Consider the following 72089-nt stretch of genomic DNA (forward strand, 5'->3'; position numbering starts at 1 on the left):
TGGAAGCAAATAAGTGAACATTTTACTGATCTTTAAAACTGTGATAACACAAATTGGAAGAGCAATGCATGTACTAAAGTTCTCTGAACTTCATCTTTAGTATCAACTGCACTACAAAATTCCCAGAGTTGTTGATTTATGTTGCTTAACTAAGGAATACAGTTATTATTCATTTATGTTTGAAATTATTAAGGTGACTGCAAGTCTAATTTCCTCACATCATTTTCTCTGAAGCTAGTTTATTGTAAATGTTACCACATGAAGGAAAATCAAACAGTAAGTAGTGTCAAATATCACACTGAAAACAGCTGGCAGCTAATTATAAGCATTGTTCAGGTTCTGTGTTATTACTAATTTAACAAAAGAATGTGCAGGTTTAACTGATGAATAAGCTGTAGAAATAATATAATGTGCCTCTTACTGTAACAAAATCAATACTGAGATTAAAGACTATTATGTATGCATATATGGCTTCACTGACAAACCATCAGAGAGACAGAATAATAAGCAATGATACAAAAGCAGAAATCTGATTGCCTTAGTGCAAAGGAATGATGTTAGAAACTGATGTTGCAAATCTTGTGTACAGCTGGAGAGATAAATGAAATGAAACATGAGCGGTGAGGCTGTGATGCTCTGCTTCTTTGGTCAACAACTGTAAATTATTGTGTGTGCACATGATGTGTGATATTCCTGCATGATGTTCTGTTTTGTCTCATTTGCTCAGTTTGCACGTGGTATTACACAAGTTTTAGTCCACACCCACGTGTCCTATTAAGTGCTGCTAGAAGCATAGCTGGTTCAACCAGCACCACCAGTCCTTGTTTTTTCAAATGAAGACCAAACCAAAAAAAAAAATAAAAACACTTCCACTTTACTTTTATAAGCTGACCATTACAATTATATCTATGAACCTCTCCCCAGCTCCTGTTCAGTTCCCTTTTCTGTGCTCAGCCACAGCCCTATTTCACTAGATTTTATTTTTAAACAAAGAATCTTCTTTTAAAGTGTAGCACATTTTTTGTTATAACTGTAGCAAACAGTAGATATAGTTTATACCCTGCCAGTACAGACAGCTACTCTGTAGAGTACCTCAGTGTTCAGAATGGCTACAGTTATCATTGTTATATCACAGCTACCTGCTGATTGTATCATCCCTATGGCTGAATGTTCCTTTGCATCACCTGAATCTGTGTGCTGCATCTGTCAATGTTTTCTGGGCATCTTTGTATCTTTTATTTGCAATACTTTGTTAGGTCCTTTTGGCCAACACTCGCACTTACTCTTCAACATATTCATCCAGAAATAACATTTCTATTTCCGCTGCACATAGCAGTGGATCTCAAGCAGATTTTCTGCCATCATCTTGTCAATCAGTGTATGTGCCACCTCTGTAGCTCTGATTTTTTTCTGTCACATGTATGAAAAATACCAAACAACATGCATAAAAATCTTAATGCTGGATAACAAAAAATATGCAAAATACCAAATCCCAGCACCCTCTTAATGCTGTAGACCCAGTAACAAGGGTTAACATGGGTAGTGCATGGTTGACAAGTTTGAGAGTTCAGGCTGCTCTGTGTCAATCAAGTACTAGTTTCAGTGTATCCTGTTCAGGATGGTTGAATATTGTGCTTGCTAATCGATTATGTGACTGTAACCTTTTCTTTCACCTCTCTCTGTGTTGCTCTCTCTCTCTCTCTCTCTCTCTATATATATATATATATATATATATGTGTGTGTGTGTGTGTGTGTGTGTGTGTGTGTGTGTGTGTTTGGGTTCCGTTTAGAAGCTCAAAATACTGAAATCTCGAATTTCACTTTTTCGAGCCCAAGAAGCTGAATCCACATAATAGCGAAAGTTTAGAAGTGCGAAATTCAAAACCTCGAATACCGGAGGTTTTCAATTTTGCGCTTCTAAAGTTCTGCTATGGCTATGAATTCAGGTAAGTGTATGTGTTAAGGGGTTTGGGTAGGGACTGTGGTGTGTGTCAGTGTGTTTTGTTGCTGTTATGTGTGTGTACAAAGAGAAAGTAGCTTGTGTGGTGGTGTTTTGTGTGTGTTTGTATGTAGTGAGACCTCAGAGTGAGAATATTTAAGTAGGGGGGTGAAGGGGGCCTTGCCACTTTGCTTTGAAGTAGCAGAGTGATTGCATGTGCTTGTGTGGTGGATGGTTTGTGTGTGTGTGTGTGTGTGTGTGTGTGTGTGTGTGTGTGTGTGTGTAGTAAAACCACGAAATTCAAAACTTCCGGTATTCAAGGTTTTGAGTTTCACGGTTTTCAGTTTTCATTGTTTTGTGGATTCCACTTCTTGGGCTCGAGATACAGAAATTAGAGATTTCAGTATTTCGAGCTTCTGAAGTGAATCCATACATATATATATATATATATATATATATTGTGTGTGTGTGTGTGTGTGTGTATATACATATATATATAGGTAGCTATATATATGCACACAAATATATATATATATATATATATATATATATATATATATATATATATATATATATATACTTGTGGAGCTACATTAAATACTTATCCATGCATTTGTACACATATATATCTATCAGTATCAATACCTATTTCCAAATCTATACTCACACACACGTACATGCATATGAATACATATATGATTATATCCATTTCTTCTTCTTCTTCTTTTGGCTGATCTCGTTAGGGGTCACCACAGTGATTCATCTGTTTCTATTTCTTCCTGTCCTCTACATCTTGCTTTGCCACACCGACCACCTGCATGTCCTCTCTCAGCACATCCATAAACCTTATATTTGGCCCTCCTCTTTTCCTGTTACATGGCAACTTCATCCTTAGCATTTTTTCCCCATTAATTCCCATTATACTCTGCATCCCTCCTCAGCACATGTCCAAACCAATGTAATCTTGCCTCTCTGGCTTTGTCTCCAAACCTTCCAACCTGGGCTGACCCTCTAATATACTTATTCATAATCCTGTCCACCCTTGTCACACCCAGTGCAAATCTTAACATCTTTAACTCTGCCACGTCCAGCTCTGACTCCTGCCTTTTTGTCAATGCCACTGTTTCCAACCCATATAACATATCTGGTCTCACCACCCTCTTGTAGACCTTCCCTTTCACTCTTACTGGCACTCGTCTGTCACAAATCACTCCAGACACTGTTCTCCGCCCACTCCATCCTGCCTGTACTCTCTTCTTCATCTCTCTTCCACACTCACCATTACTTTGAACTGCTGATCTCAAGTATTTAAACTAATCCACCTTTGCCTCCTCTACTCCCTACATCGTCAATATTCCTTTATCCTCCCTCTCATTCACACACATATATTCTGTCTTAGTCCTGCTGACCTTCATTCCTCTTCTCTCTAAAGCATATCTCCACATCTCCAGGGTCATCTCCACCTGTTCCCTACTCTCACTACAGATCACAATGTCATCTGCAAACATCATAGTCCACGGGGATTCCTGTCTAATCTCATCTGTCAACCTATCCATCACCATTGCAAATAAGAAAGGGCTCAGAGCTGATCCTTGATGGAATCCCACCTCCACCTTAAATACATCTATCACTCTGACCGCAGACCTCACTGCTGTCACACTATCCTCGTACATATCCTGTACCACTCTTACATATTTCTCTGACACTCCCAACTTCCTCATACAATACCACAACTACTCTCTAGGCACCCTGTCATATGCTTTCTCTAAGTCCACAAAGACACAGTGAAACTCTTTCTGAACTTCTCTGTACTTCTCAATCAATACTCTCAATGCAGACATCACATTTGTAGTGCTCTTTCCTGGCATGAAACCATACTGCTGATCACTAATCATCACCTCCATTCTTAACCTAGCTTCCACTACTCTTTCCCATAACTTTATGCTGTGATTGATCAATTTAATCCCTCTTTAGTTACTACAGCTCTGCACAGCACCCTTATTTGTAAAAATCGGTACCAAAACACTTTTTCTCCATTTCTCAGGCATCCTCTCACTTTCCAAGATTTCATTAAACAATCTAGTTAAAAACTCCACTGCCATTTCACCTGAACACTTCCATGCTTCCACGGGTATGTCATCTGGACCAACAGCCTTTCCATTCTTCATCCTCTTCATAGCTATCCTTACTTCCTCCTTGCTAATCCATTGCACTTCATGATTCACTATCCGCACATCATCTAACCTTCTCTCCCTTTCATTCTCTTCATTCATCAACCCCTCAAAGTACTCTTTCTATCTGCTCAACACACTCTCCTTGCTTGTGAGTATGTTTCCCTCATTATCCTTTATCACCTTTACCTGCTGCACATCTTTCCTAGCTCAGTCCCTCTATCTAGCCAATCGGTACAGGTCCTTTTCTCCCTCCTTAGTGTCCAACCTTTCATACAACTCTTCATATGCCTTATCCTTAGCCTTCGCCACCTCTCTCTTTGCCATGCATCTTATTTCCTTATACTCATGTTACTTTCTTCATCTCTTTGACAATCCTACTTCTTCTTCTCCCACCACTTTCTCTGTATACTCTCCTGTACTTCCTGATTCTGCCACCATGTCTCCTTGTCATCCTTCCTCTTTCCAGATGTCACACCAAGCACTTTTCTAGCTATCTCCCTTACTAGCTCTGCTGTAGTTACCCAGCTATTCGGTAACTCTTCACTACCACCCAGTGCCTGTCTTAACTCTTCCCTGAACTCCACCTCCCAATTACCCTTTTTCAATTTCCACCATTACAGCCATTTATTTATTTATTTATTTTTTTAACATTAGTTCAAATCATACATGCAGTTCTACCTGTAAGTGCCCAACATATAAGTTAACATTCCTATTTTTATAAGAAGTGTGAGTCGTGTGGCATAATTGAATTGGTTTTGCATGTATAAAGTGCCAGTTTTTAACAAGCGGAACACTATTATTGATTGATTCTCATTGTTTATGACCTTTGTTTATTGAGACGTGACCTTTGGCAGCTTGACAGCAAAGGCCCTCTAACTCTAGCCCATGTTTTATGAAGGACTTCAGAAATACGGAGTGCAAATGGCTGTAGCATTGTATGTATGCTGTTGAAAATGATTTGATATTGGGTCTTCATAGTGTCTACTTCTACTTTGTCAATAGTTGTAAGAGCTGTGTATGTTCATAATAAGGCTTTCTAGATAACTGTGCTGTTGTAATAACCTGTGGGCTAATAAAGAGTTTTAGGCTATAGAGACATATTCTTCCAAACTATAAATGAATGAATGAATAAATAAATGCAGCAGTCCTACACAAGTGCATTCCACTGCATTGACAATGTACATAACACTAAATGTATCAGGCTTCATCTATTCTCTGAAAAGGATTTTTTCTGATGCATGGTATGATAACTTTGAATCCAGGCTAAATTCTATCTACTTGGCTACCACCTCATACACCTAGTTTTTCAACCTTGCTAGATCCAGCTGCACTCATATACTACTTTCCGCCTCCCTAGTTTGTGATCTCCATACTTCAGAGAAAAAGGAATATTCTGAGAAATGGCATCTCAGACTTAATATATAACTCGATCCTTCAGCCATTCAGTCTCTGTGTTTTGGAAGTCTCTTTTAACCTTTCAAATGATTACCTTTGCGATTCACTCATTGATGTCACAAGCCTAGCAGATTCCGTCAGAATCATGACTATGGTTGTTACGTGGTGTTGGCATTGGGTAATGGGTTTTGTATTTTCTCCTGAATGTGACATCTTCAAAAACAGAAACACATATGTCAGAAAAGTATTTTAAACTTGCCTCTGTGAAGGAGTCACCACCTTTTCCTCTTTCTACAAGTCACTACTTCACTCGTCAGTTACATGTGGTGAAAAAGTATGAAAAATAGCACAAACATATTTTGTCACTTTCTTTTAAATTTTGCAGAAAGCCATAGTATTTTTCAAAAACCTTAATATGATACAAAGCAAAACAACTAAAATTCTACAAAACAGGTTCTTTATTTTGATAATAAAGTGAAATGAAATATTCTGAATTGGTCAACACTATGCCATTTGTCCTGCAAAATCAAATCTCTGGTTTTATTAGAAAAGATGGCTATCCTAGTCGGTGGTATTCAGAAACATAACCACATTCTGGACTTAAACCTGTTCTTTGTTGCCTGTTGTTTTGCCCTTGTTCTCCTGTAGTCATGATTTGCATGTTTTAATGTGAAGTGTATCTGCAACCATGTTTTTGATTCTTGCTAACCAAATCAGAATTTATTATTTAAACAACCTTGCCAGAAAGAAGTGGCCATATCTCATTACCTAAAAAAATGTAAATGAAATGCTTTAACTTACAGTAAGAGCATAATATTTTATCTAGCAATGTGAGTTGGTTTTGTAGCTCAGTTAGTAGTAAAAAGATAGGTTCATAGATTAGTGCGCGTTATGCTAGTTATGCATTTAACCCCCTTCTGCCCTCTCTAAACTGCACTGTGTGTTTTTATGTTTAATCATCTGTCACTTTTCCTGATGAGATTTCCTGAATCATTAGCTCTACTTCTTTATATCCCGCAGATTGCTTAGAATTTTATGTTGTTCTGCATTGCAATTTTTGGCAGTGTCAGTCAAGTCTGATGGCGTGTGGTGCTAATGAATTGTGGCTTTTTCTTTGCCCCCCCCCCCCCTCTTTTCTAATCCTATTCGTACTAGCACCTTTCTATTCTGGCAGTGAGCCAAAACTAACTTTATAAATTCTGTCCTTTTACAATGCAGTTATCTGCACCATGACTGCATATTCAGGTTAGGAGCAAGTGAATGTTGCTTTTGTTTTCAGAATTATTTTAAACCACTGAAGTGATTTTCCATCAATTTACTTTGCATAGCATGATACATTTAACTTTAGTTACAGCAGTAATTATATTTCTAAGTAAGTGAATTAAAAAAGTAGTAGTTATATTCTTTTCAATCAGTATACTTACTCCAATTTGTGCATTGACATTTGGTTAGCATAACATAGTACATTTGTTTTCCATTGTTTGAAATGCTCCTCATATCTTTAAAAAAATTAAACTGTACCTTTCCATTAGCTTTCTGTTTTCATATCAGTGGAGGTTTTTGATTTTCTGATGGATCCATAAAGTGATCACCTAATTAGCAATGTTTCATATCTCCAAAACTGTAGTAACACAATCCTGGCAAAATGCTTATGCTGCATATATTGTTGTTTATTTGCTCTTTTTGTGATTATTTGAGTGTTAAATAGCTTCCATTTTCAGAGATTGCCACCTCTTCTTTTGTGCATATGTGCAAGCAATGGGAAGGATGAAATAAGCAAATATGTCCTCCAAATGGTAAAATGAATATAGCACAGTTCAATAGGTAATAGACAGACTACACTAGCTGCACTAACATTCTCTGCTGCCTCCTGCAATAGCAAACATAGTTGACCTCTTGCAGTGCCGGTGCTGAAATGCAAAATTAACACAACATTGTTCAGTGTTTGTAAGAGCTGGACTAGAGTGCAAAGGTACACTCCCACATGAATATGCAAGACAGCAGAAGCCAGAAGAGGTACACAGAGTCCCCCAACTAAAGCACAGTACCTCTTGTATGTGCAAAATAGCAGACAATAGAAATATGCACACAACCTTAAAATGAAGCCACAGATACAGTTAAAATATAGTACCCTAGAGCCGCCTACTCATTGTGTCTGTCAGAGGACAATGCTATTATCAGGAGCACTGCTGCCAATAACAGCAAAATAATGAAAACAGCTTAACATTATAGTCTGATAAAAGTATTGATTCTGTTGTTGTGGTATTTGAGGTGTTTCTTACTAAACCTGTTTGCCTTCATCAGAGATCCTCAGGGTGTCACCATGGCAGTTCATCCTATCACAGTCTGCATTTCTCATTGGTTTGGGGGATGAAAGTAACCTTAGTCAGCAGCACAGCCAGTTAAAATCAAGCATCTTACTTTCTAAATAGATCCACACAGGATTCCAACAGTTGCTCCCTGAATGGCAAGAAAAAAGAGCATACATTTGCTCTCATTAACATACCAGGCAGGAACACTTTGTGAGTTACCAGCATTGTCAAACATTGTTATGAATAGTTAGTGAACATGGTAAAACCATCATGAGGATCAATACAGTAGCCTGTGAATTAATCTTGAAACTTAATTTCTGAAACAGCAGTATAGCCTAGCACCATCTTAAACCCGATGCACATACACACACAAAAGCATGCTCTTTCAGCCTTTGTGTGAAACATTTACATGGCAACATGGCTAGCTCTTCTTCATATTAGCCATGCATTTCACTGAAATATACTGACATAGACATACGTGGAACCTACCTTTGTTTGAATGCATATACCACAAACTACTAAATATTAGAAACTTTACCAGATTGACCACCATTTTAAATGCCAAGCAGCAGAGTAAAAGAGGTGCAGCCATTAGGCAAAAATCAACAATGCACAATGCTGACTTCAACAAAGATACAAAAAAAGTGTTTATGCATGTACGCAAGTCTGTCTGCATCCCCATACCTCATATTAAAAAATGCACTAATTCCAAGATTACTTTCATCTTGAGGTGGTTCTGCAATGACTGTTTTTCATTAAAATAAGCATCAATGAAATCTAATCAGCTAATTACATTTTCTTGATACCCATGTTAGTCACAACCACTCCAAATAATGTGGTGATAGTTTAAAATGTAACCAACATATGCTACAATTATGTCAGTAGCAAACCCCCTTCACCCATCACATCCCCTATATATTATATATAGCAACTTCAAGATCATACTACGATGAGGAAAAGTCAAAATTTTCTGATCCTCACTCTACTGTGATCTCAATTGAAATAATTATTCAGCATTTTGGAAAATCAATTATATGGTTCAGACAGTATAATTTTTGACCTTCCTAAAAGTTGATCTTATGAAGAGTACCCCTACCGAATCTTCCTTCACATAAAAAGGTTTGCCACTGTCCATAATCAAGCACAACTTGGATCTGTGAATGGGAAACAGAACATTTACCCCAAGACTGCCCCCTGTACTACTAATGGACAGATGCACTCATAAATGCTTTACTCTATTCACCAGTCTCCTCAAATTATCTATGGTATAATCTCAGCAATTGTAATTAGGGATATTATAAAATTATGGACCATGAGATGGGAAAAAACAATCTCTAACCAAATTGGATAGGTTATTTCGAGAGAGAAAAAAAAAAAGAAACCGGCTAGACTTAAAATGTCCTACAAGGGCAGCTAGCCTAGTATTTGTTTAAATCCTATGAACCCATACAACATAAATGTTTCTACTTCATTGTTCTGACAAATGCATTCAGTAATTTGAACTTAATGATAATTTAAGTAATATTCAATTAAGACGGTCATCTCTTCTGTGATTCTGCATTTAACAAAAATGTATCTAATGTATATTATATCTTGTCATTCTGAAACTAATTATCCAAGTGATTACAAAGACAAAGAGCAGGAAAATACAACAGCAAATGATCTTGCCGTGTGTATTGTTGAGCACATTTATTTAACTTTTATTAAGACTTCATCAGAACAATAAATCAACTAACCCAACCCAACCCCCTTAACACTTTCAAATTACATGTTTATATAATTTATAGCATATAGTTTTAATTCTGTTGATTTAAATTACAAATGAAAGATGTAAACTTAATCTAAATTGCAAACATGCTCAGTATATTATGGTCAACAAATTATTGGGCTACAAATCAGGTTCTGTAGAAGTATTTGAAAAGAGTAATGTTGAGATTTATAATGACAACTGCATAGAAATTATACCTTCACACATCCAATGTTTTGAAAATGGGGCCATTTTTATACCTAATGATAATATGAATTTAGTACAAAGATTAATTGATGTAACTGCTGACAGCATCTCGGCTGTGCCAGACTGCAGTGCCTTCCACACATTCAGACCTCAAAATGAGTGTGAAGAAATCAAAGGTGGAGTTGTATCCATCTTCGTTAAAACCAAATACACTTAGAGACTGATCAAACATGACTCTCTTAAAAGTGCTCCATGGGCAATTAATTATCAGGAAAGTACCATACCATGTTATTGCTAGCTATAGATCCCCTACCATGAACCAGGATAAGCACACTGCCTACCTTGATTTACTGGAATCCCTCGTCATACAGCCATACACCTCAGTCATGGGAGATTTCAATTATTCTTCCAGAGACTGGAAGCAAAAACTTGCTCACCCAGGGGTGCCTGGACTTTGCTAATACAAATACTCTGGAACAGACAGTCTTTACTCCCACTAGAAGCTTTAATGTTATGGACATAGTACTCACCAATATGGTGGGGGGGGGGTCACTGTACTTTCCCATGTGTGATGCCCTCCCTGGTAAGGTCAGAGTGGTCAGACCATAAATCAATTTTGTTTGAAGTAAGTTGTAGTCCAATGCCATTCTATGTTCCAACTGATTTTAAAAACAGCAATGGATACTAAAAAAAAAAAAAACTTGTGATAAGTTTGTGTCCAATGATAGAGATATAATTGTGGAATAAAATAGTGATAGCAAATCAGTTAAGGAAGTTAGTACCCATAATTAAAGCATATTCTCAAGTTTTTATACTTTTACCTGTATACCTAATATTTTTCACTTACAAATCCAGGCATAACATAAAGGAAAGGTTTGAGAAAAATACATTAGCTAAAAGTAGCATTATATTAATGTGACACACAATATGAAATGTCTAACCCATGTAGGTGTATTAATGACGCTTTTAGGGGGTGAATCTCTAAGCATGTGTACTCCCTATGCACACATGCTGGTTTGAGATGCTGACAGTCATTTTTACCTGCAGCTATTTTACCTTCTTCTTCCTGATGTGCTATAGCCTTGACTAAGTTTGTGAATACCTATACTTTCACACCAGTTAGTCTCCAGGCCATCCACCTCTTCGTTCTCCACTTTAGAGCCTTTTCTAACCATTGCTTGCAGATGATTGTGGAAACCTGTGTTTTTGCTAAGCTGAAATAGCAATCTCTGATTGTACTCCAATGGCCTTCCTTTATTAGGAAGAAGTCTACCTGTTTTGCATGTTGACCATGCTTATATGTGAGCTTGAGATTGTTTTGTTATGACAGCCATGACCTAGCCACCCTTAATCCATTTGCAAGACAGAAGTCTGGCATAGCAACCCATTTATTGTTCTCTCTTGCCTCACCCATGTGGACCCAGGTAGTCATCATATCCTGTTCTCTCATGTTATGAGTAATCAGGTCCTCCTTTTGTCAATGTTAACTCATTTTCAGTTGTTTTATCTAGGGGGTTCCTGCAGCAGATGCCTGAATGTCCTCTTTTTCTTGCCATCACAGCCCTGCTGTGATATCAACATGTAATAGTCCTGAAAACAGCTATATATAACATCACAGAGTAAAAAAAAATATTTTCACAAATTTCCTAAGTGATGTTTCATTATATACTTAAAGGACTTCCTCAGACTAAAGAAAAAATCCTTTCCAATAAATAATTAAAATATTACACGAATGAAAATTTCCAATAAGCACTCATTTAGGAACAAACTTTTTGCCTTATTCATAGACATAATAGAATGATGAATGGTAGAGAAATTTACACAGAAAATGAAGTCATGATTTTCTATATGATTTCCAATATGCCATTTCAAACTAGAATATATGTGTGCGTGTGCGTGTGTGTGTGTGTGTGTGTGTGTGTGTGTGTGTGTGCGTGTGTGTGCGTGTGTGTGTGTGTGTGTGTGTGTGTGTGTGTGTGTGTGTGTGTGTGTGTGTGTGTGTGTGTGTGTGTGTGTGTGTGTGTGTGTGTGTGTGTGTGTGTGTGCGTGTGTGCATGTGTGTGACTTTGTATTACAATTTCAACATACAAAAACACAAACCTCATCTTATGAAACAATTACACAAAAATCAACACTTTTGTTAAGACTTCCTCCATCTCCAAATCCCATAACTTATGTATGCCAACACATAAAGGAGAAGTACATTGCAAAAAGAAAGGAGCTGCTAATGCACAGTCCCTGCAAACCAGAAGCAAAAAGAAATGACATGGTACTCCATCTATACCATGCCCCTTCTAAAACACTACAAATAATCTAACCACTAAATAGAATAGTCATCCAAAAGAGATGAGATATAATGTCAGTGTTTCACACATTCCTCATGTCCTTACAATATAAAAAAAAAAATTGATGTTCTTACAATTCAACATTATTAATTACAAACATTCACACATGCATACATGCACATATACACACGCACGAACACGCACACACTCACACACTACATGCATACATACACACAAATGCATGCGCTCACACACACACACACACACACACACACACACACACACACACACATACACCCACATGCATGCGCACACACACACACATGCACACACACACACACACACAAACGCATGCGCGCATGCGCACACACACACACGCACACACATGAGTGCACTTCAGAATGTATATGAACATGCTTAAAACTAGAAAATACTGAGTAAATGCAAGCATTCTGTTTGTATGATGTACTACTGGCATGGGTAAAATACAAGCATTCTGTTTGTATGATGTACTACTGGCATGGGTAAAATACAAGCATTCTGTTTGTATGATGTACTACTGGCATGGGGGTAAAATGAAGAAGCATTCAAAAGCTTGTTGATTAACTTGAAAGTAGAAAGCAAAATATTGTCTTTTTGCTCAACATCAAAGGAACCTAAATTTTATCATCTAGTCATCAATTCTCTTTGCAAATAAAAAGAGAAAGTAGATACAGGGGCAACTTTTACTTTCCTATTCTCAAAGATCTCTGAAGAAAGAGTTTACAGCCACAATGATAAAGGATGTTTCCTTTTGGATGTAAATCTATGGAAAATCTGGATAAGATTTTTATAGAGAAGAAACATTGTCAGCATAGGTCTACATAGTATAAGGTGTGTTTTTTTTCTTTTTTCTACTAGTTATATACAGCTGTCAAGGATGGACTATAAGTAAAACTGTGGACCACAAAATTGATGCTTTTGAAATGTGGTGTTGGAGTAGACTTTTGAGACGTCTGCAGACTATGACAAGATCAAATCAGTCAATATTTAAAGAAAGAAATCCAAGCAGCTCCTTGGAAAGCCTCATAGTAAGACCAAAACTTGGATTTTTTGGCTACATAATGAAAGGACAGGATTCACTAGAGAAGACAGTGAATCTAGAAGAGATTTAAGGCAAACGTAGAAGAGGGCAGCAAAGCTTAAGCTGGCTAGACACATTACTGAAGTAACAAATATGAATTTATAGGAACATAAAGAAGGAGTTCTTGACATACAGATCTGTCATGCTTAAGTCCTTGATGACACCAAGAGTCAGATTTCACTAAGCAACTAAATAACAACATCTAGAAAAGGTATTTTTAAATATGTTGAACAATGCAAATGTTACTTCTGTGGAGATATCAGGAAGATGTCATATTCTTAGATAAAAAATAGATGTTAAATTCATTAAAATGTTAGCATTAGAAAAATTAATTTTGCATCGCCTTGCCTGAAGCTTAATTAAATTTACATTTTTTGTGTGACTTTTCTTTCAGAACAGGACAAATTACCTAGAACTGCTTCAAAATATGCAACAGGATATTTTTACTTCAAAGAAATATAAATAAACAACTTAGAAAAGACTGTTAAGAGTTAGAAATCCTGAATTTTTTCCAAATTCAAGAAATTCAGAAAGGGGGGGGGGGCAGGTGAATATGAAAAAAAATGCAAGCGATAATTTACAGAGTTTAAAAATAAATAAATAAATAAAAGAAGAAAAAAATAAAGGAAATTCCTAAATCTAAAATGTATGAGCAATAAACTTAGTATAATATGTTTAAATGTTAACTTATTAAATCACAGTATTGGGATAAGTAAGCATTGATTTACAATTCTGTAATTAGCACATCATTTTTAATAAAGGTTAAGGGGTGCATTTTTTTTATTCTGAGACAAATTAAGTGGCTATTACATTTAGATGCATGTCTTATAATGTTATTATATTATGGAAACCACTGATATAAAGTTACTAAATGCCATTATACTATAATGAAACAGAACAGAAGTATGCATTTTTTTTAAATAAGAGACATACACAACTGATGTTTTACAATATTAAGTCTAATTATTTTCAGTCAGCGAGTGAGTGAGTGCAGAGATCTGTTTGAGTGGAAATACATGGTTATGACCAAAGAATGAAGTGACACAGGTACTGCAACACATTAAAAAGTGACAAAAATACTAGATCTAATTTTAGGTAAATTAGAGATGTAATTACCTGTAATGTTATTTTAACTTGTGAGGAGTGTAAAGCCAACCTGACTTAAAAAATGTACGGCAAGTCTTGAAACTACAAATGGTTTAGTGCAGTCATCATAAAATAACAGGAAAGCATAAAAGTTACTATAACACATTGAAGGCATTTGATATCCAAAGCTGCACCTCAACATTATACATAGTAATTCACTTACTATAATCACACTTAAAATCTCAAAATCCTTGAACATACAACTTGAGGCCATATTGACTTAAAGGATAATGCACACTGACTAGAACTGCTCACATTTTATTATAGTGTTCCTTTGTTTGGAGAAGAAAGAGTGAATATGAAACGCTTTTCTGAACCGTTTTGCTATGTCCAACATATTACTAGATACAATGTTCATGAGCGGACAGGTGATCCGCTGTGGCGACCCCTAACTGGGAAAAGCCGAAAGAAGAAGAAGGAGAAAACAATGCTCAAAGAAAGAAGTGATAAAGCAGTGCACAACATAACTGTGGAGACCTTGTTTGTCTTTAAGACCATTGCCTTCTAAATTGGCAGAATGATAGTTTTCCTTGAAACTTAAATTACTATAAGGAGTGTAAATGATTTAAGAAGTATGTTGGTATTAAAGAATGTCATATGACTGGCAAGGATCTATATAGATGTTTGGTATAAAATTAAGAAGCGTTATACACATATGATGAAATATTGTTTACAAGGAATGAAATTAAACTCTGACAGTCAAGTCTGATTTAAAAAGATATTATGAAGTCTCATAGATGGTATGCTGCTCTGTACAATAACAACAGCAATAGTAAAAAAATGTTTCATGGAAGGCTTATTACATGGTAAAGGACAATTACAGCAATAAACAGGCCGCTGTTCTTCATACAGTTAATGGTATCATATTGATGACTTATTAAAAACAGATTCTGATTCAAAACTGTAGGGTGCTAGATTATTATATAAACAATAAACAATGATGGAATATTATTTTATTACAAGTTATTATTTATGCTTCATTGATCAGATTAGTCTTATTAGGTCAGTGATAGGTCAGGATACTCATACTGACTTACATTAAACTAAGTGTGGGTAAATTGCAATCAGGTTTTGCTCACTCTTCAGCATCAGGATGACATACTGCATTTTATTTTCTAAGAAATGCCCAAGGACCATTTAACTGTGCGCTTTTATTCTCTTAAAAATAATATATGATTGGTATAAGCAGTAGATTTTGAACACATATCATTGTAAATGATATTTGTTAGTATTTTCAGTACTCAGAACTGAAATTAATAGTATAAAATAATACAGGATATAAGCTACTATTGCTGTTTCTTCAGTAATTAATTATATATCCAGTTCAAACTAATATGGGAGATAAAGTTAATGCAATATGTAAATGCAAGGACATGTTTGAAGTGAATTAGTACTAAAAGAAATGGTAGTATGATATAGGGAGGATAAGTTGATGGGATATATCAAAAGAAGATGAGTTTCTGGTACTGTATTGCAAAATACATTGTGGGAATGACAGTGGCAAACAGTGTTATTGTTTGAATTTTACATACTGTACAATTATGTTAATACCATTACAGAATTAATGAAAATAAATAAGGTAAGTATATACAGGTAAGTTAAGCAACTGCACCCCTTAAGCATCCTTGTATGTGATTTAGGTACAAATATAAACATGTTTTGAATTAATATAATCTCACAAGATTATAAGTATGACATCTACCCTGTAACTTAGTTACCTATTATTGTGGTTTAAGCTGATAATTTACTTTTTAACTTTAAAACATTAAATACAAAATATTTATATTTTTTATAAATACCAGATAATTAAAAACTGTCATTCGGAAAACTAAGGAAATACATAGAAATATGAATGGAACATAGTGCTGGTCAGCTTCATTTTTGGATACATTTTGGTGATATTTTTATGGTAAAAAAATAAAAAAAAGATGGGTAAAAAGATATGTTATTATATAAGAAAGTATATTTAACAGCTTTGTTATGTTGTAGGAGCAATAAAGGATAGACATATAATGTATGTGAATATTTGGGAATAAATGTTTATTTTCTTTTGATTATTTAAGCGTTCTAATAAAATCTGCTTTTGTTAAAAAATATCCAATAGAACTTGGATTATCTGTTCCTTGCTTTGTGGTTTTATTTTGATTTGTCCAGGTTTGTCCTTTGATTTTTCATTGACAATCTAGATTGCAACCATTTAATAGGGGGGAGTTATCTTTATAGCTAAAGAATAGAGGCACTTATATAATAACTCCATTGTGTTTTGTTTTTTGCATCTTTAAGTTACTTTGTATTTTTGTAAGGGTTCAGGAAGTGAAATTAGCAATTTTGTTTCATGTATTGTTATCTAGAAAATTATAATTGATTTCAAAATTTATAGAGAATAGAACAAAATGTTAAACAAATTGTGTTATATATGAAAAATGTAAAATTATTTTATAACAGGTAAATATTGACCGCAGCAATGTTAAAAGAAAAGAATACTATACAAGCACTATGCACTTACGCGGGTTTCTCAGGCGAAAGATAATTACATTTTTTAGCTATGTTAAAAACAAGAAAAAGTACTCTAAATTGCTCAGAACTTATTAGAGCCTCCTATTCTGACCAAAATGCCATTACAACTTCACCAAAGCACTGAAATACTGAATCTCTTACCCCAGCAATTATTTCTAACGATCATTTATTGAAAGTGCTACCCAAGACCAAAAATATTTTCACAATGGGCCTGAAAATACATCTGGTTGCTTGATTAATATTAAATGTGCCCTTGCAGACTCACCCCGCAAGCTGTTTAGACTACGTTTAGCTACTTGTTTTGTCACTGATGAGTGGCACACAGCAGTAGTGATGCCTCTGCATAAGGGTGAACTTACAACTGACCCAGGTAATTGCAGACCTATCAGGCTGACATGCCTCATTTGTAAAGCCATAATGGAAATTATAAACTATGATATCAAGAACCTTGTTAGATGTGACCACAACACTTTGAAATTTGTGAAAGGCATATTCTGCCTACTTAATCAAGTTAATTTATTTGAAAGGATTATGGAGGCTGTAAACGATAGCCATTCTGTGCATGTAATGTATATAGATTACCAAGCAGAGAGACAAGACCTCTGACTACCAAAGTTTGCAAGCATTTGCAAACTGGGAGTTATTTTTAAGTCACAATATGTTACCAACGCCCTTCAGAATGAATTTAGCCTAGTAAATTCCTAATCTACTAAAATGGGGCTTAAACTGAATGCTAAAAAGTGTTATATCATCAATTTTGGTAGACAAACCCTCCTTCCTGAAATTATCTAGACAAGTCACCTCTAAAAATGAAAATTAAATTAGGTACTTAGGTACTTGGATTGATGGCTCCGTTTCTCTTTACCATCCTGTAACAATGTTTGTCGGGAAATTCTTTTATGTAGCCCAACTAATTGTCAAAGTAATATCATCAAGTTTTAAAGAGATAACCACTCCTTTAAGCTCATCATTCATCTGGGCAGTTATTAACTGTGGTACCTCCTTTCACATTTATCTCATTAAACCTATCAACTGATAAGAAAGTTTCTAAAAGTACCTAACCAAAAAGTAAGAAATTACTTTAAGTATCATTCTGAGAGAATTTCTGCAATGGTGACAAGTGCAGATTCATCAAAAAGAAATAATAATAGCATGCACACTAATGCATAGATTACATTGACTAAAGTTGTAATGGGGGGAAGTTGACCATGGGTCAAACTGGCTGCATAATTCTCTTTCAGAGCCACTGACTGGTTATATTTTACAATTTTAGTACTTCAGTGAGCAAATCTACCAACATTACGGCCATAAAAAGTACAGCATCATGGCTATTGAATCAATTCAGCAGATTAAAACTGCAAATCCTAAGGGAAAGGAAACCAAAAACCATTACTAAAGAAGAATTAGAACCATTTGATGTTTTTGTGATGAAAACGATTTTAAAACTGCCACAAGAACTATCTAAAAAAAACAGATAGAATATAAAGAGAACATCATAGGTAATAAGATGCAAGCAGGCTAAGAGTTGTACACATAACATAGAACATAGCAACTGATGGGCTGATGTTGATAAAAAGCTTGCTATGGTGAAGTAGCAGGGGCAATGTGAAAAAGGGGGCAAGTATACCATCTGTGAGATATACAAAATTACACTGGGCAATATATATTCTCAGAATAAAGACTCTTTAAAATTCTTTCATCAATTCTTTCAGCAATGGTATAGACTGAGCAGTAAAGATTACTTTCAATTGATAAGGACTTCATATGGCCCGGCACTGGATTTTTGGCGAGAGAGAGAGAGAGAGTCATACAAAAATACTAAAGCAACTTATAGGATTGCTTGGGGAGAGAGACTGGATAGATATTTTGAAGAAGTTTCATAAGGAGCAGAGACAATTCACCTTCTCTGAAAATGACTCTCAACAAGACAGCAGACTGCATTATTTTCATGAAGCAAAGCATTCTTTCACAAATAAGAAATGTAGAAACTATGGGCAGAAACAATGCTGATGTAACATTCTAAAACTCACACTTAATCGAAGATAAGGTACTAGGTTAAAAAACATTTGGCAGTAGGACATTGTAAATGGAAATAAAAAAAATAAAACAAACTGTCAGGGAATACAGTACAAACAGTCAAAATCAACTGACTAGGGGAAAAAATCAATGAGTCATTTGTAGGATCCCACTAAAGTTGCCACCAGTTCATAGCTGATGACAGATGATGATGACTAGGAAAATATAAGAAAGTGAAAAAGCTAGCAAAATTACAAAAATACCATACTGCAGCATAACTGAACAGATATGATCCTTCTTGAAATTAGTATGGTCAAGTGTGAATTAGAGAAGTTTACAGCCTCTCAAGTGGAAGATGAGATTTTGGTAAAAGTTAGTTGTCTGTGGCTATTTGGGGAATAAAAGGTTAAAGTTATTCCCTGGGCCTGCAAACAGCAGAAGCAAGCTTTCTTTATTCCCAAGATAATGGATGATTTAGCAGGATAAGTGATGGAGTGGAATCCATTCAGAATGCGTTCATACTGTATTATAACTTAGCCATCCAAATAAATAACTGGAGTCAAAATCATGGACTGAAACTAAATGCCAGCAAATGCATTATTGTATTCTTTGGGAAGTCATTTACTTCATGGAACTACCACATTGGCAATATGCCCCTAAGAGTTGACCCAGTTGTTCAGGATTTGGGAAGTTATATGGACAGTGATCTCACTTTTGTCCAGCGTGTCCCCATTGTTGTAAGAAAGTCCTTACACATTGCAGAGCTTATAAACAAACAGATTGTGTCTAGATCTAGGGATGTCATTGCCCCCCTTTACTCAGCTCCCATTAGTCCAGTCATTCAGTATAATGCCCACTTTGGTACGTATCTGTCCAGACACATGCAACAATTGAAACTCCCACAGAGATACAGTTCTAAAACAATACAAGGCCTGAATAACATGTCCTGCATAGACTGACTCAAAGCCCTGCCACTATACTTGGTAACCTACAGACTGCTAAGAGGTCACCTATGTCTGGCAAAGAAGGCATCCTCTGATCCAATAAAGATGGGTTTACTGCACATCAGCAAGTCAAATTGCATCAGAAATACTTGGCCTTGGGAGCTAAACCTCTTCTGCAACATCAAAAGAATGGTTTAGAGGGACAGGTATATTTCTCAGAAAATACCACTTCTGATCATATTCTTTTTGAAAGAATGAATGTACCCCAGGCTTGCCCCCTGTACAGAGGCAGCTCCTAAATGCTTTATGTCATGCATGGGTTTCCTTAAATTATCTATGGTATGATCCTAGTTATTCTCATTAGGGGTAGTATGTAATTATCAAACATGGGATGGGTAAGGCCAATCTCTAACAAAATGTGATCGGTTAATTCAAACACAAAAAGGGAAACTGCCCAGTCTTAGAATGATCCAGAAAGACAGCTAATCTAGTACTTATCTATGAACTTATGAAACTGTGAAATGCTTTATACAAAAGAAGGGAATGAGAGACCACCCCATTTTTTACAGAGACCGGAATTAGAAAAGAGAGTGGCCAGCCTATTCAGATAAGGGTATTACTGACCTTTAGTTGTGTTCTGCAATAAAAAATTCTAAAAAAAAATTGTGCAAGACTACTTAATGAGTTTTGCAAGCAGGGGTATAATATAAGGTATGGAAAAAATACTAAACTTATATAAAGTATTAAGGTTGTAGGGAATTATGGTAATTCTTAAGGAATGGTGCAGTGGTTAGCATTGCCACCTCACAGCAAGAGGTTGTCTGGTTCGATTCTCAGCTGGGGTGCCTTCTGTGTGGAGTCTGCATGTCCTCACTGCATTTGTGTGGGTCTCCTCTGGGTGCTCCAGTTTCCTCCCACATTCCAGATACATTCATCTGGAGTGTTTCTGCCTGGGCATCTGCTGAAAATGGAATCTGTCCCAGTCAGAATTTCCTGGTAAACAACTGTTAAATTAATAAATAAAAGTGCAAACTACACATATGACCAGTTATAGATTGATATGCTCATTGTGTACAGATGTTAAAATTATGGCTTAGATTATTGCCTACAAACTAGATGAAATACTGCAAAGTTTCATTGATTAGGGATAGGGAGGCTATATACAAGGGGGACAGTAAACTGATAATGGATGGACTATGTCTTTATTTGCTGAAAGCATTTCCAGATAAAATGCAGTTGGGTACATTATCTTTTGATATATCCAAAGCCTTTCACTCAGTCAGCTGGCCTTTTCTATTTCAGGTATTAGAACCATGAGGATTAGGCCTTGAAAATATATCCTGGATAAAAGTTTCATATAACCATCCTAATCTGAAGCACTGGTCTGTGGGAGTGTGGGGGGGGGGGTCACAAGAAAAGGAGAACCATCTGCTTGCTATCCACTAGACTCCTCTCATTAGCAGTAAAGGAACGGACACTGAAAGTGAGGTATGAGTTACGAGAGGAGTTTATATTGGAAGGTCGTAGGGCTTAGTTTTATCTGTGTACAGATGACTGAGTTTTACTAGCAGAGAAAATTGATGTGATTATTGCTAATAAATTAGATACCTCTGCAGAATTTTCCAAAGTGATGGGATTAAAATGCAATCTAAGGAGTGCAATCTTTGCTAAAGTAATGAAGGGTTACAGCAAAGGAACTGCGGGGCAACTGAAGAAGTACAAGTAACTAAATAATTAGTTTTAGAAGTGACCAGTTCATAAGAAGGGACCATTGTAGAGATCATGGACAATTTTATGGGGAGCACAACCACAAGAAGATATAGCTGGCTCATCTAGTCTCCAGCGCTAGTCTATGACTTGGCACCCTGCCCCCCTCAACTGTTAAGTTGAAGAGCTGAAAAAAGAAAAAGGCAGCTTTCCTGGTTTGATGCTCTATTCCCCATCTACATTCCACCACCTCTTTTCTTTCATAGTCTGCTTTCTTAATCTTGTGCTTTAAACCAGGAACATTCCCTCCTCTGCTGCCTCATCTCATACATTAAAGAACAACAACAACAACAAAAAAACTTCAACATTTAAAGAACTGTAGAAATAGGCTTGCTATATCTTAGTACACATGAAGTGCTGACGTAGAAACAAATGCAGATACTACCCTACCCTACAGATTGGCATCTCCCAATCATGCCCACTAACACCTAATGCCTGTGGAAGCTCACCCTCACCTTTGGTATGCTTCTGTGAGCACAGCCCTTGAAAAAAATCTACAACAGGATCAAAGCACTGATGGGAAAAATGAACACAATATCACAGCCTCCTCCACTTTTTCATCTATTTCACCATATAAGTATGTCATGTAAGCACACAAGACGTTGGAAAGTCCTGTTAGTTATAGAATCTTACATAAACAAATACAAAGATAATAGAATTCATATGAAAGATTATATGCTTAGAAAGAACTAAGCGGCTGGAACTTAAAGTGTGTACAGACTGTAGTGCATTCTCACAATGCAGCACAGTATGTAATAACCAATTAAATGCAGAAGGTACACAGGACTGGATTTCGCCTGAAGAAGAATTTCACATCCTTTTCTGGACAGATTGGCTGGGTGATTTAGAATCAGGACTAGGAGAGCTAGGTGCATTTACACTGGGTGATGGAAATATCTGGTACTGGCCACAAATTGTTAAGACCATCCAATTATAAAACAGAATGATTTAGGAAGAAGCATTCATTGATAGAATGAAATTGTTGTGACCAAAGTTGTAAACCATTTGTACACTAGACTAATGTCTAACGAGAACTAAGAGAAACTTATCAACCAAACCAAAGGCAAACACATAGGGATCTTTGCAACACTGATCTTGACTTCTATAGACAGAAAAAAGATTTGCACTGCTGGAGAAATGAGGCACTATCAGGATGGGAAGTCTGATATATAAGAACTTTTATGGAGTGAAGAGGAAGTCTGCAATACTTCGAATGCAGCATATTTCAGAAAGACATGTAGCCTTTTACTTAACAGATGCCCAATGCAACAGATACAGTATTGAACACAAACACACACTAAGACAAAGGACTTTTATTTGAGATCAGTATTTTTTGGGGATGTGTGCCCTATGCTAGTGGTACCTCACTATAGCTAAGTTACATAAAATGCGTAAAACATTAACAACTTTTTTGAGGTGTAAACAAGAGGGAGCCTCCCTGATCAGTATGTTCTGGAAAAATGGTAAAGAACAGGTTCGACTGAGTCAATGACAGAAGCTCTGGGAAGATATATTTGGTAAAACATCTCCATCATTGATGGGGTAATCTTAAGGATTGGTAATTGGAGAAGAGGCTGAAGGTTAGACTGAGCAGGTTAATCAGCTGGGGCTACCTTACATATTTCCCATAATCCATTCTAACAAGGGAATGGAAAACCAGTTGGAATGTCAGAATCAGACTGATTGAGGGGAAATTATAAAACTACTGAAAAGAAGTTCATGTATGTTAAAATGTATTCCCAGGATAAAAATAAAAAAAAAAATGTGGAAATTGCTTTTTTTCTTCCAGATAGGACTATATTATGTAAAATTGTGGAATGATTACAATTTATTAAGGCTTGCTCCTCTGTCTCGAAAAAAAAGGAAATCATAGACCAGGAGACATGCAATTAGCTTTCTTTAGGAAGCTTGGTCCTCTACAATCTTATATTGCAGACTTAAGACATACCTGAGGTTATAAGTGACTGCAATAATACTATTTTATAGCATTTAATGCTAACAGGGTGAAACCGACCCAGTCCCAGTGGGGTATGGAAAAATAATGTGGTAAAGTTTTCAGAATGGTTCTATTTTACACAAGAAGATATTAAGATTTTTTTTGAAATACTTCTGCTAGATTGTACTCTGTCATCCAAAGTGCATGTAACAAAGATGAAACCTGATTTACTTGTAAGGCTATTGAGGGGATGGGAAACATGGACATTTCTGTGTGCATCTTTTTACTGGTTTTATATCATTTATTGATATTTATTATAAATCTGTTAATGAAATATAAAAACACCATGCAAAGAAAAAAGCCATTTAATGAACAGATGAAACATAAAAAAGAAGTCGTAAAGGGATCAAAATGAAAACTAGGAGGAATTAATGACTGCGATATGCAATGCCAGTTAATAAAAGTCTGCCTCAAGAATAAACCAGAATCTGGATGTCGATTCTAAGTTTGCATTAATTTAGCTAAAGCTGTTACCTTATGATGGCATTTGTTATATCTAATGCATTTGAATAAACATTGCACTGTGTATAACCAGTCTAAAGGGGTACTGTAAGAACAAACATGACAACTTCAGAAAGCATTTTAGAAGTGACCCAGTAATGGGAAAGCACCAAACATACAAACTTAGTTTTGGCGAATGTCAAATGTTTGAATGGTGTTCACCAAAAGTAGTTTTACTGACAGTAGATCTTGATCATTTCTTTACATTTGTCCAGCATTGGAGTTTGTATTTCCCCACATGGGGGGAGGGGGGTTGCAGCAGTGCCTGCTCCCTGTGAAAAAAAAAAAAAAAAAAAAAAAAACATTTCATCCCGTTCACTGAAAGTAGCTTCAGCAAAATGTTTTTGAGTTATTTACCTTTGCAGAAACTACCTTCAGTGAGTCAGCATGAATCCCTCAAAAAATATGGGGCTTATTCTGCTGAGGATGGATTACAAAGATACCAACAAGAACTACAAGGGTGTTTGCAGGGCTATATAACTGTATCTTGGGATTCTAACAGTTGGATGGATCCCTTTAGTGAAAGCAAATATAAAGTTCATACATTCACTTCATTTCATGATTTGAATCTAATTTTGTGAGGATGCAAATATTGCAAAAGATAAATATATTCATAAATCCAGAAAGTAATGCCAATAGGACTGTCATTGGTCAGCTCAGAATGAATAAAATCTATATATATATTTTTTTATCTTTTGCCAAGACCATCTAAATTCAATAGAGGAGAACCCAAATGAATTTCTCCTTTACAGCAGTTTTGCCTAAAGATTTTTGGCTGTAGTTTTTTAACAGGAAAATGTATTTTCTGCTGGAAATGCACACACACACACACACACACGCACACGCACACGCACGCACGTGCACGCACACGCACACACACACACACACACATACGTGTGTGTATATGTATATATATATATATATATATATATATATATATATATATAAATATATATATGCTTTACATTTAGTTGACAGTTGAGTTTCGTCTAAGCTGTACTCGGGATTCTAACAGTTGGCCGATTCCATTTTGTTTAACCTGCATAAATGCGATGGATCCCTTTAGTGAATGCAAAGTACATTCACACAGCTGTAACCGGTTGCATGATCACTGTAAAGTAAGTTTGCTGTAAAGTGGGGATTGGGAAATTACCCTTTTCCCCACTGTAGTGCTTTCTCGGAGTTGGAATATATAAATGACAGGGGGTGTGTGGTGGGGTGCAGCTCCCCTGCAAAACATATAACTGTCAGTAGTATGGATCTGGTCTGTACTGACTGCTGTTGTGGCTTTCATAATGCAGAAGTCGAATTCGACTTTGTTGCAGTATTTTCAATATTTTGGCAGGTTTACTGTTGTGAACATCGAAGATGTGAATCACAGTTTTGATAGGTTTACATTCACATCTTCAATGTTTTAATATTAATCCTATATACATACATATATATATATATATATATATATATATATATATATATATATATATATATATATGTATATGTAGTTTACTATCAAAATGTCAAAGTTCATAAAAATGAATGTTCAGTACTTTGAAAATGACCTCATACTTCCTGCATACTAATTAGGATAAAATGTTGAATCTGTTGATCGAATTCAGCAGATTCATCATTTATGTCGAATATCGACAGCGATGGCAGAGTAAGTGCAAACATAAGTTAAACAATTACACTATCATTCATGTTTTAGCAGGGGGACAAGCCCCCCCGCACCTCCCACACCCACTGCAAATTAAATTTTCAAACTTTAAGATTTCACTATAGTGACAAAACGGATATATTTCACAATCTGCACTATACCACGACTCTATGTATAACATCTAGTTCATATCAGTGAATGCACACTTGCATTCGCTGATATGTACTCTAGACCTCCTAATGTTCAGCAACATGGAAGTCGACTAACTGCCGTTTTACTTTCCATGTTCACTGAACCAACGTTCATCTTTTTGATAGTAAACATATTGTTGTTCTTTCTGCTTTTTCCTGGTTAGGGGTCGCCACAACGGAACTCCGGTCCACTAATGATTGGCAGTAGATTTTTTACAGCTGCCGAGGTGCCAGCTCGATGCCCAACCTTCAGCAAAGGCATGCCCATTCTACACATGTCTTTCGAATGCCACTCAACCATGGGGAGGACATGCAGTCTCCACGCAGAAGGTGCTCCAGCTGAGAATCAAATGGGAGAACCTCTTGCTGTGAGGCAGCAATGCTACCACTGCACCACCATGGCTGCATAGTTTTCTTAACAGGAAATTGGAAAATGCTTTCTGGACTTATGGCTGTGAGCAATGAGCATTTTTTTTCTCTTGTTATTTCTGTGTTGCAAGAATTATGTCTGGAGAGACAACACAAAACAGATTAACTTTAGTTGATTTTGTTTATTATAGTACCATCGCTTCAATATTTATTTTTTATTAATTCTATTTCATATTATTAATAAGGTTAATCCATTTTAGATAAAGGCTCATTTACATGAGAGGTTTAAGAAGAACTCTTCAGAATACAGACCAGTAAGTATTTTTTTTCAGTATAGCCAGTCAACTGAAACAGGCTATCTTTGGGAGATAGGATGAAACTAGTATAAATTGTGGAAACTTAAGCACACAGTTGAAGTACAAGCAAATCACCACTCAGACATCATCAGGAGGCCAAACATGATCTCAGATGATGGATCAAGGTCAATAAAAATGTGGCTCTGCTTTGTTAACCAAATGCTGGTCTGCATTACCTAACAATGATTAATTCATGTAGTGTAATGCCTAAACTATTGCAATTGCTTAATAATCTGCTGACCCCAAAACATTGTTTTGCATAGTTAAGAGAATGAAGTAGAAGCTGTTTTTCAAGCTTAGGAGCTGTGTGTAGTAGACAATGACAAATGTATGCTTATTTATTTCTGACATGTAGTATAGCAAGAAGTGGTCTGTTATTTAGATGACCAAGCTATACAAGTAATAATTGTGTGTATATGTGTGTGCTTGGGCAAAATTGTATGTGTGTGTGTGTGTGTGTATGTTATTTTCTGTTTATGACATGGAGCAGATGAAGTGATCTAAGCTGATTTGCTGTAAAGTGCATGACGTGGTTTAGGGACTACTGGATATTTTAAGTCATTATTATTCTTTAACTCTGCATTTTGTAAAGATAACTCTCATAAACAGTAAACACAAACACACACAACACACATATATAGATATAACTCTACCATTCCTGTCTCGCATTCTCCTGGAAAATATAAATAAATAATGCAAGTGCACACATCGTCCAATAAAGCAGAGCAGCTTAATCATTGTATTGTTTTAACCAGCACAGAGGAAAATGTACAGGCTTTGTAGAAACCATCTTTCTTTCAGTGATCATTTTTACAAAGAACATCTTCCAGAAACAGCAATATGAAATAAATCTGTAATGTTTAATGGAAATTACATTGTCATCCAATGCTTTGTCTCATATTATTTTATCATAAATCACAGAGGAAATTATATTCTATTAGATTTTTCTTCTCAGATGTAATTATCATGCCATATAATATCCCATTTTACTACTCTCAAAATGTAAATTTTATAAGTCATCAGACAGCATTATCTCCTTATGTATCATATTTTCTGTCTTTGTTGTTAAGTATAAAAACATTTAGCAGTAAAAATACTGGATGCTTACATTACAAAAATGGCGACAGAAATATAATGATGTTAATTTTAGATGAAAACAATTCATTTTCTTATTTGTTCTTCTTGGCTGCTCATTGTGAACATGGTATTGTGTTTCAATGGCAATATGTATTTGAATGTCTGCAGCTTTTTATAGCCTGTACTCTCTTCAACTTTATTCACCACTTTGAAACTGATTCTGTGTACTGCACAGGCTGTTGTCGGTCATGCTTTAAACGCATTTATTCTGAACTTACTTAGTGTGGTTATCATGCACTATGTCCGTAATGAGTAACATTCTGGTGCTGTCCAAATACAATAGTCAATGACACCTAATAATATGCAAGAAGAATCAGCCTATGGTGTCTGCATAGCAATACATGCAACAAACCTCATGTTAACCTATAACATCCTGACTCCAATCAGACTTTTAGAATGACTATTGGCAATAATGTCCACAGTAACTAGCCTTGAACCTGTGCAAGCCAGCTGTACCCTTCTAGGTTCATAGGTAGGTACTAGGCTATCGGCCCTAGGGCCTATACAAGCCTAGCCATAACAATTCCCTGGCTATTTCTTCTCAAACTATTTACTTCCCTGGACCCCTGTCTAGCAGGGCGACTGACGTGATCCCCGGGATGAATTTCCTTTCTCCCATCCAAACATCAAGGTTCCTTTTCTAGAGGGCCAAAGAGGTGCTCTGCTTGACATGTATGGGCAGTCTATTCCAGAGTCTGGGGAGTGTCTGGGTCAGGAACCTATCCCTCCAACATGTTTTGTTTATTGTGATGACAAGGTTTAGATCCCTGGAGTGTGTGGCTCTGAGGGATTGGGATTTCTTTAAGTGTAGCATGTTAAACAGCTCTGGTTTTGACATGGCCTTGTATGTTAAGCAGAGATTGCCTCTGAATAGAAGATATGTGACAGAGTATAACTGGAGTTTTTAAGGCAGTTAGCGTAGGGTATCTGCTTTAGGCCTGTGATTCTTTTAGTGAGGTATTTCTGCGGCTTTTCCAGTTGTTGCAGATGCCTTGAGAGGTACATACCAAATGGGGCGTTTTATTCTATAATGGGTCTAATGAGGGATGAGTACAGTGGGACAATGACCTCCTTTTTTCCTGGATGAAAAACCCTTAGTGATGAGGTGTGCCATGTAGAAGGATTTTCTGACTGTTGTGGTGATGTGGTTATCAAAGGTGAGACCACTGTCCATCTGTGTCCCTAAGTCTCTTATCACACTTTCAGTGTTTAGTGTACTGCCACCTATGTGGTAATTTATGGGTACATGTTTTTTCCCAAAGGGTATAATTATACATTTCTTGGCATTGAGCATGAGCCCATATCTCTGGCACCAAGCATCTGTTTTTGTAAGGCCCTTTTGTACAGTTTTTCTAGTTATATATTTGTCATCTGCTGAAGTTCCACTTAATAAGATGCAGCGAAAAACTGAAGAATTGAACTCACATGAAGTTCTGAGTCATTGCCCTCACTTCTTCTGCCATCCGTTTTTCAGTTGTTTCTGTCAGCACTAACAGAGTATATGCAATCCTTAGTCTTACTCTGTTAATCCCCCCCTCTTTTTTTGTCACAGTCATTAACGTTTGTTTTTTTTTTTTGCATTCATTTATTTCTTCTACATGTTCTTCCTGTATTGTTCATAGGTTTATAGGTAAATACTAGGCTGTCTGCCCTTGAGGGGCAGTTTTATAATAACCAAGTTCCCTTCCAAAGGTGAGAATCAAATCCTGTGCTTGTGTCTGAGAGAAACACCTTAACCATTACACCAATCCCCAACACTATACCAACCTCCAGCCTTTGGACATTGTATCATTTGATATTTTTCTGCTTGTTTTGGTTACAGTATCTCCTCTTGCAGCTTGTCAAGACAGATTTATAGCCACCATTTCTTCTTTTAATGTTTCATATTCATGGAGAAGAAGATAAAGGCAAGGGAAGAGTCCAGCTGAGTTTTGCTAGCCTTGCAGAAAGCATATGACAAGATCCCAGGATAGGTGATTTTGGCAGTCCTGCAAAGTCTGAAGTTCTAGTAACACTGATAGAATTAATGCAGGCTGTATATAAGGACCCATTTTCACATTTACAAAAGGAATTCAGCCTCAAAGACAGATTCCTAGTGAAGTGTGCGTGCATCAGGATTTGGTTCTGTGCCTAGTGCTGCTCATACTGGTGATAAACCATATTAGCAAACAGGGTGAAGGGGACCGATCAATGAAACTGATATGTACAGATAATGTGGCATGGCAAGCAGCCTCAGAGCATGTGCTTCAGTAAATGACAGGGAACTGGAATGGACAAAGAAGGCACATGGGATGAAACTGACTACAGGCAAGACAGCAGCAATGGCAACAAATGTGGGAAATCAGGAGAAGCAGAAAACTGACATTGAAGGGAAACTATTGCTACCAGTACTTCTGTACGATACAGAAACCTGAGCAGGAAAGGCAGAGCAGTCGAGGCAACCAAAGGTGAAGGAGATGAAATGCCTGAGATGGGTCATGTCGCACGTCTCATGTATCAAGTGAGTCTGAGTATTCGTTCAAGTCATTTATTGTACATAAACACATCAGGAGCTGTAACTGGAACGTATACTTTAAACTCCATAAGCTAACTGACTGACTTGTTACTTAAAGCACACTCGCATGTGCATCTCCATTCACTCTGACTGACTGTACAAAATGGCACTGATCTTGCACGTGCTCAGTAACGTATAGGCACATACTATCTAGCTACAGTGGCTGACTAGGTACAATACACACAATGTTTTATATCCTCCATCTTTGATTTGTTCAACATGCAAGAGGAGAACAACATATTTTACAAGCTAGACACAACATCAACATTTAACAGCAAATGAATTTAAGTCTAAGTTGCTGTGTGTTTCAGACTGGGTCTGGAAACTCTATCCAATCTGGTCACATAAAATCTTTGATTGTCTTTAGCAACAGGGACATTCTCTGGGGATTCTTTTACAACTTGAACTTTGAAGATTACATCAGGATAACTTGTAGAAAGTACACTGTCCTCTGGAATTCAAACAAGTGTAGAGTCACTCTGAGAAATAGAGTCATTGGCACAGGTGATCTGATGTGTCACTCATTCAGAGACTGGTAGTATGTGTCATTGATTCCTTCTGAAATCCATTCCTTCAGATTATACCATGTAAGATCTTGGTTCTTCACAAATGTTTTGGATGATTCCACTAGGCCATATCCTTTAGATGTTTGCATTCTCACAACTTCTCTTTGTCTTAATGGTCTGACAGGTTTGCTGGATGTATCTTAGTGCAACTTTTGTGACTGGTATTTTCTCCAAAGTTGAGCCTTGACCATTCTGTTGTTCTTTGCATTTGGTATCAATAATTTCTTACCGATCAGAAGAGTTTTTCTAGTCTGTGTGGCCATCAATCTCTGAGCAGGTGAATCAAGCAAATTATCTCAAGGAATGTTTCTGAGATTAAGTAGGTTAAGAAAAATATCGGTACCGTCTCTCTTGGATTTCTGCAACAGGTACTTTGCACTTTGAACTCCACGCACAGCTAACCCATTGGACTGTCGATACTCAGCACTATTAGCAACACGGACAAAGTCCCAAGACTCAGAAAATTTTTGAACTGCTGACTTATAAACTGTGCACCATTGTCATATATGACTTTCTGCAGACTACCTTGAACAGAAAAATGTCTCTTCAATTTTGTCATGACAATACTAGGCATTAAGTTAGGAAGAAGGTCAATTTTATTTGAAAAAAAATCTACTAACACTAAGTAATGATATCAGTAGCAACCGCTGATCATGGTAATTCAGAAATCTGGTTTAGCTGAAGTGGTTGTTTTTGTTGGTGTGATTTAGTGCTGTTTCAAATTGTACATGCTAGAGTTTCCTTCTATATCTTTTGACATAGAATGCCAAAATGCTATGGCTTTTGCCCCTCTTTTAGTTGAATCAGCAACTGGGTGACCACAGTGCAAATTTTTTATATATTCCTTTTGTAATGCTATAGAAATTACCACTTTAGGACCTTTAATGATGATTCCATCTTTCATCAGAAGCTCGTCTCTGTAAGGAAAATACTTTTGTATGTCAAGTGGTAAACTGGTTTGTCATGCTGACCGTCCTTGACTGATAACATGTTTCAGATTCTGTAGAGCTGGGTATGAAGCTGTATGATTTCTGAGTTCATCAAGATGTGATGAGTTAAAAGTTCTGACATCCATGACTCCCATGACCTTGAAGTCTGCTTTCTCATTGTCATGCTGTTCTGTTCTTTGTCTGGGTACTCTTGACAAAGCATCAGCAAGGTATAGAAATTTGCCTTTTGTATAGACAATAGCTGTATGTATTGGCTTTTCCCGAACTGTTACTAGAGGCTGGTGATCAGTCTCTATTTGAACAGGTCTGCCATAAATATAATCACTGAACTTCGAACATGCGAGCACTACTGCCTAAAGCTCTTTTTCTATTTGTGCATACTGCGTTTCAAATTTGGGTCAAAGATCTGGATGCCTAGGCTGCTGGTATGTTTTCTTGAAGACATGCTGCACCAAGACTGTATTTTGAAATGTCACACAAAGAGATACCAGTTTGTGAATGTCATAATATCTCAATGTGGGTGGACTGTCAATTTTCTGTTTCAAAACGTCAAATGCTGTTTGGTGTTGTTCCAACCAGGTCCAGTGTACATTTTTGTGTGTCAACTCACATAACAGTGCTGAAAGCTCACTCAGGTCTGGAATTAACTTTCTGGAACTGGCATCTCAAAAATTGCTGCATGCTTAGACAGATCTGGTTGTAACCCAGAGCTGTTAAACAAATGACCCACATAAGTAATTTCTTTCAGTTTGAATTTGCGTTTCTGAGGATTCAGTTTAAGATATCCTTCACGTGCATGGTGTAGAACTTTCGTGAGGTTTCTATCATGTTCGTCTTCACCATTGCCCCCTACAATAATGTTGTCTACTATAATAGCACATGGATAACCAGAAAAAAATTGCTCCATTGCATGTTGAAATGCTTCATGGCAAAATTTTTCCCAAATGCCATTCTCAATAATCTGTATCTACCAAATGGTGCACTGAAAGTGTTTAACACAAAGATTTGTGATCCAGTGAAATTTGCCAAAAGGAACTTTTTGCATCTAAGACTGAAAAAACAGTGGCATTTGGCATGAGAGCAGCTACTTCTTCTGTGCACATCAGATGATGAGGATGTTTAAGTGCTTTGTTTTAGTCTCTCGGATAAATACATATGCAAATCTTCTAAACATAGATAAGCCTCATCGACCCCCTGGCCACTTACTATTATCCTGCTCCCTAGCTAAACTCTGGAATTCTTTCCCTACCACCCTATGAAACACTCAGAGCCACTCAAACTACAAAACTCTTCTCCAATCTCACCTCCTTTGAAAGTGGGAATGTTCCTGTACCCCTACCACATAAAGTCTTTAACACCGTCTCCCATGCACTATATACCTCGACCTTCCATCACTGTGTTCTCTTACCCTTTGCCTCTACTTCCTCTCCTACCCTGCCACAATGATCTAGAGGTCACAGGATACAAATTGTGTGAAAGATGCATTAATGATTGTAGCAGAGCAAAAGTCAAAGTAGCCCCAAGTGCAGAGAAGAAAGAAGAAATAAATATGGTGGTTCACTCACATGTTCTAGAAAGCAGAACATAATTTGTTAAGCAGGATTTGGAGTTAAAAGGATAAAGGCAAGATGGAATTAGTGCATCCAGCCAGAATATGGATGGATTGTGTGAGAGGAGACCTGTGGCAGCCAAGCATGGCTGTTGAGGAATAAGGTAGGAGAATGGCTGTGAATCTAGAAAGGTGTGAACAGCTGACAAGACTCCCTAATTCCACATAGAATGGGGTTCATGACAACACTGATGGTCAATGGTCCACTGATTTGTGACACATTTTACTTACTAGGACTTTCTTACATTAAAAAAGAAGAAAGAATGTTAAGTTTAGTGTTGATATCTTTGCATTTCCTAATGTTGCAAATGTTTGTCTATATTCAGTGTACAATAAGTACAATTATCTTTCTTTAAATCTACAAAAAACGTGTAGTTTTCACTGAAATGATACTGAGCAAACAACAATTTGAGCTGTTGCTTACTCACTGTTGACTCGTACCTGGTTTCACACTAGATATTTCAGTATGTGCATCTATATATATATATATATATATATATATATATATATATATATATATATATATATATATATATATATATATATATATATATACTGATTCTGTGTCAGAAAAAAATGACATTTATATTGTATACCACCTGCCTACTAGAGAATTAGCTTTACCATCACAGTTCTGAGGGCCATGATTCTGTCCTGATCTCCATTCATTGCCTCTTTGGACTTTGTATAGTCTCCTTGTACATAAGTGGGTTTTCTTTGGGTATGTTGTGAAACACACACACACAAACACACACACACACACACACACACACACACACACACACACACACACACACACACACACACACACATGTACTGTATAGTGAAGGAAAGAAATAAGGACAGAAAGAAGCTTGTAGCATACCTGATCCCTGCTCCTGTGTATAACATTTATTATTTTATTTATTTATTTTATTTTACATTTGCTTACTGGGAAAGTCCCACTGGACACAGGTCCTTTTTCAGTGGAGATCCAGGCAGAAAAACTCCAGTTATAAGAATAACACACATTTAGAGAAGAAATACAAAGATATGATAAAGTATGGCAATATTCATAAGCAGTGGTTACATAATGATGAACAATACAATTCCATGGAAGTAACAGTACATCATGCAGCCAACATAATGATGAAAATATACTTCTATAGAGATAACAATCATGCATCCTTCAAGAATATTTACAATTTGACTGAAATGAAACATAGTATTCAAACATTTACATTGTGCATCGTACTTGAGTGTATATACTTTCACTAATAGGCAAATTCTAATTTCTGTACAGCTGAGGTACAATCTTGGTTTAAAATAAGCCATAGTGAGCATTTTGTGGTGAAAGAGAATGAAGTTAGGCCTATCCAGGACAGTTGCAAAAACAGACCCAGTTGCCTATTAAGTGTGATTTAAAGAGATTTTAAACTGTATTAAGGAGAAGTTAGAGTTTATGGGGGTTGGCAGTTTATTCCATATGTTAGGAATGGTGTTTGAGAAGAGTGATTCCCCTGCTGAGTTGTTAGCTTTGGTAATGTTTAGAAGGAGTTTGTTATTGGAATGTAGGGATCTAGAACAGGTGTATGGTTGTATAAGTTTATGGAGAGCAGGGATTTTATCAGATTGGCGCAGTATTTTGTGGAAAAAAGGTTAATTGGTTAAAGTGTGGTAACTGAGGAAGTTCAAGCCAGTTTAGTTGTCTAAGTGTGATGTTCAATGATGTGTCCTGTATGAGGATCAGTGGCAAACTTGGCAATTTTACTGTAACAAATTTGTTTTACGGAGGTTGGTTAGAATAGGGGAGTCATATGGGAGGGTTGACAATAGGTGTATGTGAGCAATGGTGGGTTTTGTATTTGTTGTTAGGAACTGTTTGTTTCTATATAGAAAACCTAGATTATTGTGGACTTTCGTAATGGTTTGAGCTATGTGGATACTGAATTTTAAGTTATTGTTGATTTCTACTCCTAGCAGTTTATTGTGAGTTGTTGAGGTAATAACAGTTTTATTTCTGTATAGGATATTAAAAGATAGGGCATTTGAGGGGCACGTATTGGGTAGAAGATGAAGAGATTTGTCTTGTTAGGATTTAGAATGAGTTGGCAGTTGGTAAGCCATCTTTCCACGGATAGGAAGGAATCTTGTGTTATGGTTTGGAGATCTTGTAGGGAGGAGGCTGTACATATTAAGGTAGAGTCATCTGCATATTGTACCACTGAGGCTTGAGCTATGGAGGTGTGGAGGTGGTTGGTAAAGAGAGACAATAGTAGGGGCGCAAGGATGGAGCCTTGTGGAACCCCCTAAGGTAAAACATGTAGAGACGAAAGGTGGTGGAACCAGGTGATAATAGAGCTGTTAAGGTTTAGAGTGGAGAGGACATTGATGAGGTTTTTGTGATTGCCATGTCAAATGCTTTGGACAAATCTACAAATATGGCAAATACAAATGTTCCATTGTTTCTATAATGGTTTACTGTGTTACTGTGGGATATTAAGGGTGTGGTGGTGGTGCTGTAAAAGGGGCAAAAGCTGTGTTGGGTATCTGAAAGTAGTTTACATGTGTGAAGATAGTCCATGAGTTGGGTATGTATGACTCACTCTAGGATTTTAGATAGGGGTGACAGAATGGCAGCTGGATAATAATTAGTAAGTTCCATGGAATTGCCTCATTTGTGTAGAGGTAGAACATGGGAGATTTTCCCAATATTTGGAACAAAGCACTCTGATATAAATCTGCTTATGAGTATGGCAACTGGGCATACTACTGCTTCAGCTGCAATTTATTGAAAGTCAGTAGGGAGGTTGTCTGCTGTGAGCGTGGCTGGTTTTAGCTTTTTCAGTAGATTTTTATGGTATTAATAGACACTGGGTGTAATGAAAAGTGGTTTGTACTATCTTGGGAGCTGGTGTTTTGCTGGGGTGCGCATGAGAATTTGCAAGGGCTTCTATAGTTTCTGTAAAGTATTTATTGAACTGAGTTGCTATATTGTCAGAGTTGTTAGTTGTTGATAGAGCAGTAGTAGCAGATTTAGGCATTAGTATATTATTAACTGCGGTCCAGAACTTTTGAGGGTTGTTGTGGTGTTTTTTTCTGGATGATGTGGTAGTAATTGATTTTGTCTGTTTATACTAGTTGTTTGCTTTGTTTTGCAGTTTTTAAAATATTTGTTTTGCAATTTGGGTTCATGATAGTTTATCCATACTTTGTCTCTGGCCCTGAGTAAGGATCTGCATTCTTTTGTTAGCCATGGTGCATAGTTAGCCTTTACTCTGATGGTTCTAGGGGCTGCATGGTAATTTAGTATATCTAAGAAGGTGGGGTTGAAGGTGTCAACAGCTTGATTCTAAGGAGGAAGGTTGGCTGAAGGTTGCTCAGGTTGTCAGGGAGACAGCCTGATTGGCAAGCTAGGGTGAGGTTGTTTTCCAGAATCCAGTTGATGATAGACTGCCTTTTGGTTTTGTAATTCCTTGTGGGCGATGTGATGAGTTGGGGGAACCCATGGGTGCTAATATGGGATGCTGGATTCTGAGAGGAGCGATTGACCCAGTCAATGTTAAAGTCACCCATCAGGATTGCTTCTTGTGGAAGGGAGTTAGGGATTCAGTCTAATAGAATTGATATGGTGGATTGTTCTGGAAAACAATCAGTAAAACAGTAAGTACAAGGCAAGTAAAGCCTGTTATGTTTATAAGGGATGTCACAGGGTTCAGTATATTAGCTTATGAAGGTACCAGTCTGAGCTTAGGCAGTATGTCTACAGCACAGATAAAGGGGGTTTAGTCAGTAAAAAGTTAAAAGTAAAGAGCCTAAGCAAATATGCTGTGAATTTCCTGGGGAAGGACTTAACCACTGTGAGTGGGGTCTTGAGGTTGAGTGCTGACTGGCATTCTCGTCATTCTTACACTGCAGACAAGCTTTAACAAGCTTTTTAGCATAGATGACTGTCACATTTTGGATGCACAACTTAAGATGAAGCCTGAATACTAGCAGAAAAAAAAAAAAATCATCAAAAATAGGATGGTATCCACTATGTCCTGCAGACAGAAACAAACTCCTTTCAAAAAGTGCAACATTTAAATAGCAGAAAACTCCTGGAAATTTCACAATGTATTATAATGTACAATCAGAAGTGAAAAGTTGAATGGTGTTAAAGAGTTAATGGACACAAAAGTATATACAGGTGATGGTTTATGGATATAATGTGACACACATGAAATTTAATAGATTGCAGTATGAAATTTTTCTTTGACATCTAATAAACAGAGTGTTGGTTGAAAGCTTATGGCCTCCTTACACATGTCACAGTCTCATTTTTCTGTGAAATAAGCTGGAGAACCTGCTTAAGAAATATCATATTTTTCCACACTTCATAGAAATCTTCATATTTTTCCCATGCGTTCTTGAATTCTAGCACTGCTTCTGACCTTAAACATGTTTAGAAAGGCTATTCAAATCATAATGTTCTATTCCTTTTTCCTATGAGAAGTGTACCTTACATTTTCATACCCTGCCCACTCATTATACTATCCAAAAACACAAGTACAAGTCCCAAACACAAAACCAAAAAAACAAAAGGTGAACGAAAATAGCAGCCAGACTGCAGAGATGAATTCTTCTTTAATAGATTTTGGCAGAAATCTCAGAAGAGTTCGTCTCTGCAGTCTGGCTGCTATTTTCGTTCACCTTTTGGTTTTTTTGGTTCCACTCATTATACTGTTTCCTTTTTTAATATTATACTATCTTGTCATTTAAGGATTCGGTTAAGGCATTTCATTGTGTCTCTACTATTCTACACAACCTTTTTTCCTTCAGTCATCTCCCTATTAAAGTTATGAAGTCTATTTTTATTAATGGCTATGCACCTTCTGTGTTCAAATCCTTTGAAGTGTCTCCTTCCTGCCTATGATCTTGGAAAAATGAGTTGTCCAGAAGCGTACACAATACAAGGAAGAATGATGACTTTTTTGGTTATTGCTGGTACCTGTCCTTAGGCAATCTGGTGTCTAGCTGGCCTTATGTGCTTTGTTATACTGTTTACTTATGACCATACTTAGGCTGTTTTTAACCATTTCCATCCAGTTATGTAGCACTTCTTCAAAGCAATTAATTAGGAGATGTGGGCTTTTTTTTTCTTTCTGCAATTTTGCATTGCATTTAAGGTGCAATTGCACTGCCTGACTTAAGCTGTGGTGTATGCGATAAGTACTCTGTTCTATAGTGTGTAAGACTAAATAGTTAAGGGCTCAAATCTCACTACAGACCACTTATTGTATGCATGTGTATGTGTGTCTCCCTGCCAAACAACTGAAAAATCCTCATTGTCTATCAAACTGCAATGGTTATGCACTTTTTACCAGCCTCTGTGGCTCAAAGTAATATGGCAGGTAAATTTAGCTTATTTCTTTTTCTTCCAAAATCGTTTTTCTTATTCATATACCTTCTTGTACATCAGTAAAGTTTTGTGTGTGTGCGTGCATGTGTGTGTTTGTGTCTGTGTGTGTGTGTGTGTGTGTGTGTGTGTGTGTGTGTGTGTGTGTGTGTGTGTGCGCACGCAAGCTCACTTGTGTGTGAGCAAGCTCATTTTCAGCAAAAAATGTCTACTTTTCCGATCCAAACTTTGGCTGTTTCAGTTATGTAGCCACTTTAAATGCTATTATAAATACTGACACCCCATGGAATTTCACTGATAATTATCATTTAACTCATTAACATTTAGTGGCAGTCAGATAATAAGTTGCTGCCTTCTTATCTGCTGGACAGCTATGCAAGAGCTACTTAAAAATTACAGTAAACTGAAAAAAACTATTATTACTACTCTAACAAAAGCTGCTTTCTGCCTTTTCTGTTAAAGTAATTTCTCAAATTTAATGTGCTCAGTCAATGCAATGAACAACTTGTGTTACAACAGAACAAAACTGTTGTTTATGATCAGCTCTTCAAGGGACTACAAGAGGAGGTGTCTTCCAAAAACTAAGACTAAACAAAACTAGACCACTGTTAAATAAAAGTGGTTTATATCTATTACCCCTTGCAGTTGTTACTTCCTAAGCTATTGTTGTTAGATAATCTTGAGGATACCTCTCTCTTTAAACATTTATGTAATGGTATACATTTCTACCAAAAAACTATCCATATCTGAGCACATATGAGCTGCTTGTACCAACTGTCCTTTAAAGATGTTTTTCTTTATATATCCTGAGTGATTACTCTGGTAGTCTAGATAGTTGTTGGAAAGGGTTTTCTTTCTAAAAATTTTTGAACCAAACTTACTGTTAATCTTCTCCTTAAACAAAGTTATATCTAGGTAGTCTATACTATTTTCAGATTCAGTTCCTGTGAATTGAAATATGTCACTAACATTATTATTTAACAGTAGTCTAATTTCACATGAGAAGGTGATAGAAAGTACCCCACATTTTCAAAACTGTCTAGTATTACCTTATGGCACAGGTAGTCAGGAAGTGCAAAATATACCTATTAATAACTGAACAATTTTTAAGAGTAATCCTGAAATTCTTGAAAGTATAGGGCAAGCATTATAAAACAGGGAAGAACTTAAAATGGCTTTTTGAACATGAAGTATTATATCATCAGATATCATAAAAAGTAACAACAAAGTGCGGAACATGTCAACAATGCTCTCATAGTATGGAAGACCAGATTATAAGCCTGGAACATGTACCATTTAAAATTCTGTTAAAAAGGACAATTGGGGTACTAAGGGCATTGCATATATTGCTTTATGTATCACTTGTGGTAACTTCTATACAGGAAAAACAGAGAGTAATTTTAGGAAGCGTATTTATGGACACCTTTACGCTATAAATAAAGCAAATGTAAACAATGCCCTTTACAAGCATAGCTTAGTGTCTAAAGGTACAAGTAGGTTTAAATTTAGAATTCTGGATATCATACTCAACAATATAACAGGTGGATGGTGGAAACTAGACCTGGAAATTAGAGAACTATGATGGCAGTTAAGGCTAAATGAAATGATGACCCCATGATTGAATGATAGTTCCCCTCCTTAAAAACATGCCCTTACATTGTAGGATTTTTTTTTCCTTTTTCAATTCTATTTTAAAGAATTCTCTAAACAAGATTTTTTTTATTTTTTATTATTTGTTATGGACTTTATGGTATAATGAACTAATAATCAGAGGTATAATGAACTAATAATCAGAGGTATTTATTATTATGTTGTTTAACAATTTTTATTGATTTGTAAATTGATTTATTTTTTATATGTTTCTGAACCTTTAAGTAGTTTGTACATTCAATTACCATAATCAGTAATAGATGGCAATATATAAAGACATTAATTGCTCATGGCATTGTTCTGATGAAGTCTCTCTCTGTCGAGATGAAAACGCTTAACTCATGTAAAGTTGTGACATTAAAAATGTTTTATTATTTTATCAAAAGCTTTCAACATGGTTAATCACCAAATCCTTCTTCACATCCTAAAGTCCTACTCACTAAATCCACTAGCCATGAACTGGTTCACATCTAGAAAACAGACAGCAGGCTGTACTCTGGCAAAATACACTATCGAATCATTTGCCTATCACAAGGCTCCATATTAGGCCCTCTCTTGTTTTCCATTTACATCAATGACCTCCACTTAGCCATTCCACTCTCCACATGTATTCAATATGCAGACGACTCTACTATTGTCTGCGCAGCCACCTCTCAGGCTGAACTTCAGTCTCATACACAAAAAGCTTTCAATACAGTAGAACATTGGTTCTCTAACTGCTGCCTCCTACTAACCCCCAAAAAACTAAACTTTTACTCTTTACACCAACCCAAAAGACTACCCTTGTGCACTTCACTCTCACATCTAATAATGCCACCCTTATTTCTCCTGATCTAACCACTAAACTCTTAGGAATCACAATTGACAATAATCTCAACGTTGATACCCACATAAATGCCACAGTAAAATCAGTTAACAGAAAATTAGAATCCCTCTATAGAATTAAACCTTATCTTACACCACTAGCTAGGTCCGCTATAGCTAGAACTCATTTACTCTCAACCCTTCTTTATGCCTCTCCCATTTACACAAACCTCTCTAAAAAGAACCTTCACAAACTAGCTATATCCTATAATAACATTGCCAGGTTCGCTACAATCTCCCCTTTTAGAACTCATCACTGTCTAAATCTGAAACAACTGGGCTGGTTAGAATTTCTGAATCAGATACAATTTCAGCAACTTACAATAACATACAAGGCCCTTTATCAACCCCATAATACTCCCATGCTCTCTAGCTTCATAATACCATATAGCAATCTCAAAAATTTACGCTCCTCAAACAAAATGCTTATGAATATTACTAAATCTAAAAAATTAGCAGGTGATTCCTTGTTCTCTAACTCTGTCGGAAAAGTATGGAATCAATTACCACCTGACCTTACATCTCAGACCTCTCTCCCACTTTTTAAAAGAAATCTAAAGCTCTACTTCAATAACCACTGGTTATGCTCCTGTTCTAACCCTGACTAACATTTTCTTGACTCTGATCTTTTACCTTTCTACTATTACAAACCTTCTTAAAATACTTCTATGGCCTTTTCTCTCACATAGAAATAAATTGTTACTAGTATACTTTAACCTACTTAGTATACTACCCTTCTAAGACTTGTTTCTAGTAAGAGTAGCTTATAAAAAAAAAAAAAACTTATGCTAAAATTATTGCTGTATAAAACTGCTTTTATGGTATAATTATCGTTGTATAAAACTGTTTTAATGTTATTCTCTATTAAATTGTGTGTTTTTCCCTGGAGCTTTTCTCCCCAGGCCTCTGAAAATGGGCATATATCCAGTTAGACTAGCCTGGTCAACAAATATAAAATAAATAAAATAAAAATAAATGTTTTATTATATTGTTTCCCTGGATTTTGGATGGTTTGTTGACTGGATTGTGGTGTTAGCTACTTGCCCAGGATGGCTTCATTTCTATAGTAGTTTTAATTTAGACATTCTATCTGTTGTACTGCTTTGTTTCTTCATTACTATGTCAACCCTGAAATTAAGTCTGCCAAAGCTAATTTTGAGGTACAAATAGCTTCCCAGGCCAGGACATCCATACAGAATTCTTTAGCTATCCCTGTAACCACAAAGGCTGTACACAACAATGTTCATTGCTAACTATGAATGGAGTTACCTACACAGACCTGGAAGGTATAGCATATCTAATGGCTGGCAAATTCAGCTCCAGTCCCCCCCTTTCTACTCACAGTCACCCCACAAGAAATATCATTGAACATAACCACCCCAACCATTACTAAGGAACAGGTCCTAAATGCAATCTTCAAGGTCAAGAAAAGTTACTCAGACCATTACTCCATTGTTGTAAATACTGTACCTATACAATTGTACTTATGATGCTTATGCATCTATTTGAATATTCTTCTTGTATATTTTTCTGGAAACTTACTTTATGTAAATCTTGTAAACTGTCCTTAAAGAAATTGATTATGATTTGTTTATGTACAACTTGGAGCTTTTCTCCCCTCGAGCCTCCACCGAACATGGGCTTTTTCTGGCCCAGTACACTTTCCCGGTAATCAAATGCCAATAAATAAATAAATAAAATAAAAAAGAACACCATATCGATGTGCCCCAATAACATCCCAAGTTGCCTACTAAATAGCATGAAACATGACCTATTAAGACAACTGCAGTTATGAATAAACCATAGATTCCAGTCAGGCTTTGCACCAAATGAATGAAGAACTGCAACATTAATCACATTGCATAAGGGCAGGCCTTCTATGGACCTTAGAGGCTATTGCTCAATTAGTCTGACTAGTCTCATATGCAAAGTCATGTAAAGAATTATTATGGAAATGATTTATAAGAACATTGGAAACCCCCAGACACTGGATCCAACCCAGTTCATTGTGTCAAGGGAAGATCATGCCTACTCAGTCTGGAAGACATTTTCAGAAAGTCACCAGAGCACTGGATGAGGGCAAAACAGTGCACACTACCTACTTTGACTTGTCCAAGGCATTTGATAGAATACCTTATGCATTGTAAACACATTGAGTCTATATTATGTTTCCAAAAGCTGTTTACAGCGAATATGCCAACATCAACCCTCAAACAATGAAAACCCACTAACACGAACGGCCAGGTCAGTGGTTTGTTTTCCCAGGGAAAAAAAACATCACTTGGCTGTTGCCATGAAATTGTCCAATACCCCACTGTAGTGTGATCTCAGAGTTGGTATATTTAGTTAAGGGGTGGGGGCTGAACCCCCCCCCCACTTTGTAGTGATTTAGGTGGTGTGTCATATTCGGCTGGTTTACCGATTTTTTTCCCCTGAGAAAAACATTAGTGACCTGGCCATTCATGTTAGAGGATTTTCGGTGTTTGAGGGTTGATGTTGCCATATTTGCTGTAAACAGCTTTTGGCAACATAATATAGACCCAACAAATTCACAGAATCAGGCATAAACCCATGTGTTACACATTGGATTGATGGCTAGCTCACAGAAAGGACTTAGGGAGTTAGAATATGGGAGGTCCAATGCTACAATAAAGCCAATCACTAGTGCAGTCCATCAGGGCTCAGTACAGGGTCCTGTCCTTTTTGTCATCATCTTCTTCATAGAAGTCAAAGCCAATGTCAAGGGGCTCTGGCTAACCAAATCTGCAGATGACTATAAACTGGGAGCAGTCAAAGACTCCCACTAAGATACTAATATCCTCCAATATGGGTTAAACAGACACATAATTGTTACCATTGACACAGTTTAAATTACTATACTAAGAAATTAATAATGGTAAGCATTGGGAATTAACTACCCCAGGAAATTAACTCATTTATAACATGGCCATAAGGGTAGACCCAATAGTCAGGGATTTTGGGGGATACGTAGAAAGTAACTTCTACTTCTGGAGCGTTTCTCCCCAGGCCTCCGCTGAAAACAGGATCTGTGGAACCTAGTCGGACTTTCCTGGTCAACAAATGTTAAATAAAAAAAAATAAAAAAAACTTGGTTATTGACTACCATTTATCTTAGGTAGTAAGGAAATAATTCTATGTTGCTCATCTTAAAAGCTAGACGATGGCATCTATTTCCAAGAACGTTATTGTTCAAATGCACTCAGCCCTCATCAGACTTATCAGTGAGTACAATATTCCCTTTTATGTACCTGACCAGACACATGCAACAACTAGGGAGTCCTATGCAGATTGTTTGAAAGCCCTATCCCTATCCTCTGTCTCCTATAGACTGATGAGGGGAAATCTGTGTCAGGTGTATAAGGCATCCAAGGTTCCCACTCTGATGGACCACTTTCATATATGCAAAACAAAGAATATCAGAACTTTCTGATGCAGGAACTTAAACCTTGCTTGTGACATAAAGAAAACATGTAAAAGGAACAGGTATGTGTCTTAGAGAACACCCCTTGTTTAAAACAGGCTTCCCATCCATGTGAACCAGTATTATTCACAGACCCTAATCAAGCATATTCTGGACCAGTAGATAGGAAATCAGATATTCATTCCTGGTCTCCCACCTATGTCTTTAATGAATAGTGGCAAAATGTTAATGTCTGGCCATGCATGCTCTAGCTTACACATATCCATAAAAATGACCTCTAGGAAACCAAACTTGTAAGATATATTTTGGATGAGTTCCATGATGATACATTCCATGGCCGTACAGAACAGGCTCGTCAGGCTAATAGGGCGATAGTTCCCATGATCAGTGGTGGCTCCCCCTTTGTGGAGTGGGATAACTGTTGCTGTACACCATTCAGTGGGCACAGAGCCTGATGTGAGGCTATGATTAAACATGGTGCTTAGGTAGGGAGCCAGTTCGTTCTGAAGTTCATGTAAAATGCAACCTGGGATGTTGTCCGGTCCCATGGATGCTGTGTTTTTGGCTTTAGAGAGTGCAGCTTTTACCTGCGTAGTTGTGATTACAGGGACTCTACCCCCCCACCCCCTAAATAGCCCATATCTATACAGGAAGGATGCAAAGTTAGCACTGAACTTGCCTTATATACATCTGTATTCACATTGTGCCTTTCAGAAATGCATTATTAATTTCTGACTGAAAGTTGCATAATGTACACTGATCCATCAACACTTGAATAAACACATAATACAAAGCAACAGGGGAAAATGTAATATTGCATGCAAAATAGAATGCAAATTCAAAGAAAAAAATATTGGAGAAAAGCTAAAATGAACATATCAAAGGGGAAAAAACAACATAAATGCATCAAGGAATGCAGTGAAAAATGTATATGTACTAGAAACTACATACACATGGACTGACATCTATGTGAATGGTTATTTAAGATGGAATAAAATATCTTACTGACAAAACTCTTGGCTTGCAGTGTAGCTATGTATTCTCTTCTGATTTTTATAACAATGCAAGCACATGTCAGAGTCTTACCCTTTTTGCTGCATACATGTAGAAGTTAAGATGGTGCAATATCTTAAACAGTAACTATTACAAATATATGTATGCTATGCTTGAAGAACACAGGTGTGACACCTGTGCACTGGCCAAGCAATCATGGAGCCTCAATCCTCACCACTAACATCAGTGAGGGGTGTCCATATAGGGAAGATATAATAAATAAGCACACAGTAAAGTACAATTTCCCTTAATAGTGCACAGAGATCACAGTCAGTCTGAGCTGGTTTCTCCCTATCTCTCCAGACCCCCAATAAGTCTCCCCACTGGCACAGCTATAGGGTCCTGATCTCAGCCTAGTGGGCAAGCTAAAACCTCCAGGACCCTCTCTGTCCAACCAGTGCTTCATGTCCCTGCCCAAGTAGCTGACACACACACACTTTGAGATAAGAGTTATATACAACCACACAGACAGTCCTGGGGAAGGCTGGTACAGGTTCTTCAGCTGTGCCCCTTTTACCCACACTATACTGTAGTACCACTTGCCTCCACCCACTAATATTTATCAGCTACGAAAAAGGTCCTTAACAAAGGGTGTCCAATTATTACTATGCAATATTATTATCCAAATGGTAAATGCAACTGAACAGTCAAGGCCTATTGGAGTGGCTTGGCCTGTATCACTAAATACATGCAATGTACTCTTAGAGCTTAAATTATATCTACACGAAACAACCACAGTTGAAAGGTTTAAAATATTTAATAATAAATAATAAAAACACAAGAAAATACTTCTTACTACACAGTGCTAGTCAAGAGTTCAGACACAGGAAAGTGCATAAAATAATACAGTAGAATAGTTCTGGCATCAATACATCACAGCAAGAGGTTCTCTGGTTCGATTCTCGGCTGGGGTGCCTTCTGTGCGGAGTTTGCATATCCTCCCTGTGGTTGTGTGGGTTTCCTCTGGGTGCTCCGGTTTCCTCCCACATCCCAAAGACATGCAGTAGGTGGATTGGACACTCTAAATTGGCCCTAGGTGTGAGTGTGTGTGTGTGTGCCTTCTGTGGAAGGTTGGGCATCGAGCTGGCAACTCAACACTGTAAAACTCCACTGCCAATCATGAGTGGACAGGTGATCTGCTGTGGTGACCCCTAACCGGGAAAAGCCGAAAGAAGAAGAAGAAGAAGAAGTAGTTCTGGCATCAATACAGAAAAACAATTAGTCTAATCTTCCTATTTTCTAGCTATATCTAAGAGAGCCACTGAAGTCTAAGATTCTACTTGCATACAGAAAAAAGGCAGATACTGGTGAGTTGGATGCTCTCAAGACAAATTGTCAAAATGCCCTCATTCTTTCTCTCCTTAAATTGATAACACAGTACCACTGATTAATTTCAGATTACATCATTTCTTTCTGGTTCCCAGGCTAACAGAAACTCAGAGGTTAATAGCCCTTTTGATCTTGCAGCTGGTCAGGAAACCAGAGCAATAAAAGAAATTATACATGTAAATTCTAGCCATTAACTCTGGCCTCAAAACAATAGGCAGAATGCCTCCCTCTAGACAGCTTGGCTCCGAGTTTTAGATCAAATAATTTCACAGTGCTTGACTTAGCTTTCTTACAGCATAGTGCACTATTGTCACATTTTTTTTCAGTTCAACATCCAATACAGTCTTTTCACATTTAAGAGAACAAAGCTGTGGCTTACATTGATATTTACAAATGACAGAATTATCTACAAAATTATATCTAGCTAGGCTGGCAGCCTTCACCTATCTTCACAACAGCAATAACAGATATTCTGTGATTGGATCAAATATTGAGCAAACCAGCCCATCCAAAAGCAAGGAAAAGCAACTTCATGGCAACAGGTTGTCACAAATCCAAATATTAAGTACAAATATTAAAAAAATCGTAATATAAATGCTTTCTTCTGCCTCTGCAGACTTCATCAGATATAAACCAAACATGCTTGTACAAATACAAACACAATAAAATAGGCACCAAAATGGGACATAAATAAAATGTATCCTTTGTGACTGTCAACAGATGTAGCAGCTCTGTCTCTGCAAAATATTTGGTTGGAAAGACAAATTGTGTTCCTTTTTGTGCAATTGTTGTTTTTTACATAGTTTTAACAGTTGGAAGCATAGCTATGTGAGCAAATTGAATGATGTTTTGCTCAAATACATCCTACTGACCTAAATAATTTATGTAGTTTTCACTTGTATACTGATTGATAGAACAAGTCACATTGGGCTAAAGTCTGAAGTGGACACCGAGCATATACACTTATGTGTAGCTGGTGTTCACAGGTTCAAAGAATAGAAGGTAATTATTGTCTAGCTGCCCTTGAGGGTTATTTTATGTCTAGCCAATTTTCCTTTTTGTGCTTGAATTAACCTATTCCATTTGGTTAGAAACTGTCCTTACTCATTCCATGGTCGATGTTATCCTATACTTGTTTTAGGTTCAACTAATAATGTTTTAGCCACCTGGTTTGGTTATTTAATTATATATTACTCCTAAAGAGAATAACTGGAATCATACCATAGATACTTGTTAATGGACCCATGCATGAGATAAAACGTTTAGGAGCTGCCTTTGTCCATTAGTAGTACAGGGGGGCAGTCCTGGGGTACTGAGAGTGATGAATTTTGTTTTATGTGGATGGAAGCCTGTTCCATAGTATTGCTATCCTCTTGGAGTATACCTGTCCCTCTAAACTGTTCTGTTGATGTGCAGAAGAAGCCTAGATCACTAGACCAAGTATCTCAGATGTCATTTGAGTTGCCGATGTGCAGTAAATAGATCAATATAGGCTCTGAGGTTGCCTTATATGCCAGGCACAGGTCAACTCTAAGCAGTCTGTAGGATACCAAGTATATAGTGACAGGGTTCTGCGTTGCTCCATGTAGGACATATTGTTTAGGACTTGTATCCTTTTAGTAAGGTATCTCTGTGGACATTCCAGTTGTTGCATGTGTCTGGACATTTACTTGGAAAAGAGGGCATTAATGACGGACCAAATGGGGGCTGAGTAAAAGAAGAGAATGACACTCATGGATCTGGAGACAGTCCCTTTGCTTATAAGCTGTGCAACAGAGAAGGGCATTTTTACAGAAATAGACATGTTGGTCAAAAGTTAATTTACTGCCCACATAAGTTCTCAAATCCTGAACAACTTGGGAGTATTGTTAATGTGGTAGTTCCCAGGAACAGATGCCCTCTCAAATGATACAAAAATACATTTTTGGCAACTAGTTATTTGGCCAGATCGATATATGCAATATGTGCCATGTTATCTTCATTCATTGCGTTGGTGACCTTTTCAAAAAAAAAAAACACCAGGTTGAGTAAGCATGACCTGCACTTGACAAATCCAGACTGAGACAGGTCCAGTGTTTGGAGGTTCCCTCTGTCTTGGTTGATCAGTTCTACGATAAGCTTTTTCATGGGCTGTCAGTCTTATGGGTTTGTAATTGCCTGGGTCTGTGTAGAATCCTTCATTATTCTGGGGAATGACTGTAGCTGTTCTCTATTTGCTTGGTACAAAATCTGTATGGAGGCTGAGACTGAGGAGTGCTGTTAGGGATGTAGCTAAATTTTATTTATTTATTTAACATTTGTTAACTGGAAAGGACCAACTTGGAATAAGCCAATTTTTAGTGGAGGCCCAGGAAGAAATGCACCAGATGCATGTCTTTGTAACGTTGGTGGAAACCGGAGCACCTGGAGGAAACCCATACAAATGCAGCGAGGACATGCAAACTCCACACAGAAGGCTCTTCAGCCAAGAATTGAACCATAGAACCTTTTGCTGTGTGGTGACAATGCTAACTGCTGCACTACTGCGCTGTCATAAATCATGGTTTGTAAGATTTACCACGCATCCAGGGATTTTCTCAGGACCCACTGATATAGCTTTTGATAGCAGTTTTAGTACTTGCTCATGTGTGAGGAAGCTAAAATTAGAGCTATGTTTATCAGCCAGTAGGTTTACTTTACTGTCAGCCTCAGTGCACCTAACGTCATTCAGAATCAGCTCAGTGCATTATTGTATTGAGCTTTTGAGATTAAGAACATAATTAAAAAATGCCTTATGATCTTCTTGGCTTAAGTACCTGTTTAAGTCTCAGACTTGGCTTTGGTAGATGTTATTAAGCTCATGAACTTTTTGTTTATTTCAGTGACAAGGGCTGTAGCATTCTGGGAATTACTCTTCTTATTTTTGGTCAAAATTATGTTCCTTTTATTCCAAAGATAGTTGGTATTATGGTTCCACATTGCAGTTTTGTTTCTGAGGTTTACCCTCCAGTTGTTCCTGTGGAGAACAGTACAGCAATGTATAACATGATGGTGTATATTTCTGTATATTTAATCACGTTAATTAGGTTTGGTGGGGATTTGTAGTTTGCCAGTGTATCATTTAAAAGTAAGCAGTTTGTGTTAAAGAAATTTCAAAAGGTACCTTAGGTGGAAGGGATCTCTGGTTTCAGTTTTATTTCAAAGGAGACTGTTTTATAGTCAGACCTAACAAGTAATGAAGATACAGAAGGGGGGTGATGCGGAATGCTTCCATACTAGTAAGGGCAAGATTTAAAATGTTATTCCCTCTAGTGGGTATTCTGACTAATTGTTCTAGGGCAAAGTCCTGGAATCCCTGTGCTTGTGCACCAGAGGTGGTGTAGGTTCTCCAGTTTATAGTTGGATAGTTTAGGTCACCTATGAAAATGGCATTGTGTTTACTACTGAGTGATTCTTGTTATAGATAGGTGTTGTGGCTGTCTTGCATCATAGAGGGAATTGTATAGCTCAACAGCTAATATATGGCATGGGACCCTTCTGATGGTTATTTGGATATGAGGAAGCTCCAGTGACACATGCTGCTTCACCAGACTTGATTCTCTTTGGAATGGAGATTAAGATACCTTCACATTTTTTAACCAAATAATGATACTAAGTAATGATGCGTTAACCAATTAATGATGTAAAGGTAACTGTACTGGCAACGGATATACCAGCTAACTTATGCCAGTGCAGGTCACAGCAATTTAATACATGCAGCCCATGTCTAGATGTAGCAAACCATTCAAATACTAAAATATAATGACCACAGATATGCCAGCAAAGCTAACAGAAAACGCAGGCATGATGTCACATATCAAACACATAGCGACACCACTGGTGATCACATGTCAAAACGCCACATTAAAAGAGATGTATCTAGAATGCTGTCAAAAATATGAGAAATGAATTCTGTACATTCAGCAAGAGTATATACAAGTGATGGTGACTGTCAACATGTCAATATAGATTGATCTGAGATGATACAATATGATGAACAATGGTTGTCAGGACATTGTGTTTAGTAGAAATGAACAGCACCTCAAACATTTTTAACCTACTTCGTCTAACTCATTGAACATCGATACAGTCCTTCACACTTGTGAATAAAGCAAAAAGCAAAATAAAACAAAGGAAAATTGTCATCATTCAGGAAATTGTGCACAGCTCATATATAATGCAAAAATCAAACCAAAGGAAAAAAACAAAACAGAAAAACATTCCATTAGTATTAAATATACAGAAACAGGCAGGGTTAAAGTAAATTATTGTTTTGTTTATTATTGCACTATACATAACAAATAGTTGCTAATGCTAAACATGTGTACTCAGGTAACAACTAAAAACTATAGAGCTTCATTCTTATTATTGATTTAGGATTTTGACGAAAATGTTTCTGAGTCATAGGAAGGTTTGTTGGCAATATCTTCATGGATACATACACACACGCACACGCGCACACACGCACACACACACACACACACACACACACACAGACACATGCACACACACACACACACATGCACACACACACACACACACACACACACACACACACACACACACACACACACACACACACACACACACACACACACACACACACACACACACACACACACACACACACACACACACACACACACACACACACACACACACACACACACACACACACACACACACACACACACACACACAAACACGCACACGCACATATATTTGATTTACTTTCACTTGGCCGACTAACAAGAATGTTAACATCCTGAAGGACATACTCTACACAGATAATGAAAATGGTGACTTCATAGTATGCATGTAAATATTACTTAAAAAACAAAAAACAAAAACGTAAACAACATCTCCCCAATGTGGGGGATTGCACCCACCCACCCACACCCCACACGCACGCACACACACCCACACACACACACACACACACACACACACACACACACACACACACACACACGCACACACACACACACACACACACACACACACACACACACACACACACACACACATACACGCACACACACACGCACACACACACACACACACACACACACACACACACACACACACACACACACACACACACACACACACACACACACACACACACACACACACTGCAAATTATATATACTACCTCCAAAAGAACACAATTCCCAGGAAAAAGGAATATTCCTCAATCACCTATCTGGGGATTGTCAATCTTGAACACCTGTTGACTATCTGTATAGTCGACCTAATGTGGTCGTTTAAATAGATGTCAACCAATTTTCCTACCAACCAAACCAATGGAACTCATATCTTTATATATATATATGGTTTACCTATTAGTAGTTGATTTCAGCAAACATTAACTTCTGCATTGTCAACACACTTTGATCGACAATGCAGGTGGTTGCAAGTTCTGAAAAAACAGACTATCCTCAGGGTTGGACAATATGCCCTTTCCCCAGGGATTGTGCAGTATCCGAGTAGAAATAAATAAACAGCAGTGGTGTGAGACCCCTGCAAAAACATTATTTTTTAATTGCATGTTTAAGGATTCGCATCTGAGCATATAGCATATGCAGAAGTATGTGGTTGATGTCGGTTGATTTAATCATTTTACCTTAAAGGAGCTCAGCTGTTGATGATATACCCATATAAATGTGTGTGTGTGTGTGTGTGTGTGTGTGTGTGTATATATATATATCTATATATCTATATATATATATATATATATATATATATATATATTATGTCAATATTATATGTGACATCATGTGCTGAGTGCTCTTTTTTTTTTTTGCTTGACGTTTATCACATTAAATCATTTACATTCATGACTTCTGCTAGGCTAGGCTATATCCAAATCTGTATAGACAAAAAAACACATACAAACTGAAATATACATCTATATGCATATATATATATATATATATAGAGAGAGAGAGAGAGAGAGAGAGAGAGACACTCATATGTGTAAATATGGGCGTTTGTCTTTTATCTTGAAAGCTGAAAAAAGTGAACTTCAGAGGATCTAGCCAGCAAATCAGAAAACCTGTAAGCTAGGACAAAATGGGACAAATACAACATATGCCATTTTGCTGACACCCCATGCTAATTATGTAGATGAACACCAAGACTGCATGACAGTGAGTAAGGGAGCAAAGCAAAACAAAAGGTGTATGCTGTTTGAGCTTCTAGGTTTTTGGCTTTCTAGGTTCTCATATCCACATGCCATTTAGTTGTATACCAACTCTGAGATCATACAACAGCAGGGAAAAGACGAATCCCTACCCCTACTGTGCTTTGATCTCCACATAGAATTTGGTTGTTCTTCTTTTGCCGGCATTTGTTCAACATTCTGATCCTTCATAAAAGTGAAATTCTTGCTAATAAAAACTCATATGAGCAATTATTTTCTGGTGTAAGAAAAAAAGAAATGAATGCTTGTATGAGCAGTCAGTGTTTTGTATGGGATCTCACTGCAGCAGCCTAAAGGAATTTGCTCTTACCCTGATGTGAGATCCAAGATTTAGCATATATAATTAACAATGATGGTGTAATGGTACCTCCCCACCCACAAAAACTTAATTTTGTTATCTTCATAGTTTGATCATTTTAGATTTGCTCTTAAAGTGCTCACTTTTTGAACATTTGCAGTTGTTAACATTCAATATTTAATGAGACACTTATCTATAGGTGTTGATGTGTGTGTGTGTGTGTGTGTGTGTGTGTGTGTGTGTGTGTGTGTGTGTGTGTGTCTTTTTTACATATACTGTATGTACATGTGTGAAACAGAAAACTTGCTGTCATGATAAACCTTCTGATGCTGGACAACCTGAAACAACAAATACAAAAACAAAAAAGTAAAACAGGAGAAAATAAACAGTTCATGAATAATCTTAACCGGGAACAGCTCACAGGCACATCTAGCTGGTTTTGGTTAAAGCTGATAAATTGTTAAGCAAAATCCTCTCTGTCTCTCTGTAAATATATATATATATATATATATATATATATATATATATATATATATATATATATATATATATATATACATGTATGTGCCTGTATATGTATATATATATATATATATATATATATATATATATATATATATATATATATATATATATATATATATATATATTTATATATATATATATATATATATATGTCTATATATATATATATATATATATCTATATCTATATCTATATCTATATCTATATCTATATGGGTCTACTTTACATGGTCGACTTTTCACAAAGTCAGCTTTCATATGGCCGAGACCATATGTTCGACTTTTGGAAAGCCGACCATGTAAAGTAAACACAAAAAACACAATGAACACTTACCTAAAAACTGTTAGAAAGGGGGCTACACCCCCTGCACCTCCCATGGGTGGCTCTGCCACTCATACCCCCGTAACTTAAATATACCAACTCTAAGATCGCACTACAGTGCAGAAAAGGGACATTTTTCCATTCCACACTGTATGGTTCCGTATGGTCGGCTTTTGAAAAGTCGATCATATGGTCTCGGCCATATGAATTTCGACTTTGTGAAAAGTCGATCATGTGAAAGGGACCCATATATATATATATATATATATATATATATATATATATATATATATATATATATATATATATATACATATACAGATATAGATAGCTATAGATATATACATATACAGATATAGATAGCTATAGATATATATATATATATATAGATATAGACACACACAAACACAGTGTGTACATGTATGTAAGTGTGCATGCATGTATTTGTGTGTAGGAATCATATTATATCCACAATTTCATCATGAACTGTTTTCTCTCTCTCTCTCTATAGATATATATATATATATAAAATATACACATATACAGACACACACAGCACACACAAAAAGACACATACACACACAGACATATAAATAAATATGTGTGTATATGTGTGTAGGAATCATATCTTACTCACCATTTCATCATGAACTTGTCTCAGCATGGTGGGAAATGAAAAATATGGTCACCTGTATCCATACATGTCCACTCACCAGTACTCTGCCTTTTCTCTATATGTAAGTTTATTTAGAACTGTGATTGCATTTAGAGATAGGAATTTGATCAGATTTAGTCTAGCTGTTTTCTATATCTATGCCAGACTATTCTAAAGTATTATTTTAAGCATATTTCTGTGATTTTTGAACTCTTGACTAACACTGTGCTGAACTGAGAAGATTTGTCTTGTGTTTTTATTATTTATTATTAAATATTTTTAAACCTTTCAACTGTGGCTGTTTTGTGTAGAGATAATTTAAGTTCTAGAGTACTTGCATGCATTTGATGATACTGTACAAAGCCACTCCAATAAGCCTTGCTGTCCGTCCACTTACTATTTGGATAATAATATTGCACAGTATAAATTGGACACCCTTTGGTAAGAGCCTTTTTAGTAGCTGATAAGAGTAGTTGGTGGCAATAATTACTACCTTATAGCCTGGAAGGAGGGGACATAGCTAGAGAACCTGTGCCAATCTTCTCCAGGAGTGTCTGTGTGTTTGTATATAAACCAAATCTCAAAATGTGTGTGTGTGTGTGTGTGTGTGTGTGTGTGTGTGTGTGTGTGTGTGTGTGTGTGTGTGTGTGTGTGTGTGTGTGTGTGAGTGTGTGTGTCAGCTACTTGGGCAGGGACATGAAGCACTGGTTGGACAGAGAGGGTACTGGAGGTTTTAGCTTGACCACTAGATGGAGATCTGGACCCTATAGCTGTGCCAGTGGAGAGTCTTATTGGGGATCTGTAGAGAGAGCGAGAAATGAGGCCCAGACTGACTGTGATCTATGTGTGCCCTTAAGGAAATTGTACTTTACTGTGTGTGTCTTTGTTATATAATGCGGTGGTGGTGCTGCGGTAGCATTGTCGCCTCATAGCAAGACGTTGTCCCGTTCGATTCTCAGCTAGAGCGTCTTCTGTGTGGAGGCATACGTGAATGGGGCATGCCTTCGTTGAAGGTTGTGTGTCAGGGCTGGTAACCCGGTATGTAAAAAATCCACTACCAATCATTAGCGGACCGGAGTTCTGCTGTGGCGAGCCCTAACCGGGAAAAGCCGAAAAACACAAACAAACTGTGTGTGTCTTTGTTATCCTTCCCGATGTAGATGCCCCTCACTGGAGTTAGTGGTAAGGATTGAGACTCCTTGATTACTGGGCCAGTGCACGGACGTCACACTGTTAACATCAAGCCTGCATTAAATCACACAGTGTTGACTAAAAAACAGCAGTAGCATTTCATGAAATGCTTTTTGTTTCAACTCCTGTTTTGGCCTACTGTCTCCTAAAATCCACCCAGTAGTTTGGTTGCAAATGCTTGCCTTACTCAGGGAATATGTAAGAAATCAGTCACCACCCCACTGCTTTACCAGCTTTCAAAGATGGTAAAGCTCAGTACATTTTTTAATCTACTTTTTCCGTAACTAGTAGCACATGGAGACGATAAAGCACCATGTGAAACAAAGAATTATGATCGGATTTCCAATTGTAATGAAAAATTATGTATTGTCAACATCGATGCCAAGAATCATCTCTTGAGCTTTGCTCTCAAGGTGAATTTCTTGGTATTTGTGTCTTAAAAACATAATATGCTCATCAAAATTGGTGATTTGATCAAAATAAAATAGTGCCCTTATCTTAAATAGCATCATCTGTTTGTTGTATAGTTCTGTGTTCATCCTCTATCCTTCATTAACCAGCATGTTGCAGTATCAATAAGGTAGATATTAGCAAGCAGCTGAGAGGACTCTGATGCCATTTGAGCAAAACAGTTGCTTTGAAAAATATTAGGAACTTTTCTCCACCAGCCCTGTTTATGTTGTACTTTAGCATAATTATGTTATCTGCCACAATTAAATCTGTGTGCATTTCAAAGTATAGATGGAAAAGAAACAGAAATAATCTGTACTTTAATTTGCATACTAAAAATATTTCTACACAGCAAATTTCTCTAGGACGATTTTACACTTAAATATTCAGAATAGTTTCTGTATCCCCAGAAACCATAAAAATCAAAGTGCTGTGCAGAAAGATTATACACATTTTCTTCAAAACACTATAGTTAGTCATATGCATGATATAAAGGTACTTTCCAGATGAGCAGCACAGATTGTGCTACTCTGTAATTATGTTGCATATACGAAATAGGGCTATATTTTATATATGTGAACAAACTGCACTTGACATTTTGCTTGCATCTGCATAGAAATACTTCTGCTGCTCTTCTGTGTTTTGCAAATACATCAATACTATATGATGAAAGAGGCATTCTGAAAGAATTCTTACTAACTACCTTGCAGTTCCAACTTTATCCATAATTTGAATGTAATTATGTTAATCAATGACCATTTAAGAACCAATCAACCTTGACATGAAGTACTGAAACAAGAAAAAATGTACAGGGTACTTTTGCTTTAAGCTCTTAATATGCTTTGAACTTTTTTCTCAAGTATCTGATACATTTTTCGGAGGACTTTAGCTGGCCATATCCTCAGAATCCCAGCAAACTTACAGCTGGTAAGGATCACCATCAATTCTAAAGTAGTTATTAGTGAGAGTATCCATAGTATGTTCTGAGGATCTGAAATGAGGAACCTTGCTTTCCTGCCTACAAAACCATGACAGTTTAGTAATTCATCCGTACCCTCCTGTCAACTTTGTGTCACTTAATGGAGATTAGCAAATGTTGAGACATAGAACCACATTGGGTTCATTTTGTGCCACTCCATGCATCTGGAACATACCTCTTAACCTCTTATCACAAGAAATTTGTACAAAGCCAAAAATAATGGTGGAACAAAGTCTAAAAAAGGGATAGAGTATAAATATTACTCTTACAAACTTAGAAAGATGATAAAATAACAGATGCTGTGTTAGTATGTATTTTCTGAAGAACGTGAAGTGTGAAACCCGTATGTCTGATGTCTGTTACAATTTTGTGACTTCAAGTCTTAATGGTTTGCCAGAAAACAAACAAAAAAAAACTATAAAGAAAAAACAATAAATATGAGACAAAATCTGGACATTCTGCAAAAGTCTGGACAGTTGAGAGATAAGATATGGAAGGCTGACATGAGATACACTACTTATATCTAAAGCTTACTTAATCCATAAATATAATTCTAAATCCAGAAGAGTGTGGCATCCCTGTTCTACAGGGCCAGTTTTCATACAGACATTATCCTCAATTTCTGGAGTCATGAAATAAATTCCAAAAGTAATTTTACCATTTCCTAAGCAGTTGAAGACGGATCCTATGAACTGTAATCATAATCGCAATAGTTTTTATATAATTGTCTTTCTAAACCCTAAACTCATCTTCTTTCTAAAAAACTAATGATATTTTGTTTTTGCTTCATGTACTAAACCGGGGTCATAAATGTTTAGGCTTGCTATAGCCTACACAGACATCATTATTTTAACTGTTGACTACCTATTAACAGAAGCTCATTGTTTTAATGTAACTCTGAATCATAAGATTAAAAGCCAAGATGTCTGTTTTGCTTGGCTTTTTTCCGTATAACCACAGCAGTTCACAAAGTACTTTAGAAAGGATTGACGAAGAAAGAAAATAAAGATGTTCGCAAGTGACATTATTTTTAATTGGTACCAATAGTGACAAAGATGAGCTTGAGAAGTGTATATGTGCACCCCTCGATATAAGGTGTACACCCCCCCATATATAAGATCAAATCAATGTAACAAAGCTCTCTGCCCAGTCCAACTATGACAACATTCTAAAAATGTAACCCACCTTTCAAAGTCAAAGTCTTTCTCAGCATCCCCAAACAATACCAAGTTCTTAGGTTCATAGGTAGGTACTAGGCTATTGGCCCAAGGGCCTAAGTAAGCCTAGCCAACAAGGTTCATTGGCTGACACCACCCAAGAAAGTTAATTTCCTGTGGCCCTGTCAAACAGAGCCAAAGAAGTGATCCCCGAGGTGTATTTCCTATTTCCCATCCACTCATCAAGATTTTTCTTGAAGAGTGCTGATGAGGAACTTTGCTTGACATAGATGGGTAACTTGTTCCAGAGCATAGGAAGTCTCTGGGACAGGAATATATCCCTCCAGTATGTCCTGTTTATTGTGGTAAGTGTAGCTCGGAGGGATTGGGATTTCTTTAGGAGTAGCATGTTCAACAGCTCAGGGTTTAACATAGCTTTATATGTTAGGCAGAGATCTCCTCGGAGTAGGTGATATGTTATAGAGTAAAGCTGGAGTTTTTGAGACGGTCAGTGTAGGGCATCTATTTGAGGTCAGTAATCCTCTTTGTGAGGTACTTCTGTGGCCTTTCCAGCTGCTGCAGATATCTTGTGAGTTACATTCCAAAAGGGGCGGTATACTCTATAATGGATCTAATGAGTGCTGAGTAGATGGGAACAATGACCTATTTTTTCCTGGATGAGAACCCTTTTGTGATGAGGTGTACCACATAGAAGGATTTCCTGACTACTGTGGTGATGTGATTATCAAAGGAGAGACTACTGTCCACCTGGGTCCCAAGGTTTCTTATCACACATTCGTTGTTAAGTAGACTGCCACTTATTTGGTAGTTCATGGGTACAGAGTTTTTTTCCAAAGAGGATGACAATGCACTTTTTGACAATGAGCTTGAGGCCATGCCTCTGACACCAGGCATCTGTCTCAGTGAGTCCCTTTTGTAGGATGTCCACATCATTTGGGGACTTGACTATGGCTCCTAGTTTGCAGTCATCTGCGAACTTCAGTAGCCAGAGGCCTTCTGTGTTAGCCTGTACTTCAGAGAATTAGATACCAAACAGGAGAGGTCCCAAGACTGAACCCTGTGGTACTCCAATTGTCACTGGTTTGAAGTCAGATTTGGAGTCTGCAACTTTTACAGTGTGGGTTTTCTCAGTGAGCCAGTTGGCAACCCATCTTGTGATGTAGGGATTTATACCTAGTTTAGTGAGTTTAGCTATAATTCCAGAATGGGGGATGGTGTTGAAAGCCTTGGCGAGGTCAAGATAGGCTGTGTGAACCACTTCACGCTTGTCTACGGCTTTGATGACTGCCTCAAAGAAGTCAATCAGGTTTAGAAGGCATGACCTGCCTTTCACAAACCCGAACTGGGTGTGGTCCAGAGTTTGGAGATTACCAATGTCTTTGTTTATGAGTTCCATTATGATATGTTCCATGGCCTTGCAGACCAGGCTCATCAGGCTAATAGGGTGATAGTTCCCATGATCAGTGATGGCTCCCCCTTTGTGTAGTGGGATAACTGTTGCTGTGCGCCATTCAGTGGGCACAAAGCCTGATGTGAGACTATGATTGAACATGGTGCTTAGGTGGGGAGCCAGTTTGTTCTGAAGTTCATGTAAAAAGCAGCCTGGGAAGTTGTCTGATACCATGGATGCTGTGTTTTTGGTTTTAGATAGTGCAGCTTTTACCTGCGTAGATGTGATTACAGGGACTCTGCATTCTTCCAGTATAGATATGGGCCCTTTAAGGGGTGAGAGGGGGGATAAAGTTAGAACTGAACCAGTCTGCCAGGATGTTGGCAATATCAGTTGGTTCTGTACTTTTCATGCCATTGTGCTGTAACTCAGAGCAGATCTGGGTGTTGCCATTGAGATTCTTGATATAGCTATAGAATTCTTTGTGGTTGCTCCTAGAATTACTGGTGATTTTGTTTTCATAGCTAGTTAGCAGTGGGTATTCAGGGGATAGGCATATTATGCAACATTATTCTGTCACTTTTCCCAACAAATATTGTTATACTTTTATTGAATCTATAGTCAAGAGGAAATTAGCACACATTCCAGAATCTTCATATCAATCAATCACAAAAATATTCATTACCATGTGGGTACATTAAAGATGGATATTAAACACACATTTAGAGTGTTTGGTAGTCGTTGTAGCTGTGTCCTTTCTACGGACTTTGAGATTCACTCAGTTATATAGAGTATTTATAGTCCCATTTCATATTTTTAGTTTATGTGTGTGTAAATTATATGAATTATATAGTAAAATACATGTACAGGATGTAGCACAACACTATGAACTTAAGTCTTCAGCTGTGCTTTCCAAGTTTTTATATGAAATGATTTTATATATGCATTATAGCATGCATGGATGCATATTTGCTAACTGAAATCCCTTTCAGAAATATGAAAAATAAAATCAGGGACTGTTGCAAACAGGCAGATTATTACTGGATAGGCTTAGTGATGTAATAATCCCTTTATGTAGCCACTCAGCAAATTATTGTGACACATGTGATCATGATTACAGTTATTATTTTGCAAGGGTTGTGCATCCCTTCTTTCAGAATGGGTTGCATGAAATACAGCCCTGCTGGGTTTACAGACAGTATTGCTATATGGGATGTCTCCACTGACCAATAAAAATAATGTCTGTATACAATATTGCATGCATATTTACTAATTAAAGTTTTTATTTTTATATTCATCTGTTGTGAGGCAGTCCTCATTTAGTTTTCTCATTCATTAGGGGCTATGTAAAACTATTTCACAAACAGCAGTAGCTTAGTTTTTTAATATTGTTATTATTGAGGAAGTTTGTATGAACTGAAACCATGTAACAGCATGAAACAAGTTAGAGAATTTTAATATCCCACTTATAATTTTGACAAAAAGAAAACATTGATTGATACACTGTAGGTGTTCTCAACAATTCACTTGAAGCATTTCAAACATGCAAATTAGTCAGTTTTAAATTTATCAAGGTAGAGTATAATTTATGAAATAAAGTTTATGCAATTGCTAGGTAAACTAATTTAATTACAGTATGTAATATACTGCTTAATTCTTGCCTAAAAAGTGATTTAGCTGGAAAAAGCAATTTGCATGTCCCTTTTCCTGATTAAACTCATATGCTTGCACTGAGCTCAACAAAAATATCAACTTTAATAAATTCATTGATATTAAAAAGCTACAATTAAAAATTACCACTGAGCTTTGTTTTAAACATATTTCTGCTTGAAAAGTCAATTTTATTTTACTCCTGAGAAAAATATGTTTTATTAAATTATAAATTTTATTTTACATAAAATATCCATAGAAGTAAAAGAGCTCAAGTGATGTTTGAAGCCAAGTGCCAAGGGTACAACGCTGAAGAATGCCTTATTGATATCATCACTGCTTATAATGAGCTTTTTTTAATTGTATTTCTAAATGTTTAAACTTGATGTGGGCTAATATGAACATATATGGATATGGAAAGAACTAGAAAACTAAATGTTTAAAGTGAAAATGCACTGGCATTTACTCTGCTGCAGCCTTAAATATCAGTAATTTGTGATGATGCAGCTAACAATAAGAGTGACATAGGAAGGTAGTTGATTAAAATTTTTATGTTTGTCAAGATTACTGCAGTTTCTATGCAACCACCTCAAGAAAATGATTTAATAATTTATCTTTCTGTCATCCTTTGCAATAGTCTGTGGTCATACCTGTCTGTGGATTATGCAAATTTATAAAAAAGGTATAGCATAGGGTTGTTGGAATAGTCTTGCAAAATGTTGTAATAAAAGTGATGTGGCAGGATGAACCATATGACACATTTATTGCTTAAAGTAGTTAAATGATTATATTGAAACAAAGCTTCTACTTAAATTTAATAGGAGGTTATAGTTACATTTGTTAAATGTCATGCTCAGTTTGAACTGAGCTATGGAGTTCAGACCACAGTATAAACAAAGAAAACAATCTAAATGTGAAATATGTGATTTTTGGCATTGATCTTGTTTCAGTGATTGGCCATATTAGAAGATCAATGAATTATTTTCTAGGATGAGCCTGGAGCCACCAATACATATAAAGAAAGCACAGGGAAATGCTAAATATATTTCTTCTTGGACTGACTGAGAAGTTTTGCTCAGTTAAAATGACACAGAGAACTTTGACCTGCTGCATTGAAGATCCTGAGGCAGAAACATGTATTTATCACTGCCTGGAGCTATTAACAGTCTACATTCAGTTTATATGTCTTAGATTTCTCTTGTTATTGTATCTTTCGACTTTTCCCGATTAGGGGTCGCCACAGTGGAACTCCGGTCCGCTAAAGATTGGCAGTAGATTTTTATGTGCTGGCTTGCCGGGCCTAATGCACAACCTTCAATGAAGGAATGCCCATTCACGCATGTCGCCACATAGAAGACGCTCTATCTGAGAATCGAACGGGCAACGTCTAACTGTGAGGCGACAACGCTACCGCAGCACTCTTAGCATGATATGTTCTTATGTCCTCTGTAAAGATATTGCTTGCAGTTCTAATGAGATTAAAAGCAGAGGGACCAAGAAGCTGAAATTATAGTCCTCCAGAGATATATAGCTAAACATGAAAAATATGGAGAAAATCAGGCATGATGCATCAGGACTGTTATAAATTATACTTTTGAATCGACAATGTAAAAGATCATTAGCTCTCACTTACTTAATGCACTGAGAGAGCAGTTTTATGTTCTCATTACTGTAATATTTCCCATCATACCTAGGGTAAGAGCCAACCTACAATGCACCGTCATGCAGATGGGTGTAGAATTTGTGCTCCACCCCCTCTCCTTAGCAATGGTGGGTGTTTTCTGCTGAACCTGTTGTCTGCAGTGCTGAAAGGTGCAGTCACTTGTGAATGAGTGTTTCTATAAAATTAAATTCTACTGCAGAGCAAAGCATTTTGGGTAGGCCAGTAACATCTTTTTCTTCCCTGCCTTGGTCCTCTGCAATCTGACAGAACCACAGCAAACTTCATTTCTTGTATCTCGGCAGGATGCAAAGTCTCCATCTAAAACAAAACAGCACTCCAGTTACTTTGCACGTTATTCTTGACATGAGGGGCTGGCATAACATTTCCTCTGTGTTATCCTGCAGATCCTATGAAGGGGGTGACCACCATTAAATTATATAGCAATTGAAGGGGCAAATTTGACTAGGCTCTTAATAGTCCAAATGACTAAGTAGTATCAACCTATGAACATTACCTAGTATCAACCTATGAACATAACAACAACTTGTCTTTCCAGCACTTTTTGCTGTTACAGGAAGCTACATATGTTTGCCTGGGAAGTTAAATGACCAAAGAGCCCTCACTCTGTTATGCCAGAAAGTCCGAACTACTTTATTAAAACTGCACCAGTCAGCAGTATCTTCAGGCATATGTACAACTGTCTCACTGTGGATGAATTTGTAAGTTAATAAGGAGTGCTATTGCTTTACAAAGAGCATATGAAATGCCAGAGTTTTAGTGATAATTATGGGCCAAATTCAGGAAGCCTCTGTGTAAGAGTTATAACTCTTACACGGAGGCTGCAGTTAAACGGTGTGATGTCAGCATGTCATGCATATGCATGAGGTGCATGAGGCATGCTGAATCACACTGTAACTCTTACACGGTCCGTGTAAGACAGTAGGGGGCGTGTCCGTAGGCTAACCCCTGCAAGCGGACACGCCCCCGGAAGTCTAGAATGGCAGAAAGTAAACAGCCATGAGAAAGGCCATGGAAATGTGAATAAACACACTACACAACACATGCCCCCACAGACCAGCAATGTAAAAAGTGAACAGATGTTATAAAATGAAAATGAAAACTGTTTTATTTTTTAAAACCCGTAAATGTTTGCTACTGCATGCGCTGCTGGTGTGCTACTAGCGCAACTGCAGTTAGCAATCAGTGGGGAAAAGGATATAAGAACTAAATATGAAAAGTAAGCCAAGAAGTAATAGCATAGCAGTAGAGTTGTCAGCTTAAGAGCAGGCAGGCAAGGTTCGAGCCCACACAACAACCTTTTTTTTTTTTTTTTGTAAATAAGCACTAAAAAGGCCCCTGACAGTATTGTACAAATGTAAAAGTATTTCCTTTTGTAAAATGGAATGAAATGGAGCATATATTTCCAAGTAATACAATAAGAAAAATATTTAGAAATGTACTGATAGCTAAGCTGCTGTGAGACAGAGTGCCCGTAGCTGAGTAGTGTTTCAAAGGCTGCAAATTGCTTGCCCGTAGCTAAGCACTGGTTTAACAGGCTCAAACGGTGTGCAACTAGCTGTGCTTAGCTTAACATGCGTGTTACTAGCCAATTAAGGTTTAACCCAGTGCACACCATTTGCGCGGAGGTGCGCGCCGCGCCCACAAGCTAACCGCCGGTGCGCATGCGTTAAAACCAGGTCTGCGCTCGTTTGCACGGAGCTAAGTGCTTAAAAGTACCTTTGGCACTTTTGATTGACAGGTCCTGTACTCATTTCTAGACAGTCATAAAAATTAAAAAACAGTGGTCAGATTCAAACCCAGGATACCATGCACTAGAGTCAAGGTACTAAACCACTAAGCCATGACAGCAGTACTTAGAAAAGCAGAAATAGCATATATATAGGATGTAATCCAAAATGGAGCATGATAAAGCAGTTTCTCTGAAGTAGATACAATTCCAAAACGGCCAATCATAGAAATGTGCGGGAAAATCGGCATATATAAGCCCCATAGGTGGGAATACATAACAGAAACGATTGTAGAATAGACCTGCAGGCAGAATGAGTGGAGTAGGGGAGGGACGTTGGTTTCAAGCACAGCGATGGGGTATTAAGGAGTCCAGATACATGGTCTGGCTCCTAGTTCACCATCATGAGGCCCAACTCATGCAGGGCCAGGTCTCATGGGGAGCATACAGGGTGGAGGCATGGGACCAGTTGGCTCATGATCTCACTAGTGCTACTGGGATTCCACGTACTGGTGAGCAGGTCTGTTACCACCATGCGGACCTGAAGTGACGTAAAGAAGACCAGTTGTCCCAATGGATCCAGGAGGCCTGGGATATGCCCAATGCCCCACTACTGAGTAAGTTACATTTTACTTATGTATGTAAGGAATTCAACTAGCTGATGCCATGGAGATGTGTATTCCAATATTACTTGTTTTGTATTACAGCTGCAGGTGTCCGCTCTGCGAATCGCAGGACACATGACCGCAGGCTGGTGCGGCTGCGCCACCATGCAGGTTAGTAACCTCACCTAGTACTTATAAATAAATATTATAGTGTAGCACGTAGCAGAACACTGCAGTGTATTGATTAAAAGTAATAGAATGTGCAAGCAACAAGTGAAAGTCTGCAGGTATGGCTGCAACAAGTTCATCAGTATGCAAGTGAAACTGGAAATATAATTGATAGAAATAAATAGTTCTGTAATATAGATGTCCCACCATTAATTAAATGTAGTATAACCTGCAGTAGTCCCAAGAGTACAGCTTCAGAACCTGAGTTAATCACATGTGAGATATATCCCCTGTTGAAATGCTGAATCATGACAGAAGTGAGGCTGCTGGAAAGTGTTTGAATCACCACAGGTCTAATATGTGAACAAAGCCTAGAAGTACCAACCTGAACTGTGAAATAGCAGGATGTGTGAGAGTGACAGAAAGCGTCATGTATCAATAAATAAAGTAGTAATAACTCCTGAATATATAAGCCTCAGTGTGGTTCTACAGAACTAAATGCATGTGGGAATTAAAAATTAACATCCCAAACTGATTTCAGTGTGTCTGAATCTTGAATGTTTAAGCCAAAATCTGTATATGGTGATGACAGTCAACAATTTTCAGATAGAATGAATGATTGTCTGACATACTAAACATCCATAGTTGTCCCCTGCCCTGTCATCAAAGTGTAGCAGGATGATGTATCTGATCAAATTCAAAATAACTAGGATAGTGATGTATCTGTAACAGGTCTAGCATGACAGTCAATTAAAAATCATTTGGAAACTATCACCGACAAGTTAATTGTTTTTCTATTACAAATGTATATTAATGTATAATTTATGAATGTGTCATCATTTTCTTTCTCCACCCCACCCTATAATTGCAAATTAAAAAACCTACTAAATATTGGTATGTGAACATTTCATTAACCATGGACATTTGTCCTGTCGTTTCAAAAATATATGCATGTCCGTTGTTGCATGTGCCCTGTTTATACCTGCAAACCTGATGGCCTGTTGCCATTAATCAACCCTGCATGTTGTTTGATTGTGTATTTCTGTTCAAATAATGCATGTGATATTGATATGCCTGTTGTTCAATGGTGTTAATATCTGGGTGTTTGTTTAATGGGAATACCAATTCATGCTGTTACAACTAATTTGAATGGAATAATATGCTACTAACCCAAACTAACATAACATACTCACAAACCTAGAACGCTTGGGAAGGCGGGTCCCAGCGGACCCACCTCTCACACCTCATCTGGCGACTGCACCTGGCACTAGTGCCCAGGCCGGACCCTCCTCCGGTGGCCCTGTTCCACCTTCGGGTGGAAGCGCTGCAGGGGATGGGGCCCGTCCCCCCTCTGCAAGCGTGGCCGGAGGAGCATGTCCACTCACCCTCCAAGGTGTCCGGTCTGTGGTGCGAAGGGAGATTCAAGACTCTGTTCTTGGGCCCCTACGCCAGCTTGAGGCCCGGTTGGCACAGCTTACGGGCATGCCCGTTGTCCCGCCTGCACAGCCCCCAGCACAGCCCCATCCTGGGCTGTGAAGGAACAGTGGCAACTGCCTATGGGTGGGGATATCAGTTCCACTGTTGCCATCTGTGGGCTCATGTGCCCTGGATATCCCAACCTCTGTACCCATCAATTGTGTAACCCCCCCACATGTGTCATACACTGCCCCTGTATGCGTCTTGTCTGTCTTGTCTGTTAACCTACCCAACCTACCTCCCCAGCTATACCGACTACCTTCACCTGACATACCACTCTCACCTGAAAAAAAAAAAAAGGGGGGACTCTGTACCCACAAAAAAATTACGCCCCATACATAGCTGTCCATGTTGCACACATGTCCGCTGGACATTGTAACTGTTAATTACAATTGGCTGTACAACAGGTATTAATGTTGTCCTGACACCTCTCTCAGGGGTGGAAGGTTTCAAATGTCACACCAAATTACATACAAATGCACAGCTGTTGCTGAGAAAGACATGGGCAGCTATGGGCCTCACCTACATCCTTCCAGCAAACCCCAAGCTTGTTTCCCTACTGTCTTACCCTCTTTGTGACCCCTTTTTCACCACTTTCCTGTCACCCCTTTTTCTTTTCTTTCAAAGAAAATAGCACTGGTGTGCGCTTGTGTGCGCGGAGCTCACCACCAGTGCGCATGCGTGAGCTCCACACAAACGAGCGCAGACCTGGTTTTAAGTGCTTAAAAGTGCCTTTGGCACTTTTGATTGACAGGTCCTGTACTCATTTCGAAAGAAAAATGAATTCCCACTGTCATTCTCGAACCCAGGACCTTGGTAACACTAGCCTGTATGGCCTACCACTAAGCCATGACTCTCATACAAAAACATAGTGCTAAAATAAATATAACATGTAATAGTAGGAATCAATATAAAGGCAATATAGGATGTGTACTACCCAAAGCATGTCAGGTAGATTTTTAATGCCAGAATTACTGGATTCCCATACTAGTTTAGTGTTAACAGAAACAGCCCTGCTAATTGTTAGCTTGTACATAATAATGTAAGGTACTGTACATATATGAAAGTATTATATGTACACACACACACACATATATATATATATATATATATATATATATATATATATATATATATATATATATTAATACATATGAAAGATAGTGGTAGGTGTCAGTATTCATACACACTCACTACAGGAAACAGTGAAGATAAATGCAGCAATCAGAATCTGCAACACAGCCTGACTCCTGTGAGACTTACTAACCCTTTAACTGCTTAAAGGTGCCTTCAGCACTTTGATTGACAGGCCCTGTACTCAATTTGAAAGCAAAATAAAAGCATACTATTAGGCCCTAACACAAGACCATTGTAACACTAGTCTGTATGACCTACCACTGAGCCATGACTCTCATACAGGAATATAGTGCTAAAATAAGTAGAACATGTAATAGTAGGAATGAAGATAAAGGCAATATAGGATGTGTACTACCCAAAGCATGTCAGATAGACTTTTACTGTCCTAATTACTGTATTCCCATACTAGTTTAGTGTTAACAGAAACAGCCTTGCTAATTGTTAGCTTGTACTTAATAATGTAAGCTAATGTACATATATGAAAGTATGTATATGTACACAGACATATATATATATATATATATATATATATATATATATATATATATATATATAAATACATATGGAAATATAGTTGTAGGTGTCAGTATGCATACACACTCACTACAGGGAACAGGTGAGAGAAATGCAGCAACCAGAATTTACAACAGAGCATGAATCATGAGAGACTTACTAACCTTCACACTCACAGAACACTGTCGACAACATACCAGCATGGTCCACGCCCTTACAATCTGAAAGGGCAACGCCTATCTCACATACCCTTTTATAGCATTGTCCTGAAATCACAGTGAGACATGCAATCAGTACACAAATGGCTGCATGCAATTAGCAAATGCTGCCTTACAATTGGTGCAGAGGCCATCACATGGACCTATGCAGATACCTACAAAAGCATCCAGTACTAACACTCCACACATGCAATACATTCATTGCACCAAACTGACGGAGAAAGAGAGAGAGAGAGAGAGAGAGAGAGAGAGAAATAAATAAATAAATAAATAAAGCAATAAAGGCAGTGATAAAAAAAAAACGGCATCATCACAGCAACAAAACCAGCAGCAGCAGCAGCAAACAGCAATTAGCACCAGTGACACAGCAACAGCTGACACAAACGCAGGTAATGCAAAGTAGCAGGTTAATACTGTGTTTACTGTGAAACCTCCAAATGTATCATAGTTCACTATCCATAGGTATGTCCATGAGATAGGTTGTGTGTACATAGTCCTGATATATATACATATGTAATATTGCTGTACATGTCTTCCATACTTAAAACTTACATAGCTTAGAACACAAGGCCACTTATGCATATGATGCAGTAGTTCCCAGGGTCAGTAGAGGTTCCTCCTCATTGGTGTGGGACCACTGTGTATGTATGGCACTGTTCAGGTACATATCCTGTAGTATGGCCAGGGTTTAATATCAGTCTGTAATGTGGTGCTATGTCCTCTAGGGGTGAACGTATCACACATCCAGGGATACCATTTTGTAACAGTGATGCTGTGTGTACTGCAATGTTGAGGGTGGCCCTCACCTGGACATGTGAGATGATAGGGAGGTTACATTCATCTGTGATAACTAATTCCACTTATGTAGGAGAATGGGGGGGGGGATACCTGCACCTAAACTGTCTGCAACAATGTTGCCAATATCTGTGCATTTGGTGAATGTGAAGCATCTTACCACTGCTGACCACAGATGCCTTGCCTTCATGTGAATCTGCTCTGTGCTGCAGTAGCCTCCTGCTATTGTTATACAATGTGCCTGTATCTGTAGTCCACTGGACAGGATAAATAAGTGGTGTGCATACGGTCTGGGTTAGATATGTGTGTGCACATTACATGTACTATGTGGGATGTCTGTGGTAAGCTTTTGCAAAGGGGCCAGCACATAGTGTGTGTTGTGGCTTCCACTGGCCCAGTGGGCTGCATGGATAGTATCACAGTCCTAACTAGTGAATAACTGTGTAATTACATACATACATAGCAAGGTAGTGTACTGTGCTTGTGGTGTTGTTGGGATATGTATATCCAGGCTGAGTAATGTGTGTCCACATCACAGTGTTGGATGGCAACACACATACAGTATGTTGGGATGAACACCCAGAGTGTTCCAGAAGTGTTGCCTGTGCAGAAATATCTGGCCATTACCTGTGCATCCCCCACAACACACACACATGCAACATATGGCAGAAGCAGTATAGCAGTACACATAGGTTCATAGGTTCATACTAGGCTATTTGCCCTAGGGCATTGATAAGCCTAGCCAGAATGTGTTTGTCTTTTGCCACCCAATTAAAATGTATTTTTCTATGCCCTTTTCCGAGGTTAGTATACTGTGCCTCTGTCTAACAGTGACATAGAAGTGATACCCGGGGTACAACTATGATCTCCCATCCACTCATCCAGATTCCTATGGAAGAGAGTCAATGAGGGACTCTGCCTAACCTGTACTGTGAGTTCATTACAGAGTGAAGGGAGCCTCTGGGTTATGAATCTGTCCCTCCAGCATGTCCTATTTATTTCAGTGCTAAGGTTCAGGTCTCTTGAGCATGTGGCCGTATGGGATTCTGATTTCCTGAGGTGCAGCATGTCCATTACTTCTGGGTTGGACATGGCTGTATACGTCAGGCACAGATTGCCTCTGAACAGGCAGTATGCCACTGAGTCCAGCTGGATTTTCTTTAACCGGGCAGCATATGGCATCTGTTTGAGCCCTTTGATCTTCTTGATGAGGTACTGTTGGGGTTTTTCCAGTTGCTGTAGGTGTCTGGTTACGCAGACATTCGCCCATGGGTTCTCGTGGGGGAATCCATGGCCGTACTGCCTCTGGCCGACGTGCCCAAGGAGGTATGTCAACCTCCACTATGTTTCGGACTGTTATGCAGGCACAGGTGCGTATGGAAAGGTACACCAGACAGGGTCTGAGGGAGCTGACAGCATGTTGCACAGCCATGACAGATGGCATGCATGACATTGCGAATGCTATTCGTAATTTCACAGATGTCATTGACAGACGTTGTGGGGACATACAACAGCTGCTCCACAACCAGATGTCCATGGGCCAGGGCGATGGTGTGCGTTTGCGGCATCGACGTGGCCGTATGCCGGCAACAGCACCAGCTGGCAGTCGCCGACGATGACAACAGGCCCACTCACGCACCTCAAGTGCCAGCAGCAGCCCCAGCAATGCTGGGTTAGTGCTGTCATCAGGACACCCCAGGAGACCATGTGCACGTGGCTCTGGACAGTCCCAACAGG

Source organism: Protopterus annectens, chromosome 15.part0 (assembly GCF_019279795.1).
Source record: "Protopterus annectens isolate FY-2018-M chromosome 15.part0, PAN1.0, whole genome shotgun sequence".
Taxonomy (NCBI): domain Eukaryota; kingdom Metazoa; phylum Chordata; order Ceratodontiformes; family Protopteridae; genus Protopterus; species Protopterus annectens.